Source organism: Ascaphus truei, chromosome 2, assembly GCF_040206685.1.
Source record: "Ascaphus truei isolate aAscTru1 chromosome 2, aAscTru1.hap1, whole genome shotgun sequence".
NCBI lineage: Eukaryota > Metazoa > Chordata > Amphibia > Anura > Ascaphidae > Ascaphus > Ascaphus truei.
This window is the reverse complement of record NC_134484.1, coordinates 79,995,262-80,057,831: the sequence shown is the minus strand read 5'-3', so window position 1 is coordinate 80,057,831 and position 62,570 is coordinate 79,995,262. Positions and strand designations below refer to the sequence as shown.

General features: G+C 45.1%; 1 protein-coding gene across 1 annotated transcript; it reads left to right on the top strand.

The window, feature by feature from the left end:
* The first annotated feature begins 15,172 nt into the window (after positions 1 to 15,172).
* On the top strand, positions 15,173 to 32,003 carry ATP6V0D2 (ATPase H+ transporting V0 subunit d2). The gene is made up of 7 exons (XM_075588482.1): positions 15,173 to 15,366; positions 20,555 to 20,733; positions 21,298 to 21,377; positions 22,966 to 23,043; positions 27,815 to 27,991; positions 28,627 to 28,704; positions 30,309 to 32,003. Exons 1-7 carry the CDS (start codon positions 15,173 to 15,175, stop codon positions 30,468 to 30,470), a joined length of 948 nt encoding a protein of 315 aa, XP_075444597.1. The 3' UTR covers positions 30,471 to 32,003.
* Positions 32,004 to 62,570: the final 30,567 nt, after the last annotated feature.

Below are 62,570 nucleotides of genomic sequence, written 5' to 3'. Positions count from 1 at the left end.
TTCACCACCACACACTCTTCGATAAGAACCAGAATTGAGTTGCTGCGATTCATATGAAAGTGTCAGTGCTGATTTGAAGGACACAGCAAGGTTACAGTAAACAAATGTATTTTGTAAACTAAGTCAGACTACAAACCTACCAAGCAATTCAGACAGATATTTATCAAACAGAGTAGAGACCATGACCCCATTTTTCTCCCCCCTCTTCCCCCCAAAACAGACACGGGCACAAAAACAGACACGGGCACAAAAACAGACACGGGCACAAAAACAGACACGGGCACAAAAACAGACACGGGCACAAAAACAGACACGACACATAAACAGACACGGACACATAAACAGACACGGACACATAAACAGACACGGACACATAAACAGACACGGACACATAAACAGACACGGACACATAAACAGACACGGACACATAAACAGACACGGACACATAAATAGACACGGACACATAAACAGGCACGGACACATAAACAGGCACGGACACATAAACAGACACGGACACATAAACAGACACGGACAAATAAACAGACACGGACACATAAACAGACACAGACACATAAACAGACACGGACACATAAACAGACACGGACACATAAACAGACACGGGTGCAACCCTGAGGAAGGTCCTACAAGGACCGAAACGTTGGTCTTGTTTGTGCTGTACCATCTCAATACAGGTATTTTAGTTGCCATTTATCCCTGAGTGCTGTCCTTTGTCTTCTCTTGTTAGCCTAAGGCCCCGCTCCCTCAGTCAGCGCGCCCGCACTGCAGACAGGCGGGGCACTGACAGGCACAGACCGTGATATGCGGTATGTAGGGAGCCGGGAGCCGGAGCGGGAGGGGGATGGGAGTGGGAGGAGGGGGGCGGGAGGGGGAGGGGGGGAGTTGGAGCGGGGGATAGGAGGTGTCAGCCACTGGGCGGGGAGCCTACCCACCTCGCCTACTCCTGATAGACGGCAGGACAGTCTCCCAGCCATGCCTAGCGTAGGAACTGGAACTAGTAGCCAGCCCCTTAGTGGAGGTCTTTCCTTGAATATGACAGCCTCCCAACTAGTAGAAGCTATAACCATCTCGTCTCAAGCACAGAACTACCGGAAACTAAAAGCCTTTTCGGGAATTCTACCGACGCCTTCAGGAGAAGAAGGGATCGAGACATGGCGGGAACATACTCTCCAAGTAATAGCGGAGTAGTTGTGCTCCGAAGCCAGCAAAAGACAGAGGTTGGTTGAGTGTCTCAGAGCCCCAGCCTCCCAAGTGGTACGGACGCATCGTGAAGTGGAAGGAGAAGTTACGGCACAGGAACTGGTGGAAATGCTCACTCAGTCCTATACCCGAGAAGACGACGAGGATGAGCTGATGGCCCAGTTCAAAGCTCTTCGCCAAAAAGAAGGAAAGGATTTGTCTGCCTTGTCCGCAAACTACAACTGTCGCTGGGGAACCTCCTGTCCAAAAACATAATTTCAGTCGCCGAAGTGGACCGGTACTGACTCAAACAGCTACTAAAGGGGTCGTTGCCTAGCCACCCCATAGCTATAGTGATGCGGGCCACCCCGATCACTGCTGTACCACCCAGCTACATGGAATTGTTGCGTCATATCAGAGGACATGAGGTGCAGCTACATTTTCATGAATCCAAAAAGACCAAGGAACCCATCAAGGGTGACACCCCTGTCCCCTCCGCCCCAAAGGGTAAGAAATCTTCCAACCAGGAGGAGGAGGTGACTCACAAGCTGCCTGCCGGGAAGGGCCGTACCGCTGAGAGCGCATCTTCCACGTACAAGGGTCGTCCTGAACGCTGCAAAGTCGTTTGCTATAACTGCGGGAAGAAGGGTCACTTCTCCAGCGACTGTCCGGAGAGGGAGGATCCGCCAGAGGAAAAACCTCCCGATAGAGGAAATTCAGCCCGGTCAGTGGTCTGCCATATACAAATTGCAGAGTCTGATCCAGAAAACCCTACTGGACCCGAAGATGCTCCTCCTGACTCCGGCCCCAGTGATGACGCTTTGCCAGCGGATGCTTACAGTCAAGTAGGCCCCTCAGCCATCGTGCCTGTTGTACTGGAAGGGATCTATGCATCTGCCCTACTGGACACCGGATCCTAAGTGACCATTATATACCGCAAGTTCTATGACCAGCACCTTAAACACTGCCCCCTGCGGTCGGCCGAGCATATGAAGGTGAGGGGTTTAAGTAACAAAGACTACCCCATCAATGGGATTGTAAGAGTTCAACTGGAAATACTCCAACTGAACACCGGCAAGAAACACCCCATGCATGTAGCGGCAATGGTATGCCCGGAGCCCCAAGACCAGTGCAAGTATCCGATCATCTTGGGAACAAATACTGATATAGTACAAGCTGTAATCAGAGCATACCTGAAAGAGACCAACGAGTTGCCGCTGGTCAATTCGCTCCTAGATCCCGTCCTACGAGAGGAGTGCAACCGGGTATATGCCTTAGAGCGTCACGGGGATCTGTACCATCGTCAATGCGGACTGACGACCATTTTACCAGGGGGAGTGCAACGAATGGCCGTCTGGTGCTGTTATCCTGAGCCAGATGAGAATGATCAGCTTTTCTCTCTGGCGAGTACCCCTGAGGAAGAGGTTCAGAGAGGGTATAGGGTACTACCCGAAGTGAGAGAGTGGACGACTAAAATCCCTCTACGAACCTACGTATATGTGCAGAACATCTCCCCATTCCCGATGGAACTTGATGCAGGACAGAGTCTGGGTTGCATATTCCCGGTTAGCCCTGTGGAAACAACGCCCCAGGTGAATGCTGCGGCAGCGGGGTGAGCGGTTAGTCGACCTGGACTTCAACTTCGGCGAGTCGACATTGCCAACGGAGTGGAAAGAGCGGCTGACAACACAGTTGAATAAACGACGGACTGTGTTCTCCACGAGTGAGATGGATGTAGGGTGCAGTTGTAGCGCTCAACATGCCATTAGACTGAGTGATGCCACTCCGTTCCGTGAACGCTCTCGTCGCATCGCCCCTAGGGATGTGGACGATGTGAGGAACGTCTTGCAAGAAATGGAGACCGCTGGGATTTTGACGGAGTCTCTGAGCCCTTACGCCTCTCCCATAGTGGTGGTGAGGAAAAAGAATGGATCCATACGACTGTGTGTCGACTATCGAACCCTGAACAAGCGTACGATACCGGACCAGTACAACCTTCCTCGCATTGAAGAGATTTTGAATGCTCTGAATGGAAGCCAATGGTTCAGTGTGCTCGATTTACGATCTGGGCACTATCAGGTACCCATGAATGCGGAGGATCAGGAGAAAACAGCCTTCGTCTGCCCCCTGGGGTTCTACCAATTTGCACGTATGCCCCAAGGTATATGTGGGGCTCCTGCTACCTTCCAACGACTGATGGAGAAGACTATCAGGGACATGAACCCTCGGGAGTGTCTCGTCTACCTGGACGACATCATTGTCTTCGGAAGGACCCTGGAAGAGCACGAAGAGAGACTGCTTAAAGTGATAGACTGTCTTGGGAAAGAAGGATTGAAATTGTCCCTCGACAAGTGTCGGTTTTGTCACACCTCGGTGACTTACGTGGGACACATCGTGTCTGCTCAAGGAATCACCACCGATCCAGCCAAAGAAGAAGCGGTTGTGAACTGGCCTCGTCCCGAGAATGTCACGGAACTGCGCTCCTTCCTGGGTTTCTGCGGGTATTACCGTCGCTTTGTGGAAGGGTACTATAGTCGAGCTAAACCCCTGAACAATCTTTTGAAGATATACCCTGAAGTTACAGGAAGGAAGGCCACATCGGCCCGTCAACCGTTTGGCGATAAATAGATGCCTGAGTGTGAACAGGCCTTCCTGAAGTTGAAGAAATGCCTGACCGAAGCGCCGATGCTTGCTTATGCTGATCCAGACCAACCATACGTTCTGCATGTGGATGCCAGTCTCAATGGACTGGGCGCTGTCCTACACCAGAAGCACCCCGAGGGCCTTCGGCCTGTAGCCTACATAAGCCGCAGTCTGACCCCCAGTGAACAGAAATACCCTGTCCACAAGCTGGAGTTCCTGGCTCTCAAATGGGTGATCCCGGAAAAGCTTCACGATTACCTCTACGGTGTTACGTTTGAGGTAAGGACAGATAACAATCCCCTCACGTACATCAATACCTCGGCCAAATTGGATGCAGCAGGGCACCGATGGCTGGCAGCTCTAAACAATTACCAATTCTCCCTGAATTATAAGCCAGGACCATTGAATGTCGGGGCTGACGCCCTCTCCTGACGACCAGGGCTAAGTGCAACTCCAGATGATGAGGAATGGGAAGAACTCCCAGGACCAGGGGTGCGAGCTATGTGTAGCACTGCCGCCATCATCAACGATCAAGTGGCCTTCTCAGAATTAAGGGTTGCGGATTCCTTGGGATGCCAGTCGCAGGCTGTCCCAGCCGCCTACTGCGACCCAAAGGGGATGAACATAACTCATGACAAAGTGCTACGGTGGAAAGATCTGGTAGACTACCAAATACGAGATCCTGACATTATTATCATTAGGCAAGCCGTTGAAAAGAAGAATCCAGCCCTTCTGAAGCGTGCTCCCAACGACTTGGTGGCCTTGCTCATGTGGGAAGTGGACAAATTCGAAATCGATAACTGTTTACTCTATCGGGTGGTGCAATATCACAACCACCCGAACAGACGACAACTAGTCCTCCCTAGGAACTTACAGTACATGGTGTTAAAGTCCCTACATGATGAGCATGGACATCTTGGGATAGAAAAGACCTTTGGATTGGTCAGAGATCGCTTTTTCTGGCCCAAGATGCGAGAGGCTGTTGAACGTCACTGTCGCCGATGTACCAGGTGTATATAGCGCAAGACCCTGCCTACCCGAGCAGCCCCCATGGGCCATCTAAAAAGTTCTGGCCCCATGGACCTTGTGTGTATGGACTTTCTGTGCATTGAGCCTGATAGCCGAGGAATATGCAACGTGCTGGTCATCACGGACCATTACACCCGGTATGCCCAGGCCTTCCCCACTAAAGACCAGAAAGCTATCACGGAGGCGAAGATATTATGGGAGAAGTACTTCGTTCACTACGGTTTTCCAAACCGCCTTCACTCAGACCAAGGTCGGGATTTTGAGAGCACTCTGATCCGAGAATTGCTCAAAATGCTGAACATTGCCAAATCACAAACGACCCCGTACCATCCCGAAGGAGACGCTTTGCCAGAACGATTTAATCGGACCTTACTGGACATGCTTGGAACTCTAAAGGGAGCTCAGAAGATTGAATGGAGTCGACACGTGGAGGCCCTGGTACACGCGTACAATTGTACCCGACACAAGTCAACTGGATTCTCGCCATACTTCCTCATGTTCGGACGAGAGGCGAGACTGCCAGTAGATGTACGTCTTAGAGTCTCGACGGATGGGATACACAATGCTACCCATTTCAAATACGTGCAAAGACTTAAAGACAGCTTGCAGCAGGCCTTTCAACAGGCTGAGAAGTCTACAGCTAAGCTGAATGCTGACAATAAAAGGCGATACGATCATAAGGTCAAATATAGGGAGCTTCGTCCTGGAGACGCTGTGTTGCTTCGAAATCTGGGAATCCCAGGAAAACACAAATTGGCCGACCGATGGAGAGACAGTGTATATGAAATAGAATCTCAGATGCCTGGCCTCCCGGTCTATCGCATCAAAGACAATGAAGGCCGGGTAAAGGTATGGCACCGTAACCATCTTCTCCCCATTCCACAAGTGGGAGATGAGGAAGCTGAAATATTGGCCACACCACTGAATGGTGAGCCCGATCCCTCAAAAGTTGATCAAGAGACTGTACATGATCATACCCACCCTGAAACACCGGAAGATCCTATGGAAGCACCTTCTCAAAGGGATCCTCCAATTGGAGGGGCATCTCCCGGAGAAGCTACGGGTAAAGGGCCCCGTAGGACAACGCCTACTAAGGTGGCTCCAGCGGGCCAGCCTTTGGACCCACAAAGCCCATTCAGAGACATTTCTCCCCTCAAGGGAAGAGGCTGAGCCTCAGGACTGTGTTTATTACTTCCCCGAGGGAGTTGCAGAAGAACAACTCCGAAGGAGCCAAAGAGTCAGGTACCCTCCGAATCGGGTAACCTATGATCAAATTGGGGCACCCCATTATGAGGCTCAGCAGTGGTCTAGGAGCAAAATCCAATCTGTGATTGTGATGCTCACAGAATTGTGCAACATCGTTTAAAGTCAATGCGAATGTGCTAAGTTATATAATTGAACTGCATTTTTATTATATAATTTCTGTACGTGTTTGAGTTGTGTCCCGAGCGAGGTCGTTGGGGTTTTACCAGGGGGAGGATGTAGCCAGGTTCCCTCTGTCCCGCGACCCCCCCCTTCGTTACCTCCGCTGCCGGGGATCACTCGACAGACCAGCCGGCACTACTGGAGGGTGGGGGCCGTGCAGGGAGCACTCCGGTGCTCCGGAGGTCTCCGGCGGCTCCCGAGCAGTGCGTCGCCATCTTGCGCCTGTTCGCGCATGCGCAGTGAGTCCCCGCATGCGGCGGCCAGCCAGAGACATTGCACATACGCAGTGATAGCGCGCGAACCCTAGCCTACCAGGGACAGGCTCTTGGAAGGGTCTACAAGTCCATGAGCCTCAGCACCACCCCCGTGACGCCAGGTAGCCAATAGGGCAAGAGTATCTCCCTGCACAGAGGGATTGATACATTTTGCGGGGTTTTGGCAGCAGAGTCAGTCGCCATCAGGAGCAGCTAGGTGAAGAAGGTAGGGTGTAGGAGTCAGTGACTCCCTGCACTAGACCAGCAGCCCCCTAGGCCCCAGATAGCCCTGAGCCACCAGCTTTGGGTTGTTTCAGGGATAGGCCCCAGGTTAGGGACCCTGCCCCTTACTATCCAGAGTCAGTTAGGGATACAGCGGACGCTGCGCGTCCATCCAAAGGTTTGGGCTCAGACCTCCGCTGCCGCTGCAGCAGCCATCCGGGTGGGATCGCCCCGGACGGTAGTTCCTGTATTCAGCAGTCTTCGGATCCTTTGTAAAGCTCCTTGGCAGGCCCGGGCACTGGAGTGCTCGGCAGGTAACCATCACCAAGTGTACCAACTATCCTAAATTATATTCACACGGGACCAGTGGCTGCGCAGTCACACATATCATCTCACTTGAAGGGTGGGGGACATATTGTGTGGGGTTACTGGACACGGGGTGGGATCACCCGGTGGAGGTGGGAGCGTCATGCGAGACGCATTAGTTAGTGTCTCCTCTAGTGAGGGACACCAGTTGATTATTTGCACAAGTACGTTTGCACTAGTAAAGTCATTGGTTGTTTACATGCTGTGTGTGGAATATATATATATTGTCCTGCGACAAACCAATACCCCTCCGGTGGGAGCCATCGCAGGTGGAGGCGCTGCACCGAGTACGAGGTTACTCCTATTATTTATACGTGCCCCAGGCTCCCCGTGGCGAAGGTTTAGGCCTCCTGTGAGCCTAACAGGTAAAGCACCACACCTGGTAATATTAGGTTCCCCACACACACACACTATATGCGATTGGGTGGGGGAATATGTGTTACATATATATATATATCTATATCAGTTACAAATATTACTTGTGAGCACATTCACATGTCTTAGACAGGTATGCAACCCTGCTTTTCACCATTATCACCCAGCATTCAGTGCTTCCACTGCAACAAGGGATTCTGGGAAATGACATGCAAATGATCACACAGTGCCACCGTTTGCCTTGAATCCATTATTACATGGAACCCTTAAGCCAATGCGCGCTGCTTTAAACAGAGCTTTTAAACACAGCCTGAGATCAGATGCAAAGCCAGTTAACCCACTCACAGACAGCTCTTTCAACCTTTAGGGTCATATATATATATATTGTGTATATATATATCCCATAAACTGAACCATGCCAGACTGCCCATGGCTGTATATATACCAACCGGGCATCACGCCATCTGCCCAAAACAACTTAGGACATTAGTGCACCATCTGTCCTAGGATCCAGACTGGCACCCTGTATATATATATATATATATATATGATGTATTTTTTTGTATTTGCAATCTATACAAGAGAATGCCATCGCTGCGGGGGTTTCATAGGGTGCCAGTCAACCCATCAACACATACTGACAAGATCCATAAATCTGTAAGAAGCGCAACAACGAGACACAGATTATTGGTGATAACCAACAACATGGAAGGTGGGAAAAACGTCTGCAGTTGTGCCGAGAGAGGACGTACAGCCCCCACTGCATCATGTAATATAGCCCAGGGGCTGCTCTGCCCCCCTGACACAAGCCCCTCCATACCACAGCCAATAGCACAGCCAGAAGGGGGGTAGGGGGAGGCAACACTGTCATGACCGACCCTTCACCTAAGGCTCATGGCTAATTTGACTGCATCTGTGTATGTGTGTACAGAGGTGCCACTAAAATAGTAGTACTGAGGTAGGAGAGCATAATTCTATTGAATTTGGGGAAATAGCACATTTGTAGGCATCATTTGTAAAAGGTTTGTGGTATATTTGCACTTTAAAACCAGCAAGGGAGAGGAGATTTTTAAATGAAATCATTTATTCTTTTAAACAGAAAGCAGACGTATATGTCTTTTAATATATGTGGCAGTTTGATAAGAAAATAAAAAAAAGCTAGGTAGTACAGTAGATAAAATGTATCTTTCTGCATTTTTCCTTAATGTTTTCACGTGAAAAAGAATTGGAAATTTAAATCTGTAAATAAAAAAGTTGTGGTGCCAACTGACTTACTAACTAACTATTGTACTTATATGCCAAGTTCTGAAATATAAAACTACAGAGTTGCCTCACTATATTGAAGACCTATTGCTTGATAATTTGGCAAACCAGACGTCCCGGTTTAGATGGGATAGTCCCGTTATTTAAGGAACTGTCCCGGTGGCCAGACAATTTTTTTTAATGTCCCGTTTTTGTGGAGGTCGGAGGATGCTAGTAGAGCCGGGCCGGTCAGAAGTCAAAACTTTGGGCCAGTAGCAGAGAGGAGGAGAGGAGCAGGATTTGCGTGTAGCTCACCGACTCCTCCAGCCATTAGGTGGCACTGCTCCTCCTCTACCTGACTGCAATGTGCTTTTAATGATAAGATAACGTGTGTTTGTTTTCTATTTATTTATTTATCCTCTCTCCCTCTCCCTCCATTGTCTCCATGCTTTCATTCTGTCTCCCCTTCTCTCCCATCCTGTCTTCCCCCCCTCCATTTTCTCTTCCCCTTTCCCCCATTCTCTCTCCTCACCCCCTATTCTCTCACCCACCTCCCCATTCTCTGTCCCCCTCCCTCCCCTTCCCCCATTCCTCTGCACCTGCCCTCCCCCTCTCTCCATTCTCTCTTCCCTATCCCCCCATTCCATCCCACTGCTCCCCATTTCCTTGCCCACTCCCTTTCTCACCCCTCCCTCTCTCCCCCTTGTCCATTTGCTCTCCCCATCCCTATTCTCTATCCTCCTCCTCCCCCACCACTCTTCTCTCACTCACCGCCCTCCACTCTTCTCTCCCTCCACCGCCCTCCATTCTCTCTGCCCCTCCCTCCATTCTCTCAGCCCCATCCCTCCCCATTCCCTCACCCCTCCATTCTCTCTCCCCTATTCTCTCCTCCTCTATTCTCCCCCCCTATTCTTGCTCTACCCTCCTCCCTCCATTTTCTCGCCCCTCTATTCTCTCCCCCTCCTCCTTTAATTCTCTTTTACCCTCCTCCTTCCATTCTCTCTCTCTCCCCTTCTCCCCAATCTCTCTCCCCTCCCCTTCTCTCTCCACCCCCCCATTCTCCCCCTCCCCCATTCTCTCACCCCTCATCCTCTCCCCCATTCCACATCGCCTCCCTCTGTCACCCCTATCATCCCCCTCTCACCCCCTCCCTCATTCTCCCCCATCTCTACCCCTCCCATTCTCTCTCTTGGCTCCGTCCTCCATTCTCTCTCCCCACTCCATTCTATCTCCCTCCCCTCCTCCCACCATTCTCTCTCCCCCCTCCTCCCTCCATTCTGTCTCCCTCTGTTCTCTCTCCCTCCTTCTCCTTGTAAAGTCTGTGGAATAGGAGAGAGGGAGAGAACAGGGGGGGAGACAGAATGGAGGTAGGAGGGGGGAGAGAAAGAAGGGAGCAGTTGGTGATATCATTTTTTATATATAATTTTTTTAATGTGTCGCTGTTTTTACATTTGCAAACCCTATTGATACCTTATTAATTCCCATCTTGATTACTAAACATATGCATGTAGACATCTTCTGTATTTCATATTAATGGGAAGAGAATTAAAAAGGGCAAAAAAACATACATTAAGAACTCAAACATATGTTAAACTTGATGCTTTTCATTCCGATATTCATCATCGGGAATATTTAAATGAGCATTTGGTCACACTTTTCTCAAACTTATTTATATAAAAGGAAATATTGTCACTTTGAAAAACTGATTAAAAGCAGAAAAATTTCTGAGTATTTCCTGGATATTTTCTTTTTCCATCATGTATGTTTGTACAAAGACATGTGGAGTACAACAGACATGCTGCACTGAGCATTCATGAAACACTAGCGCCTGTGTGGCCCTTCTCTGCTAAAAGTTAAAGACTATGGTATAATGCTACAGATTTGCAGATATATCTAGTGTGCTGCAGCATAAAACAATTGTATTAAACAATAGTATAAAATAGTTACCTGAGAAAATACAAAGACTTGGTAAAATGGTCACCTCGACAAAAAATGTGCATTTAAAATAAGCGTATTGACTGCACCTTTGAAGATCTTCCCCTTTCATCCTATACTAAATCAGAACAGAATTTTACATTTTCTTTTAAAGTCTACCTCTCCATTCCTCAATTAATGTTGCTGGTTAATGATATGTAACCTTGTGCATGATCAGTGTCACTATTCCCAGGCATCTGAAAGAATATGACCTTTACTGTGTTTTGACAACAGAGTCTTGAGCAGAGCCGTGTGCAGGACTTGATTAGGGGACAAACATCTCTCGCAGTGGAAGCAGTTTACACTGGTAGCATTCAGTATGGTTCAGTAATATCCAATAATGTTTATGTTACACTGCTGGTTTTTATAGACCTCGTTGTGACTGATAGGAGCAGCTTGAATAACCATGCATTTTTTTCTACTTTTTGTTTTATGAAGAACCTTTTTGATTCCTTGAGTCGACTGCACGGTGATATACAGTAGTTTACAAGACATACTGGTTTACATACTGTACTGCAAACTCGAACCAGACGCCATGGCAAAACATTTCTTGAAGCTTAGCTGAGCTGTTCTGCAACAGTTTGTACAGAATAAAGTTTAGAAGATATTTTAACAATCAGGGACTAAATATGTACAAACTTGAGAAGATTTGTTTTTCACTCAATCTTTTCCTAAAACGTCTCCTCAAACTTTTTGGGCAAAAAAATTGCAGCAACTTGTCAAGGTTCTTGTCAAATTAGCTCAAACTTGTCTAAGTTTTAGCAAAATTGGTGTACCAATATCACCAGCAAATCTATACTCAAACAACAAACAGACCCTACAATATGACTTTACCTCAAGGGTGACCAGACCAGTCCTAGTTTTTCTGGTATTGTCCCTGTTTTTGGCATTGTGTCCCGACGACATTTTAAAAAGTGCGAAGACGTAGCGTTTTTTTGTTTGCCGTTGCCGCGTGCATGAATGGCCCACGCCGATCACAAATGCGCTTCCGGCAAGAGCCAATCACGCACGCGTGGCTGGCGAGCTGATCCTGCACATGCATGACTGGCTCTTGCTGTTGGCGCATGCGCGAATGGCCCACGCACTGCCAGGCAAGAGCCGGTTGCACATACGCGGCTGGCAAGAGGCGATCTGGCTCTTGCCTGCCACACATGCACAATCGGCGCAGGCCTTTTGCACATGCATGGTCAGCGCGAGCCTTTCGCACATGTGTGGTTGGCGCGGGCCTTTCGCGCATGTGTGGTCGGCGCGGGCCTTTTGCACATGCATGGTCGGCGCGGGCCTTTCGCGCATGCGCAACAGTTCCGGGTTTTCACTGGCAAAATATGGTCACCCTATTTATCTCCCACGATTTTTGAGGCAGTGGAATTGAGTTTGTCTCTTACTGGGAAAGTGAGTGCGAACTTTTAAAACTGCAAATCTTTCCTCTGTGAAAAAAGGGCAAATTTTGCATGGATCGCAAAATTAGGCAAAAAGTTTGCACTACTCTACCTGGGACATTTTTTGTTACGTTTGAAATATACACTCTGTATAGCCTATAGACTCGAACCTAAAACTGTTACATTTTTAGGGAATGGCAACTTACAGTAGGTCCCCATTTTCAACAATTTCTGCTATTTTAAACTAAACGGACAGAGAGACACTCTTTTAAAGGAGAAGCTCTCCTCCCCACCACTTTTTTTTTTATTTATTTTTTTTGCTTTTTCCATAATATGAACTGGAGATTCCCTTCTGGCCTAATCACAATATTTTAATTTTAAGGCGCTCCATGGTTCCTGAGGCATCAACCTTTTTGCTAGTAAAACACAGAAAAAGAATCCAGTTGGCTGCTGATGTCACTTAACATAAAAATGTGACATTTTCCATTAAAATCAAAAACATTTTTTTTGCTTGCAGGAACGTACGCTGGTATATATTCATATCATGCAATGGAAAACAAATGACAGTTTCTAATTTTCATATCCGGGAAGTCGGGGCATTCCTGGAGCAAACAAATAGCATTGTTCCTGGTACAGAATATGGGGGGGATAAAGGCTATTGATATATTTGTGCTGTTTTGTTTTCCAAACTACTAATCCCTACAAAGAGATCAAAAATAAAATAAACACTGGAAACGAAACCCCAATCAAAAAGAAAAAATATCATTAGCTGGCATGACAGCCATGACATGTAGTGATCCCCACTGGCCAGTGACGGCTCCACTACCCATGAACCATCAATGCATCCACTAGTCTAGAATCACTATGAGCATGAAATGGAAGCGTGAGAGGCTGGCTCCTTTAGCAATATGAGTGCTATCGTTTGCTATCATTATGTTCCAGAAAAATAACGGAGCTTGAAGTACTAAATGTGTTTATCGTTCAAAGTATGTTATTTTTAAGGGCACTGAATGCATATACAGAGGAGACTTTGTTTAATGCAAACAAAAGAATTGTATGTCACCGTTATATTATTATAGCCCCTCTGTTTGTGGGTTATTATAGCCACGCGTTTGGTTATACAGATAAAAGCTGAAATTGGTCAGTTTCTTTATTCTTTTCTATGTTCCAGGAGTACGGCAGATTTAGTTTGCAGTTCTTGCTGTCGCCTAATACAATTGTTCTGGGTGATTATGGGAAATATTAGATATGTGTTTCCAGTGATAAACTGTGATGTGCAACAGTATTTATATCCAAGGGAACATTGGGTCAGTCATAGAACAAAGCCATATGAACAAAAAGAGGAAGAACATTCATTGGGAAAACAGAGCAGTGTTTTGAGTTTCAGAAATGACTCAACAGCCTTATAACCATAATCATAGTCATGTGCCCACTAAGTTTAGCAATAATTAAAGTGTCTTTCATGACACATCATCAGTAAACTGAAAACTTGCTGCATTGTTCTATCTTTTCTGTATGTAAGTATGCGTGTCTTTATTTATATAGCGCCATTAATGTACATAGCGCTTCACAGTAGTAATACACGTGACAATCATATAAATAACAAATAATACAAAAGACAGTGGGAGGTTATTCTGGTAAGTGCGTCTGCAAAGGGCCAAGCTTTATGTATCGTGTCTAGTATTATTCGGCTGATATAACTTTAAACCATATTTCCGATGTGCTTATACTGTACCATCAAATCTAAAACTTGCAATGTTTCATAATACATCTAAAGTACAGTATCTCCATCATGTATACTGGTTTTGTTCGACAGCCAGTGGCATGTTTTTGAATTTTACAAGAACTGATGACTGATTTACCAGCGAGAGGATATTCCTAATGCTGTTCTGACCTTCTTCACTGAAAGCCTTTTTCATTTTGATACTCGTTTCTATTTAAAAAGGGAACTGAAACAGGAATGACTGGCAGTTCCAACAAAGATATAGGTTAAAACTTAAACTTCTACAGTTCATATTTTCACAATTAGAGGATTCTGAACAGAAATAAGTAGATTATGTAAAGTACTGTATATAAAGCATGCTAACATTGTTTGTGCTATGGATTGCTAGTACCAGCAATCATTAATTAATATGGTCTATATTTATTTATAAAAAATGTATTTTATAAAAAATGTTTTACCAGGAAGTAATACATTGAGAGTTACCATTTCGTTTTCAAGTATATGTCTACATTTTAATAAATAATCGATTAAAAAACTAGAAAAATAGAGACTTATGTGGATATATAGGGTAATCTTAGGCCATTGTTCACTAATTGGTCAACCTAGGTTAGGCACTGACTTTCTTGCCTAAGACTCCCAGCAAATTGCTATTTCTCTTTATAAATAATTCTGAATAAATCCATGATATATTTAGATATGGATTTGACGTTTGGGCACTTTCACTCGTGTTTTGGTTATCAACATTTTTCGTGTTTTGGTTTTGAAAATCAAAAGGTAGACAAACTTTTTCGAATGTTCAACTTTTTGCAACAGTTTGCACTTTTTTCATTCGCAAACTTAAAAGTTCACACAGTTAAACATTTATAATAGAATTCTACTTTTGCCCTTTATATCTTGTTTGCTGCTCAGAGAAACTATTTAGGGAGCAAAGGGGGCAGTTACCACAACCTTCCACCTGTTTTGGATATCAAATTAAATTATAGTATATGATTATCTACATTGTCCATCCTGATCAGATACTTATATATGAAATCTTCCATTAGTTTTCAGTTTGAGAAATATTGATTTCAGTTTTAATAGGACCCCAACTAATTTGATCACTTTCATACATTAGTGTTTTACTAAAATTATGATAAAATAACATAAATATGATTCAATTATATTCTTTTTTTTAAATTATGTTTTAATCACCTTGAAGCTTGGAGCTTAAGAGCTATTTAAAGTCACCTTTCCCCCCACTTTACATACACCTTAAATGGTGCACATGTTGGTATTATGTGATGTTATGTACAAATGAATACATGTATTCCTACATGTATCAGAGAGGTTTTGCCTGTTAATGTATGTCCTTTGTTTATTTTTTAGACTTGAAGTTACATCTCCAGTCCACAGACTATGGCACCTTCCTAGCAAATGAAACAGGCTCACTCACAGTATCTAATATTGACGAAAAACTGAAAGAAAAACTCTTGACTGAATTTCATTACTTTAGAAATCACGCTTTTGAGCCACTTGCCACCTTTCTTAACTTCATCACGTAAGTGAAATATTTGTCGGCAAATCAAAACAAAAAATTCAAATTCCAATGCAAATTACGTGATTGTCTGAATAAATGTTGTCCTATATTTTATTCTCTCTTTTATATGGACAGTTTGAGTAAGGTTTCTTCTGTCTCTCTATGCAATCTTCTTCCTTTCTCCAGGCAAACCATTCTAAACCTACAGCTCTGTTACATTATGTTATATTGGCATCTCTTAACCACCAACCGTACCCCCCAAAAGAGGATTGGAAACTGTATTACTCCTTCCTTCGGTCTTCTGAAAACCACTGAAGAAAATGTCACGCAATTTCTTTACAACAACCATCCATGGGTTCTTTTTGCTTCAACACTGTATTCAAATCAAAGAAAGCTGCCTTGCTGGTTGTACTTTTTGTATACTGTATAAGAACCCTTGAAAATACTTTGCCCTTCCTTAAATACCTCTGTTGTCTTGCCACTAGATAAGCTATTGACTATGGCATCTCTTGCAAAGCTTACCACTTTCTCACCCTTCTCTATACATGACTCTTGACCTCCTAAGGGCTCTGAGAAAGAAAATCATCTCATAAAACATACCCATGATCCCCTTGAAATAACAAACCACTGTAGTTTGGGGGGAAAAAAGAACACAGCTTTTATTAACATCACTGATAACGTAACCTATAAATTGGGTGTCGCGTACGGCACACCTGTGAGCATGTGACCTGCATACAGGTTAATCTGGGTTAATACACAGATCTCTAGCTGACCCACTTCCGCAAACGTCCCTCAAATGAGTAATATCTCTCCTCATTCCTTCCCACTATACTATCTGTCACAGACAGTACACTTGTGAGCATGTGACTTTTAAATGCAACCAGGGTTAATACACATGGCCAAATTAACCAACTCACCTTTCTCCTTCACAAAGGTACTTCAAATTAGTTCATATTAACTCCTTACTCAATTGAAATCTAATTGTATTGTATTGTATGTCTTTATTTATATAGCGCCATTAATGTACATAGCGCTTCACAGCAGTAATACATGTGGTAATCCAATAAATAACAGATAATATAAATAACAGATCATGGGAATAAGTGCTTTAGACATTAAGGAAGAGGAGTCCCTGCTCCGAGGAGCTTACAGTCTAATTGGTAGGTAGGGAGAACGTACAGAGACAGTAGGAGGGAGTTCTGGTAAGTGCATCTGCAGGGGGCCAAGCTTTATGTGCCATGTGTTCAGAATAGCCACAGTCCTATTCATATGCTTCTTTAAGCAAGTGTGTCTTAAGGTGGGTCTTAAAGGTGGATAGAGAGGGTGCTAGTCGGGTACTGAGGGGAAGGGCATTCCAGAGGTGAGGGGCAGTCAATGAAAAAGGTTTAAGGCGGGAGAGGGCTTTAGATACAAAGGGGGTAGAAAGAAGACATCCTTGAGAAGAACGCAAGAGTCTGGATGGTGCATAACGAGAAATTAGGGCTGAGATGTAAGGAGGGGCAGAAGAGTGTAAAGCTTTAAAAGTGAGGAGAAGAATGGAATGTGAGATGCGGGATTTGATCGGAAGCCAGGAGAGGGATTTCATGAGGGGAGATGCTGAGACAGATCTAGGAAAGAGTAGAGTGATTCTGGCAGCAGCGTTAAGGATAGATTGTAGGGGAGACAGGTGAGAGGCAGGAAGGCCGGACAGCAGGAGGTTACAGTAATCAAGACGGGAGAGAATGAGGGCCTGAGTCAGAGTTTTAGCAGTCGAGCAACAGAGGAAAGGGCGTATCTTTGTTATATTGCGGAGTAAAAAGCGACAGGTTTTAGAAATGTTTTGAATGTGAGGGGCAAATGTGAGAGAGGAGTCGAGTGTGACCCCAAGGCAGCGTGCTTGGGCTACTGGGTGAATGATCGTAGTTCCAACAGTAATGTGGAAGGAGGTAGTAGGGCCAGGTTTGGGAGGAAGTATGAGGAGCTCTGTTTTAGCCATGTTGAGTTTAAGGCGGCGGAGGGCCATCCAGGATGATATAGCAGAGAGACATTCAGAAACTTTGGTTTGTACAGTAGGTGTAAGGTCGGGTGTTGAGAAATATATTTGTGTGTCGTCAGCATAGAGGTGATAATTAAACCCAAAAGATGTTATTAGGTCACCTAGAGAGAGTGTATACAGAGAAAAGAGAAGAGGTCCCAGGACAGAGCCCTGGGGTACCCCCACAGAGAGATCAATAGAGGAGGAGGAGGTATTAGCAGAAGAGACACTGAAAGTACGATGGGAGAGGTAGGATGAGATCCAGGATAGAGCTTTGTTCCGAATGCCAAGAGTATGGAGAATGTGAAGGAGAAGAGGGTGGTCCACGGTGTCAAATGCTGCAGAGAGGTCGAGTAATATGAGCAGAGTGTAATGACCTCTGTCTTTGGCAGCATGGAGGTCGTCAGTTATTTTAGTGAGGGCTGTTTCCGTGGAGTGAGCAGTACGGAAGCCAGATTGTAGAGGGTCTAGGAGAGAATAGGTGTTGAGAAAATGGAGCAAGCGAGCGAATACAAGACGTTCAAGTAGTTTAGAGGCAAAAGGCAGGAGGGAGACAGGCCGATAGTTAGAAAGACAGGTAGGGTCAAGCTTGCTGTTTTTGAGTAATGGTATGACTGTTGCATGTTTGAAGGAGGATGGAAAGGTTCCAGAGCAGAGGGAGGAGTTAAAAATGTGCGTGAGCGTAGGGATTATAGTAGGAGCTAGAGGTTTTAGGAGATGGGAGGGAATGGGGTCAAGAGGGCAAGTGGTAGAGGGAGAAGAGGCGATCAACAGCGACACATCCTCCTCTGAGACAGTGGAAAAAGAGTCAAGGAAGGCAGGAGGAGAGTTAGGAAGAGGTGTAGGATGGGAGGAAGAAACAGAGGGGATGTTCTCCACTGCCACCACCCAATAAATATGCAGACAAAATATGTAATTATATACATATGCAGGTTTTCTTTTCATGCAGCTGGTTGCGACAGGTTCAATGCCAGGACCATCCTTGTTCTAATTATAGAGGTAAACTAGCTGATATACCCGGCGTTGCCCGGGCGTGGAAGGGCAGGGGGCATGGAGTGGAAGGGCGGGGGGGGCCAAGGGGCGTGGAAGGGCGGGGAGGGCAAAGGGCAGGGGGTAAAGGGCATGGAGGGGCAGGGGGGCAAAGGGCAGAGGGGCGGGGGTGCCAAAGGGCAGGGAGGGGTGGGGGTGCCAAAGGGCAGGGAGGGGTGGGGGTGCCAAAGGGCAGGGAGGGGCGGGGGTGCCAAAGGGCAGGGAGGAGCGGGGGGGCAAAGGGAAGGGAGGGGCGGGGGGGCCAAAGGGCAGGGAGGGGCAGAGGGGCCAAAGGGAAGGGAGGGGTGGGGGGGCCAAAGGGAAGGGAGGGGCGGGGGGGCCAAAGGGCAGGGAGGGGCGGGGGGGCCAAAGGGCAGGTAGGGGTGGGGGGGCCAAAGGGCAGGGAGGGGTGGGGGGCCAAAGGGCAGGGGGGGGCCAAAGGGCAGGGAGGGGCGGGGGGCCCAAAGGGCAGGGAGGGGCGGGGGGGCCAAAGGGCAGGGAGGGGCGGGGGGCCAAAGGGCAGGGAGGGGCGGGGGAGTCTAAGGGCGGGGCGGGGGGCTAAGAGCAGGGAGGGCAGGGGGGCAAGAGGGCATGGAGGGAGGGAGGGGGGCAGGGAGGGAGGATGGGGGGCAAAGGGCAGGGGGGGCAAGAGGGCAGGGAGGGAGGGGGCAAGAGGGCAGGGAGGGAGGGAGGGGGGCAAAGGGTAGGGGGGCAAGAGGACAGGGAGGGGGGCAAGAGGGCAGGGAGGGAGGGGGGCAAGAGGCCAAAGGGCAGGGGGCAAAGGTCAGGGGGAGGGAGGGCAGGGGGAAATGGCATTGGGAGGGAGGGCAGGGGGGCATATATATATTTAGGCACTGTACCGTGTATTAGTGTCTTTGGATGTAGCACTGAGCTCTGTCTGTGTTTCATGTTCTGTCTCTGGTTTTAAATAACATGAATGCAATAACATTTGCACATACATGGCAATACAATGGTAACATTGCAATAACATGGCAGGGCTACCTCAATAGTAGTAGGCCGGGTCAGGCTTCCTCAGCATATTGCCCTGACTATCAGGCACTCTTATGGAATAGAATCTTTTGTTCCCAGACGCAGAGATATATTCTACGCTATTCTGGCGGATACTATGCCCCACATTCCATACTTTTATCAACCTCTGTATTTCAGCTTGTTTTGCAGCCTTGCGCTGACCCTCCTCCCCTCGGGGTGATACCCCTACCATAGGTGTGACAGGAAGAGAAGGCATAACAACACCATTAATCATGGGGACATCAGGCATTTCTGGTGACAAGGCCCAAGGGGTCATAGTGTTAACATTAGGGTGAACAGCATCAGGGTGTACTGGGACAGGGCATGGTGGAATGAGCACATTAGAGACCAGAAACTGGGAGACCATTAAGATCTCCTTGAGCGGAGTCATGCAAGTGTCCACAGTCCCGGCAAGTATCCTTATGCCACGGCTCATGGCAATACTTGATCCCGCTGAAGCAACAGCGGGAGCACCAGGGGAGCTCCGTTCTCCCTTTCTCCCCCGGCACTGCAGGAAAAAGGAGTCAGAGGACTTGGCACTCACCGAGGCAGCAGCAGTATCAGGTAAGCCCTTGCGGCCTTCTCTTCTCCAGGTGGTGGAGCTAAACTCAGAGTAAGGAACCAATAGAACGATAGCCAACTTGGGAGCGCGGGATTTCCCGACCGGTACCTCGGAGGTTGTGGCACCCTCGCTGTCAGCGTGGATCTTGGCAAGAGGGTCGAGCGGCTCTACCGTCACTCCAAGCGGAACAGCAGAGAACCTCGGCAGGACATCGGGCACGTGGCTGAGGGTCTCAATCCATACCGCAGAGCCGGAAAGGGAGCTTCCCTTCCGCTCTTCTCGGCATGGAGATTTGACCTCAGATTGGAATCTTTAAAAAACAGTATTACTGACCTAAGGAAGAGAGGAGAACTCTCAAGCTTGTCTTATGATACCTTTTTTATTTGGACTAACAATAGATATCACCTAATACTGAGGTACTCATTTACTCTGCACTATCGCAACTAGATTACCACAGCTATTTCTACTTTCATGAGTTGTATAATAAAGCTAACTGGTAATTTCTCACGTTTGCTAAGGTATTATTTGGAATATACAGTATGGCCTTTGTTTTAACCTCTGTCTTCTTACCGTAGGTACAGCTACATGATTGACAATGTGATTCTGCTGATAACGGGGACTTTACACCAACGTCCTATTTCTGAACTGGTTCCTAAGTGCCATCCACTGGGCAGCTTTGAGCAGATGGAAGCAGTTAACATTGCTCAGACTCAAGCAGAATTGTTTAATGCTATTTTAGTTGATACACCTCTTGGTAAGAAAATTAAAAATGATTTATCTTTTGTCCTCAATTGTCATTTTTCTTTAGTGTCACTATCAAAGACACAATAAAAAGCATAACAGAACACGTACCAGTCTTGAAAAAAGTGCATCTATACATAGTAGTTACAGTAGCTGGTCCAGTAAAGAACAATTCAATGGATCTAATAAAAAGAATAAGGTATACATAGATGTTATACACTAATTACTGTTTTTATATTGTTTTAAAATATATATTTAAAAGCCCTTTTCTCAACTGATCTATTTAAATAGACTCATAAATAAATGATTGATTTTATCAAGATTAAATTTACTCATACAAAATCCTACTCTTTTATTGCTCTCGTTCCGGCGGACCTTTCAAACTAAGATAACTGATTGGTCCCAGCACACTGCAAACCATTGCTAGGTATTAATACATAGCACCACTCTTATTCCTTTATTTGATACATAGTAGCTAATTCTATATGTATCGAAGCTTCAGTACATATGGAATCAGCCATATAATAACAATGTTGTGCTTTCAGATGTGATTAATGGATATTTGTTTCTCTCCTAGCTGCCTTCTTCCAAGACTGTCTGTCTGAAAATGACATGGATGAAATGAACATTGAAATAATGCGTAACAAGCTCTACAAGGTAAGAGACGGGTCTGGATGAACCATTGCCAGATATGCTTATACATTGCAGATTAGAACACTTAAAGAGTTGCTTTCATTAAAGACATTTTGTAAACTATGCATTAACATTTTCACTATTTTAAAGGTGGTTCGCTTCCAAATGTGGTGGAAAATACATTTGCAAACCAATTTACTAAAAACGGAGTTTTAGAAGTGTTGCTGTATAATCATTGCATTTATTGTCACCTCCTACTCATTCCTTTTATTACATTGCCACAAGAGAGGCCCTGCAAAGTATTGAAACCCTCCGTAGCAATGTGTGTGGTTAGGTAAATGTACACTTTAGGTAGGTAACATTTAAGATACCTACCTAGTTCACAACACTATGTAGCCAAAAAAGAAAACACAGAGCATATCATATGTAACGATGTAGGAACATCTTGGTTGGAGAGTTATATTGTAGAACTCCCATTTGGAGGGACTCGGAATCTATTCTTCAGGGTTCTATTTTCCAGCATATAGACAGGAGTTTCTGTGCGCTAGTCAGAAAACAGAAGCAGAGCACAGCCAAGCTATGTAGTTATATATAAAAATAAAAAGGTCTTTATCCAACTATGATAACATAAGAATGAATCTTGGTTTTGCTCTGCTACTGTTTTTCTTTATTTTCTGATGTATTTTGAAAACAAATATACGTACGGTATAATTATGCCAAAACGTTAAAGCCCGCACTGCTCCTCATTCACTAAACCATGTGTGCGAGTCATTTTACTAGATTATATTTATAAATATCAAGAAGTAAAACAAAAAACATTTTGTCATTTATATTTTATAAGTAAAAAAAAAACTATAATTTACGCTGCAATCAGATATTTCCCTGGATAAAATGTGCCACAACCTGTTTAAAGCTAATCAGCATATCCGATTCTAATATATCTTCTCATTTTTTTAAACGTACCCACAGTATCCACCATCACTGCCTCACTTGGCCTAAGCATTTTTTTTTTGTATCATGAATGCTCCAGTGTCTCCACTCTCAGACTCTGACCTTCAGTATCCTGATTACATATTGAAATGACCACTTCTGTAGCAGTGGAAAAGTGTCAGCACAATTGACTAGCATGCTTTATATATGTAACTAAAAACTGGATTACAAAAACGCAAAAATTACTATGAGCATAATTATAATTAACACTGAAGCATTGCCTTATTAATTTATCTGCCTGTCAGCAATAAAACCAGATGTACAGTATAAACAGATGAACAATTCCACAAACATTCCAGTCAATTTTGACTACATTAAAACGAATAAGTAGAATGTTAGGTAGGAAAAACCTTGAAATCAGCGACATCAAGGCTTTAAATAAGAAAGATTCCTTTTCACTATGTTTATATACTGTAGTGGGGACAATGCATGCACAGTCAGTGCTTTCTCATTAAATTCACTTCAAGTGGGTGATGTATATTTTCTTATGGTGCATGAATAAATATTCAAAGGATCTAGAAATCCCAGCGTTGTGTTGCTTTGTGTTGTGTTGTGTTGCTTCTCCCTTCGTGTATTACTTAGTGCAAGTTATAATCTGGTTTCCTATTGCTTTTTCTTGCAGTCATACCTGGAAGCCTTCTATAACTTCTGTAAATCACTAGGAGGAACCACAGAAGACATTATGTGTCCTATGCTTGAGGTAAAAGCAATTATATTTCCTCTACAGAAATCAGAAATCATATCAGATCTCAAATTACCTCATATGCCAATCTTAATTTTTTACCTAGCTTTGTTATATATATTATTATGTATCAGATTCAGCCATCTGCAATAAAGACAATCTTGTACTATAGGGGCCAATTCTCTTAGCTCCAAAGTGTACTGTATCAATCTGCTTCTATAGAGCCCTTTCCGATCGGATTGGCATGCTTTGCTATTCCATAAGCTCTTATCACGTCTAATTCATGCGGAAAAGGTTTTCTAAGAAACAGTTTCACTCCGGCTGTACCAATCTAATCAGTTTGTCAAAAATGTTATAATCATAACTGCAGTTCCCGTATATCCTTTATGCAAACCGCTTCTAAAAACGTTAATTTTTTTCACACAACTTCAAGGGTGGCAAGATTCAGGGCCGCCAACAGGGGGGGAGAGCCGGGACAAGTGTCACGGGCCCAAAGGCTGCAGGGGGCCCGGCCGGTATTGGAAGTTGGGCTTTACCAGAGGTCAGGCAGAACTTATGCGTCCGACTGCGGAGGCTAGTGTTGTATGTATTGTGGAGGAATTGTGTGGGTACTAGGGGTTTATTGTGTGTGTGGGGGGAGGGGGAATTATTTGTGAGTGGCCAGGGTATGAGGAGGGGAGGAGGGGGGGGGGGATTGCGGGAACAGGATTGAGTGAGAGGGGGTAATTGAGTGATAGCGGAGAGGGGAGAGTGTAAGAGTGGAAAGGGGGTGTAAAACAGGAATTGAAGAAGAGAGAGAGGGGTGAGGGTGGAGTGAGTGAGTGAGGAAGAGAATAGGGGGAAAAAGAGAGACAGAGGGGGGAGAGAAATACATGTGGAGGGGGGAGAGCAAGGAAGTGTGAAAGGGGGGGGGGCTCACAGGACCACCAGCACGGGGCGAGGGGGCGGCAGTCAAACTCTAGACCTATGCACCAGGGAATCTGTCGGCGGCCCTGGTGAGATTGGTATTGCGACTTACATCCAGAAAAGGGGAAGGGAAACACAAAATGGATGTGCACCCTAAAAGAATTCACTTATATGCACAGCAAACTATTGTAAAAATTAACTTTTAATAAATACCTTAAAACATATATTACCAAAGTAATGTGTAATGTGGATTAAAAATATATTAAATCAGAAATATCTGGCATCCATGTCTTTGATTATTGAGTCGTGCTGTCCCAGATGTCCACTTAGTATTGGTGGGATACAAAAGACAGGGGATGCTAGGAGTTAGGGTGTTACCCCCTCTGGAGCAACGATGAGACCCAGTAGTGAGAATATATAGTTGTACACAGATAGAGCTTCCTTGCTAGATAGACCAGCACTGCGCACTGCAATAAGGGCTTTGGTGTGTTAAAGTGCAGGTGCCTGGGTAGTAAAGCTAACACATACAGTGTAATGATGATACAGACACTGCAACATACATCCACCAGACACAGCAGTGCTGGGGTGAATAACACAGAAATAACTGTGAAAGCACCTCACATAGAGTGCAAGGAAAGCAGGCACACAAACTGTGGAAATAAATGAATAAACGACTCTCTGCTAGGGTCTGCAAAGTTAGGGCCAGGAGACTACAGACACTACATTAAAACAGCTCCAAGTAGGAGACTGACAACATTGCGCGTCCAACGCGCGTTTCCCTCCAGCAAAGGAGCTTCTTCAGGGACAAGTATTACTGGGGGAGAGAGGGCTGAACCCTTTTATACCCCTTCAATACCCTAATTACAAAATCAATTGCTGTCAGCTGTTGCACATGCGCACTGATCTCACTCACAGACTGACTCAGCAAAGTACTCAAACACCAATAAATGAATTATCAGAGAAAGTTCCATTGTTTGTACCTTTATTTAGGCATATTCCCAACATAAACCGGCTGTTCGTAGAGTTTTTACAGCCATAAACCGTGATCGCCATATTCAGTGTCTAATGCGCATGTGCAGGGACTTAGACAGTATTTTCATTCTAGTCCGTGCGCATCGCGCATGCGCGGGGACTTAGATGTATTTCCATGCTTTTTCGTCTCCATTGCGCATGCGCGAGGACATAGAGCGCATTTCTATATTTATGCCAGTACATTACGCGTTATATAGTGCCACCGCGCATGCGCAAAAACTTAGGTTATAGACAGTATACCCTCCGTCATAGTGCGCATGCGTTGGGACTTAGAAATAATTCCGGACGATTACATGCAGCGCTAGTGCGAACTGCGCATGCGTAAGAACTTAGAATTTCTTACAGCGATCTTTGTGTATTGCGCATGTGTGGGCACTTAAAATCTTACATCCAGAGCCTGAAATAGGGGTTTGGCTGAGAGCGCAAAACCCATATGTCAGACTGGGGAGGGAGTAAGCGCCACCTCAGGTCATTCCGCTTCAAAAGCAAGTATAATCTGGGCATGTTTGCTGTTAAACCGTGCGGTATGTCACTTTTTTAGATTTAGAAAATGTGATTTGCAATAGAAAGTGTTTTTTTCATATTTAATTCCGCTACTTCTGAATATGCCGGACTTCGTATTTTGGCAATGTCAACTTCGGCGCTGCGAGAATAGGCACCATAGCCAGTAAAGGAATAGTGCTAGCCTGCTAGGACAGGTGAAATATGGAGAATTTGTGTCACTCCTCCCTGCCCCCAAACCAACCATGGCATACACATATTATTTGGCGGGGATTGGTTTTAAGACACTTAAAAAATATTCCTTCAGTCCTTACTAGTTCATATACTATTTCAGACTTACTTGTATTGCATTATCTTTGTATAGCAGTAAAAATATTACTTTGGTCAAAATTCCGATCATATCATGAATGCGGTGTAGACAATTTTTTGATGTACTAGACTTTTTGATTTGGTTTAGAGACAAATTGAGTAGTGTGTTTAATGAGTGCTATTTCTTGTGCCCAGATAAATAGGGGGCTATTTTTAAGACTGTACAAATATTTGCTTTGAAGGGAGTTATTTAGAACATTCCTTTTTTAGCATCAAAGTACCGAGATTCTTTGTTCTGATTGTACTCCATTTTTGTCAGCGAGGAATTTAGAGAGTGGTTATATTAAACTACTATATTATACTATGATAAACTACGTTTATTTGACCAATATAATTGAATTAATTAATTTTTTCCCATGTCTTGCTATCAATATTTTCAATTTTTCTGCATCCAAAAATGTCTAGGTCTTAGCTGGTGTAAAAAGAAAAATGGAGGATAGGGCACACGGATTTGAGAAATAGAAAATATTTATTAAAGCAAACACAACGTTTTGACCTTATAGTCTTAGTCAAGTGAAAAAAAACTGCTTAAGAAACATTCATCAAATGTATGTAACTAAAACAAATCATTTGTTACATGTGTTACACGTTACAGGGGAGGCCAATATCTACTAAGTGGTACTATGCCATAAGACACATTACAGCCTATTAAAGTGAAAGAAATGTGTCCTATGGAATGGCATTTAGTCTTATATGCACCATATTATTATTACAGTGATACACCCCACAATGTTACAGAAACACACAGCTTTGTTAAGTCCCTTAATGGGATGTTAACCTAACTTAATATCATGTTAACACTTACAAAGCATCGTCAAAGGACAATAACAGAATGTTAAGGAATGTTTTCTCCTGTAAAGAGCACTGTATTAAGTATAGTGACCGTTGGTGATAATGACATGAAAATTATATGCAAAAGTGGCAAAATCAGTTAAGGTTAACGAGTGTACTTAACATGACGTTGATTAGGTCATACCACATCTAGACCATGAAATAGGGTTTTGTCTGTATTGGTGTAATGCCACAGTTAGATAGAATTTAAACGGCATGGCATTATTTCCCTGTCCTCTCCTCTTTTTCTCCTCTTTTTCTCCACTTCAGCAAAACACCTATTTTTTAGTGTCTGGAAAGGAATAATGACAAGACTGACCAAATGTCACATTATTGGAATATAACACGTTATGCCAATGCTTAGGAGATGTAGTATGGCCATTGTTTTTACATAAAATTAGCTTGGAGGTTACCATGTTAAGTCAGGAAACTTTAATGTTAATTTTAGGTAACGTCATGTATGTAAGCCCCGACCTACAGATGTGCTCGCCTGTGCTCTCCAGCTAGGCCAGGAAAATCTAGGAAAGTCTGGGGCTCTCCCACAGAAACGCTGCAACATTTCTGTGATATTTCTGCAGCCAGGCTAATGGCCCATCTAATTAAAACAGCAGGGGTCCCATGCATTTGAATGGGACTGCAGGAACCCCCGCTGTGTTAATCCAATGGGCCATTAGTCTGGCTGCAGAAATATCACAGAAATTTTACACTTTCTGTTTCTGTGACATACAGTAGCCACTGATTTTCCGAAGGCTAGCCGGAGTGCACAGGCGACCACATTGTAACAGAGCTTAGTGTATTTTGTGCTACCTCTTCTTCTATGTGTAAGTTTGGGTCAAGTGTGTGTGTGTGGGGGGGGGGGGGGGTGGGGGGGTGTGGGGGGTGTGGGGGGGGTGAGGGGAGGTGGGGGGGGTGGGGGGGGGGTGTGTGTGTATACTCCCCTTATAGAGGAAGAAGGGGGAAAAAAGCGTTCCTCTTCTCTTTTTTTTTTTTTAAGCACTGGTTAAAGCATCGTATATCAAGTGGATACTCTATGGTAATGAAATACCACCTAGAAGTTTTGGAAGTACAGTATGTGGTGCCATGTTCATGGTGGAAATGTAATTTGTCTTCCTTGAAAAATCTCTAACCATTTTATTACGTCTCTCTCAAGTTTGAAGCCGATAGACGTGCATTCATTATCACAATAAATTCCTTTGGCACTGAGCTCAACAAAGAAGAGAGAGAGAAGCTATACCCCACATGTGGAAAGCTGTATCCGGAAGGATTGAAATTGCTCGCCAATGCTGACGACTATGACCAAGTCAAAAACACAGCAGAATATTATTCGGTATGTAACTCTCAAAATGTTATCTTCAAAACATTTGTATCATTTATATTTTTTGCCTGGGGAATGACGACTTGAACACACATGATAGTACATATATCTACTGTATTTATTTATTTAAAAAAAAATGTCTAATACATTACTCACCAAGAAACACTAGTATACTTGGTACTCTGTACATATACATATCATATGTATATGTGTATGAGTTTGTGATTTATGTCTGCAAAATCTAAAGTTAAGATATTGTTTTTGCGAAGTAAAATGGGAAATCAATTCACATTCTGTCATTTCATTTTTGATTATGTTAATACATTTAGGCTACTTGGAAGGAAGAATAATGAAAAGAACCATTTATTGAATTACATTACATTACCAACATCCTGAAAACAACTAAATCTTCCCTACACTGCCACTTGAAGGAGAGGGATTTATGAGCGGTAATTAGCAGGGGGATATTAGGCCAGGTTGAACATTTTGATTAAATGGGGGGAAAATTATTATATTATATATTACTATTCTTCTGAAGTACAGTATTCCAGCTTTATTATACAAATAATATTAAATGATGATGATGTCAAAGAATGCTGATGTCTAAGTTACATAATAATGTAGGTTACATGAACCATTATTTTTAGGAGTACAAAGCATTATTTGAAGGGGTCGGAACCGGCACTGGGGAAAAGACACTGGAAGACAAGTTTTTTGAAAATGAGGTACTGTAAGAAACAATACGGTTCAAATGTTAAACAATCCAGTCATTTATATTTAATTTTGCATTTATGTGATTATTATGAATGTTAGAAATATTAAAGTGCAAACGTTGCTTTTTTCACTGCAATTTGTTTAATTTCAGTATAATTGTTTCCTAAATTATGGTGATCATCCAACTAGAAACGAAACAAAGCAGTGTATACCGTATTGTATGTTTTGTGGTGTGGTGTTTGGTTACATACTAAGCACTGCTGCAGGGTATCACATCCTGATCCCGCGTTGACTGTAATTCAAGTCAATGGACATTAACGTCGGATCAGGGTGCAATACCCCGCAGCTGCACTTAGTGAATCTGTTTAAAATAGTAACAAAAACACTTCAGGGCTCAGAGTTCAATAGAGTCAATCCACATGTATCCCACAGGTTATGTCAGCATTTCCCAGCCTCCGATACAATGATAAGAATAGATTATGATGCATTTTATCTATAGGAGCAAAACTATAAAATCCCATTGATCCTCAACTTTCTTATACTTAATACTGCTTATAAGCCTGCATTTCACATATAACTAACCCTTTCTAATACTGTATATTCATTCTATTCAGCATGATACATAAATCCTGCAGTACCACATCATTAAGCCTTTCATATTTCTTAAGGGAAAAGTGAGGATCATTAGTTAAAAAATGTTGTCAAAACATGTTAGATCTACCACCTCAACAATGCAATCCCCAAAAGGTAGGCATAAAGCTAACAAAAATATTTGCCTTGTCTTTTGTGCTGGGCTTGCCCTGATTCTCTAACTTGAAACCGATCATGCCACTTTCGATCGAAATTTCCCATTGAAATCCTGTAGCTCTGTTTTGTGTACATTGATTAGAAATCCACAAGATCTGACCTAGTACAAACCTCTCTGTTTACAGATCCAAATCAAATACTGTATAGCAGACTTCAGTCATTTGTTTTTCATATTTGACACATGAGAATGTTGCTGTAAACCAATTCTTAGTTTTCTGTATCATGCCACATTTCTCTTCATTTTCTTGTATTGGGATCTCCTGATATCTTCTCATCATATAACATATGTGTGTATATGTGTGTATATTTGTTTATGCACATATACACAAATATACATACACACATACAGATCTGCAGAGAGCATTGCAGAGGCTCAGTGCTCCACTGCATAGTTTTAAGTGGCAAGAGGGTTACCAACGGCGAAGCTGAGCTTGCGTTGAGCACCCAACGCTCCAGACCCAGCTGTTGGGTGCCTGAATGTTTTTGATTGTGTGTGTGTTTTTTTTTATACAGTAGATCAGCTTTAAGCATAAACCTGTTTTTACATATGGGATAATTTTTTATCCTAATGGGATATTTTATGTTAGCGTGTATGTCAAATGTAACAACAAATTACAGTCAGTTTAGTTATACAGTAGCTGTATTAATTAAATTACGCTGATTTTTAAAAGAAATAAAAAACATGTATTTTTTTTAATATACTGTAACTATTTATTAATGATTTGCTCAGTTGTACTTAACTATGTATTATATGGCTACGTTTAAGAGTTTTAAATCTAAGTCATTTCTGCTTTTCTTTTTTCCGTAGGTAAAAATGAACGTGCTGGCCTTTAACAACCAGTTCCACTTTGGTGTGTTCTATTCGTACATTAAGTTGAAGGAACAGGAATGCAGAAATATTGTATGGATTGCTGAATGCATTTCCCAAAGACACAGAGCCAAAATTAATAACTACATCCCTATTCTGTAAAAGGGCACCCGTTGGCTTATTCGACCTGAAGAGAACTAAAATGCTTGCAGGTTGTGGTAACTTTTACTGGGTCAACATGCTGATTCTTAACAGTTATTCATGACCTACTAACTAAAGTCACCTTTGCGGATTACCAGCCAGACTTCTCTGGTATGCAAATCTCAGGTAAAGAGTATTTGCACCCATTCTTCATGTTGTCCCAGTAAAAAGTTACACGGGCTGCTCGAATATTTATTTTATAATCATTTCTGTTTTTGATAATGAGGCATTAGAATTTAGAGAAAAAATATTTGGTGAAATGGCCTAACAAATCATTATAGCTGATTAACTGTTCAGTGATGTTGTTGTTTTTCATAAACGTTGAAATGTACGGTATAAAAACGTGTATTTAAAACGTATTGCTTTTATATAGAGTACACAAGTGATTGTTATACTATCTAAGAGTAAAGATCGTGCACAAGTAAAAGAAAAATAACCATGTTAACTACATCGCAATAACAGTTTAAATTGCACTAATACCATTCCCCTCAGTTGTGTTTTACAGCACTTCTCTGCCATGGCATTTTGGTAAATAAAACCCCAAATACATTCACACATACTTGGATTCATTTAAAGAGGACTTTATTAATTCCCTTTTTTTATGGGGGACATAGCAGTCCTGTGTACTACTAGTCCAGTTCTTGGTGTGAAGCTATTCAAAATAACTACAAACTTTCCACACCCTGTGATATATCCTCATAGTGGCTCAGTGACTGGTGAACCTGAGAGAGTAAACACACTGGCTCTGTTAAACAATAACACTGAGTTTGAAGCAGGGGAGCCTGGCTCAATTCCTGGTGTCAGCTGTTTGTGACCTTGCGCAGGTGACTTTATCTCCATGTGCCTCAGGCACTAAAATCATAGATTGTAAGCTCTATGGGGCAGGGGTCAGTCTGTAAAAATTCCTATGTACTACACACTGTACTGTAATTGTGAAGCACTTTGGTTCCCATTGTTCTATATGAAATAGTTCTTATTATTTTCCATACCTTACTATCAATCCAATTTGTCATCTTTAAAAAAAAATAAAACAGAAAACCAATACTCCATAGGTCTTTACAGCAAAATATAAAACTTTTTTTTGTGGACTGTTTTATATTTTGCTGTTTTCGTGACAGGATTTCCCCCTACATTAATTACCCAGACAGGGTATAGCGTGCACCCGAGGCAATACTTCTGCTTATTACTAGGTACAGTTGTAATCCAACATATGAGATCTGTTTTTCAATCGAGCCTTAAATTCATGGGGGCTACTTATCATAGAAACCCATATACCGTTGGAAACAATGATACTTCTGATAAATATCTTGATAAAGCATTTAATTTTCCAAAATTCTAAATCACTACCGATAAAGTTCTGTAGCATTAACAACTAATGATTTTGCGGGTTTCCCAATCAATATTGTGCTAATTTTAACATCTTATTTTGTCTTGTTTAAAAACTGTATTATGTAATTAGCACAGTAAATCAAGATTAAAACAGATTGCCTTATCTTTTATGTGTGTTTTTTAATTATTTTCGTAAAAGTGACATTTTATATTTTCATTTGGTAATGTTTCTGTATCTGCTGTGATGTAATTTAGGCAATGAGAGAAGTATAACAAAAATTGTTACCGCAATAACAAGGTCTATTGAAAGATCCATATTTGCAATGGACTGTTAATAATACTGTCAAAATGTATGTTTTATGTAATCAATAGGGGGGAAAAAATAGAATAATGTAGAAAATATGTGTAGCCTGGAGCTCCCGCAGCTCCTTGAGACCCCCCTCCCCTTGGGCAGTTCGATCGCGGGTGCCGAAAGACCCGACGGCTGCTTCCAAGGGTGGGGGCTGGAGCAGGGAGCAGCGCGGCTTCCCCTGCCTGCGGCCGGTTGCCGGGGACGCGATCGGGCCGTTGCTAAGGCCGCGATCGCGTCTCTAAGGTCCCGGCGGCCGCAGAGCAGGGCGCCGCCATTAAGGACCGTCTCGCGCATGCGCAGTGGACGCGTAGGCGCAGGGAAAGCCCCAGAGCTAGGGATAGCTCGCGCGAGCATAGGGACAGCTCAGGGAGAAGAGAGAAAGCCCGGGAAAGATTGCACACGCGCAGTGGAGGGTAAGGAAAGCCCGCGAACCCCTAGCCTACCAGGGAAGGCTCTGAGCTGGGACTACAAATCCCATGAGCCTCTGTATGCCCCATGTGACACCAGGGAGCCAATAGGGCTTAGGAAGGCCAGGCAGGCAAAGAGATACATTGTTTGCGCTGCAGCACGTTTTTCAGTTGGAGCTGGGGAGCTGTGAGGGAAGGAAGGGTGCAGAGAGCATATGCAGCTCCTGCATCGAGTAAGGTCCCCACATCCCAAGTAAGGCCCCAACTCCCCACCAGGTTAGTGGGTAAGTGCTGAGGGACGGCCCAGATAGGGACGCTGCCCTTAGTGCGTGTCTGTGTGCTGTCTTGTCAGGATCACGGCTGGCAGTGCTGTGAGGCCTGACAAGAAGGCATAGTGCTAGTGTGCAGCAAGTTGCTGTACGCGTTCCAGAAGTTTGCAGTGCGTAGCTGCTAGTGTTAGTGTTAGGGTTCCAGGTTGCTGTGTTGAGTGTTGCATGTGACGCTGCCTGTACTGAGTGCAGTGTGTGTGCAGCGCGTGTTACTGTCTGCCGGCTGACTGAGAGCTGTGTGTCGGCTGCAGGCGCGTTAGGATAAGTGAGTTAGGAGCTAGTTGTTCAGTGTGTGTATATCACCAGTGCCAGTTGCACGTGGTGAGCTGCCAGAGTCTGGGATCCGACAGAAGTTACAGGGAGAGTTATTCTGCATGCAGGGACTAGGGTAGAGGTATACCCCAGGGCCCAGTTAGTCCCCTATGACACCAGAGGAAGCTGTATGATATAGGGTTGGCCTTAGGACAGGGACTCCTTCACCATATTTAGAGCAGCAAGAGGGATGCTGTCTGACGGCCTCTGACTGTCTGACAGCGTGTTCAGAGACTGTGTTAAAGGAGCATTCCGGCTGGAGATTCCTTTCCTGCGGATGCAGCGTGTGCACCCATTCCTGCAGGGAGCAGCGCAGCACGCCGTGGGATCACTGTGCGGTGTTGCTGAGTTCCAAGGATTTTCCTGACCAGGACTGGTCAGGGAGGTAGTATATATTAAGTGCACCACCGGGCCCCAACACAGGGAAGCGCTATCCCTCACACTCACACTGGTCTTTATTGTTGGGGACACTCAAGAGACTGCGGGGAATGTGATGATGGACATGTGGGTGGGGGGATGGTATGCATTCAGAGTGATGCACTGTTATTGATATATTGTTTTGATGTTATGCAAAGAGGTGTTATTGGAGTTACAGGTTATGTTCAGTAAATACTGTTTATTCACACGGTGTGTATTTACTGTATGGTTGTTCTGGTGAGGGCACACTCCCACCCCGTTGGGATCCCTCATCAGTGGAGGCGCTGCACCGAGTGTAAGTACATACCCCAGGTTCCCCGTGGCGGAAGCTCAGCTCTCCTGGTTGCCAAACAGGTATAGCACCACACTGATAAGTAGTCAGACACACCTACCCACCTCAATCTCACTTAAGGGGGGGGAAAGAGGGCTACATTTGGAGGCGCTGCTGAGAGCCAGACCTGGGGTGCTCTGTTCCATTTTTTTTCCCCAAATTGTCCCAGTCCTATTTTTGTCGCCATGTTTGTGAAGTCCGGACACGAGGTCCTTGCCTGGGCTTTGAGGCAGTATATGGAGCCTGGCCGGGTAGTGGCAGTAGGAGGCCTTCCCGCAACTATGCCCGCGGTTGAGGTTCAGTACTCTATGCGTAAAATTCCAGGGTGGCCGCACGCATGTGTTTTAGATGAAGAACACGATCCCACGGCCCTATGGAAATCGATACTTTTTGTAGCAACCCCCACTGCGGATATATGCCTGGCAGAGGCACCGTCCACCCTGTGTATGCCCGGGGGCCCGTCTGAGGGATACCCCCTAGTTTACGCAGACCTAGTAAAATGGCGTCTCCCGCCAACGCAGGAGAACGCACGTGCTGCTGACTGCAAGCCGGCACTAGATTGTGTTGAGGAAAACTGTCCGGGATTGGCGGGAAAACCAGAAGGCTACCCCCCTATCTATACAGAGAGCCCTAGTGTAATTGCAGAGACTGTGATTAAAATGGAGTCTCTCTCTAGCAGTGAGTCACACCTAAGATGGCGGCTCCCGCCAAGTCGGGAGAGCACCAGGACTGTGCAAGAAATTGTTGCAGAGTATTGTCCGGGTTGGGCGCGAAACCCTGAACCCCGCCCCTGCACTGTGAGTGACTCAGCACAGAGCCAGAACCACTCCTTTGCAGAAAGGGCCACTCCTTCAGATTCCACCAGGGGGAGCAAGCCTTGTTATCTTCAACCATACAGTGATGCAGTAATAGACTCTTGGTTTTCTGAGGAGGATGATGAGATAGACTGTCAGGACATACACCCCAATGTGTATGTGGCCTGGCGAGCGCCAGGAGAGAGATTCAGGGAAAGTGCCCCTCCTTCAGATTCCACCAGGGGGAGCAAGCACTGTAACTTTCAACCATACGTGGATGAGACAGACTGTTCTAGGGAGGAGGAGCCTGACCTCTATATCACTCTGAGTTGTGCTGAAGTTAAGTCTGTCTTCAGGGAGAAATTACTTAGGGATTCCCGCTACCAACAACCGGTTGTGGAGGGCCCGTGTGCCCGAGTGAACATTTCAGATCCGGTTCCTGAGCGGGACGAGGTTGAAGTCCCATCGGTGGCGATGCGCCTACCGGCGAACCACCCCAGCGATTATACAGAGGAATCACAGGGTAAGGTGTATATACCCCCACCTTCTTCTAGTGAATCCAGCGACCAGTCACTTGTGGCGATGCGCCTGCCAGCGGACCACTTTAGTGACAGCAATGAACACCCTATCTTGGCGGATGCAGAGCCTGCTGTGGGCCCGTGTGCCCTAGAGGAGGTGTCTCCCGATGTTGCGGACCCTGCTGTGGGCCCGTGCGCCCTACAATGGTCAGTCCGACCTACTACCGAGGTACCATCGGTCCTAGAATGGGGACCAGTACCAAACGACGATGAGGGTGAGTCGACTGCCCCAGGGGTGTCGGGGGTGAGCCTCCAGGTGACCGCGGAGCACGATGGTTCCTTAAGTCTGGTCACCCGGGTGAAGGGCTCCCCTCTGCATCGCGTCCTGGCGGAGGTGTCCTCCTTGGGAGAATCCATCCCAAGCCAGTGGAGTGGTAAGGAACTCCCTAACTCCCGACAATCTCCGATGGAGCTGGCCGGGAAGAAGGCCAGAGTTGCGGCTTCTGAACGGAGTATGAGCCCGTGCGCTCCGACACAAGTGGTCCCAGGACTGGGATCCAACGCTCCCGAGTTTTCAGCGCGTAAGTGGACTGCCCCAGAAGTACCGGGGACAGGTCCCAAGACGGCCGAGGTGGGAACTGACAGCATCCCCGAGGACCTGTTGGCCACCGTGAATCACCGCAGTGGTCGGGTGTCTACTCTTTACCCCCGGTCAGGTGAAACAGAGACATTGTCCAGTGCTCGCTTTTCAGTGAAAGCCTCGCAAGTCCGTAGGGACAAGGACTGTGTAAAGGAAGATCCAGGGAGACTGGCCTCCTGTAAGCCCAAAAAGGAGTGTGCCATTCGCCAAGTCGTGGACCGCGGAAAAGGTCCTGGCCTCCTGGTCTGCCGCATCCCTGCCGCGGATGACCGGGTAAGGGTCTGCTTCAGAGACACTGTGCTACTCCTTCCACCAGGGGGAGGAAGTAGCGAAGAGCCAGTAACTGTCGCTTTAGAGTGTGCTCTCCAAGAAATTTTTCTAGGGGAGGCTCACGGACGCAAAAGTGAGGTACCCCCACATGTTCAATTAGGGGCTCCCCACAAATGGTCTCAGCTAGTCTCGGGTATAGTCTGGTGTGAAGTGCAATGTAACCTGAAGGGTAAATTCGACACGTGTTGTATGTTCTGTGCCATGCATTTTAATTGTATATACCTTATGTCAGGGTATGGCGTTCTCCAAGCGAGGACGTTGGATTTTCCACCAGGGGGAGAGTGTAGCCTGGAGCTCCCGCAGCTCCTTGAGACCCCCCTCCCCTTGGGCAGTTCGATCGCGGGTGCCGAAAGACCCGACGGCTGCTTCCAAGGGTGGGGGCTGGAGCAGGGAGCAGCGCGGCTTCCCCTGCCTGCGGCCGGTTGCCGGGGACGCGATCGGGCCGTTGCTAAGGCCGCGATCGCGTCTCTAAGGTCCCGGCGGCCGCAGAGCAGGGCGCCGCCATTAAGGACCGTCTCGCGCATGCGCAGTGGACGCGTAGGCGCAGGGAAAGCCCCAGAGCTAGGGATAGCTCGCGCGAGCATAGGGACAGCTCAGGGAGAAGAGAGAAAGCCCGGGAAAGATTGCACACGCGCAGTGGAGGGTAAGGAAAGCCCGCGAACCCCTAGCCTACCAGGGAAGGCTCTGAGCTGGGACTACAAATCCCATGAGCCTCTGTATGCCCCATGTGACACCAGGGAGCCAATAGGGCTTAGGAAGGCCAGGCAGGCAAAGAGATACATTGTTTGCGCTGCAGCACGTTTTTCAGTTGGAGCTGGGGAGCTGTGAGGGAAGGAAGGGTGCAGAGAGCATATGCAGCTCCTGCATCGAGTAAGGTCCCCACATCCCAAGTAAGGCCCCAACTCCCCACCAGGTTAGTGGGTAAGTGCTGAGGGACGGCCCAGATAGGGACGCTGCCCTTAGTGCGTGTCTGTGTGCTGTCTTGTCAGGATCACGGCTGGCAGTGCTGTGAGGCCTGACAAGAAGGCATAGTGCTAGTGTGCAGCAAGTTGCTGTACGCGTTCCAGAAGTTTGCAGTGCGTAGCTGCTAGTGTTAGTGTTAGGGTTCCAGGTTGCTGTGTTGAGTGTTGCATGTGACGCTGCCTGTACTGAGTGCAGTGTGTGTGCAGCGCGTGTTACTGTCTGCCGGCTGACTGAGAGCTGTGTGTCGGCTGCAGGCGCGTTAGGATAAGTGAGTTAGGAGCTAGTTGTTCAGTGTGTGTATATCACCAGTGCCAGTTGCACGTGGTGAGCTGCCAGAGTCTGGGATCCGACAGAAGTTACAGGGAGAGTTATTCTGCATGCAGGGACTAGGGTAGAGGTATACCCCAGGGCCCAGTTAGTCCCCTATGACACCAGAGGAAGCTGTATGATATAGGGTTGGCCTTAGGACAGGGACTCCTTCACCATATTTAGAGCAGCAAGAGGGATGCTGTCTGACGGCCTCTGACTGTCTGACAGCGTGTTCAGAGACTGTGTTAAAGGAGCATTCCGGCTGGAGATTCCTTTCCTGCGGATGCAGCGTGTGCACCCATTCCTGCAGGGAGCAGCGCAGCACGCCGTGGGATCACTGTGCGGTGTTGCTGAGTTCCAAGGATTTTCCTGACCAGGACTGGTCAGGGAGGTAGTATATATTAAGTGCACCACCGGGCCCCAACACAGGGAAGCGCTATCCCTCACACTCACACTGGTCTTTATTGTTGGGGACACTCAAGAGACTGCGGGGAATGTGATGATGGACATGTGGGTGGGGGGATGGTATGCATTCAGAGTGATGCACTGTTATTGATATATTGTTTTGATGTTATGCAAAGAGGTGTTATTGGAGTTACAGGTTATGTTCAGTAAATACTGTTTATTCACACGGTGTGTATTTACTGTATGGTTGTTCTGGTGAGGGCACACTCCCACCCCGTTGGGATCCCTCATCAGTGGAGGCGCTGCACCGAGTGTAAGTACATACCCCAGGTTCCCCGTGGCGGAAGCTCAGCTCTCCTGGTTGCCAAACAGGTATAGCACCACACTGATAAGTAGTCAGACACACCTACCCACCTCAATCTCACTTAAGGGGGGGGAAAGAGGGCTACATATGCATTTAGTTTTGCAAACCCTGTAATGCTACAGGTGTATGGAGAGATGTGTGGACTGATACTGTGAGTTAGAATAACATTCTTTTGCAATCAAGGGCAAGAATTACAAGTTAAAGATCAAGAATCAAGGTAACAAAGGTTGGTAATCCACAAATTGAAATGATCAAAGATGAGTTAGGAAAAACAAGCAAATTCTAATCTAAAACTAGGGACAGTTTATTAGAGATTTGTAGGAAATCGAGGCTAAGATTATCCTTAGGCCAGTTTGACATACTAATACTGAAATGTAGAATGATGATCAATTTCACTATGTGTAAAACTAGTGTGACGATAATCTCAGCCGTTTCTTCACATGCACTAATAGCTGCATGTTTCTATGCATCTGCTGACCAGACACCACATAGCTACAGTATGTTGTGGGTCGTATATGTCCATTGGCCGTAGGGCAAAGAACAGGGTTGCTACTTTCTATTGAAGGCCAACCCGGAGACAATATTTTAAAATTTCGCGCTTACCTTCAGCGGCGGTGTCTCCCTGGCATCTTCTAGCATCGTTCCAACATCCTCCCAGTGTCTCCCGCTGCAACCCGTCAATATGGCCACGCGGCATCACATGGCACCGCGTTGCCATGACAATGGGATGCTAAGTGATGTCACATGATGTCAAGTTGCCATGACAATGGGCCGCCTTATGGCGCCGAGGCATCACATGACGTCACGTTGTCATAGCAACGTGGTGCCGCGAACGTAGCGTCCCGTTGACATGGCAACGCAGTGCTATTTGACGCTGCGCAGCCATATTGACAGGACTTACTTGCAAGAGAAGATGCCGGGAGGACTCTGGGGATGCCTGGAGACGCCAATGCCTCTGAACACTACCACCCGGAGGTTTACTAGTGTAACACATGTTCCACCACCCTATGGGAGATTTCATTGCTACACGGTGTGCATACCTGCTGGCTCACAGTTGATCTGAGTCTGCTACGGTGTTGTGGAGGAGAACAGGACAGGCGTCTGGGGTAGTAACTGATTCATACTCACGGTGACAGCGCCTCCATCTCTTGCAGGCTCCAGGGATATGGAGACAATCCCTGCAGGAGAACTTACTTCCTCTCCCCCTGAGAGACTGCAGTCTCTGGCAGGAAGGATATCTTTAACAGGATCACACTTTATTTGTACACACTGCAAATGGTCAGCATACACAGCTCACACAGTGGTTATAGCAGTTCTTGGGGCTTCACCCTTGGGATGTTCCCATGACCTCCACTCCAGGCCAAGGGGCCCTGAAGCAGTCCTTGCTCTTCCCTTACTCCCTGGTGGAGTAAGGGGTATGGTCTCACTCCTAACTCCCCAAGGGGAGAAGGCAATAAGTGTACAACCAATCCGCACTTCTGTGTGAGAACATGTCTCTCTCAGGGGTAGAGACAACAAACTAAATTTGGGGTGTGTAGCTCTTTAAATACAAGGGAAGTAGGCACCATGTCTGAAGCCCCGATTGGCCACACACAGGTGACTCTCTGAAGCTGATGTGGGTGTCAGGATGAGCTCACCACAAACGAGGCGGGACCGCGGTGCTGAGGTGGGATAGGACATAACGCCACCCACAGCCACGAGGGCACGTCTTGAGAGTAGAATGGTCTGGGAGTCCGAGTCGGGGCAGGAGAGGTATGGATGGTGGAAGGTGCTGTTAGCCAAGTCCGGGGTAGAGAGAGAGAGACGTGATCATTTACCGTTTGCCGGGTTCGGGGTGCCAGAGGTGCGGAGAGTCAGAGTTCCGTAAGCCTAGTTCGGGATGCCAGAGGTGCGGGGAGTCGTATAGGAAGCTGGTTCGGGACACGAGGAAGACTGCAAAACAAGACAGGACAAGACAGGACTAGGGAGGCAGAGAGTGATGAGAACAACAGGTTCTATGCTCAGCCGACGAGCCAGTGACACTGCAGGGTATATATAGGTGAGAGGATCCAATGGCAGCGTAGCCAGGTGGGGGTGTGTGGATGGGCCAGGCTGTGACAGGGATAGGTCCAGAAGAGCTCCTGGAGGAGGAGCTATAGAACCCAGTAGTAAGACTGCATTTGATTGCAGCATTAGAAAAGGGTAATGTGCCTTTATGAGGCTGGTGCGCCTCCGTGTGGCCGCGCCTCTGTGTGGCTGCGCCTGCGGGCGCGTGACCGGGCATGCGCTCAGACCCAATAGCAGAAGAGGGGCGCTGACGTGCACGCGCGCGTGCAGAGGAGACGGGGATAGGCGTCCTGGAGGAGGAATCCGGGTGAGGCGCGGGAGGACCCGGCAGAGCTGCAGGTGCCGAGAGCGGCGTGACTCCCTGTTCGTTACAGTGGGTGAGGAAAACCCATGATTACTTGCCAGGGCTTACTGCCAGGAAGGGCAGAATGGTAGCCAAAGAAACCAGTCCTGGCTATACTAACCCGGAGCCCGGAGATACGTGGTCAAAACCTGTAGTTTCCGGGCCAAACCTGGAGTGGTGGCAACCCTGGCAAAGAAGAAGAGGGATTTTAAAGGGAAATAGTGTAATAGGATAGTATACTGTACTTGAATGAGATTTGGAAGGTTTTACATGCTTTATACTATAACTTTGTGAAGAACGTTCATTTTGGCCCCTAAGAGATATAACAAGCTGCAAAGAAGGTAGAACTGATGGGTGAACGTATTAAGAAGCGGTTGATATACTAAAGAGGAAGCTGTGTGTGCTTTATAAAATGGAAAGCCAATAGATGTAGTAAAGTTAATGCATTCAATAGTCATCAGTATGACTTTTCCACCAGAGTTATTACAAACTCCCATTGATTCAGTGTATAGAACAGTATCAGTCCTATGTGGTACTGCACTATATAAATCCAATAGAAAACAAAAGCAATTTATGCTGAGTTTAATAGCTGGGCTTTACATTTCTACAGTAGGTCTTGGAGAGCAAAACATTTTTAAACTACTGTATATACAAGGGAATTAGCGAAGTAAACGTCAAATACTGTAACTGGGAAAACTATAATCTGAGGTTCGGAATCAGATTCAGTAGATTTTTTTAATCTCTGCATTCTTGATCATTCATATGTACCACTCTCTCTAACATGATTTATTTTGTCACGTTCATTTAAAATAAATGATGTTGTTTGTTCAATAATTTTTTTTTCAATTCTAATACATTTAAATTTGGAGAAGAAGGAAAGTGAAACACAGAGTAGACGTTAAATACCTAGAGATGTGTATCAAAGAAAATACACCGAAGAATCCCTTTTGCAGGCGCACCGCAGACCTTTATAGTATATACGGTCAGGGGTGAATGTAGTAGGTGAAGTTAATTTTATTTCATACTGATATGTCAAACGTGTAATTAAAAAAGTATATAGTGTAAATCTATATACTCTAATAAAAAATAGACAGCTAACGTCTATTCAGTCTCTACCATGCGTCTCCTTTAGCTCCTATGTACTACTCTATAAGATATAGTTAATGATGTCTCTTTTACTTTTTTCCTCTTTTACTTCTGCTTCTAGTCCCTGTGTCCTTGTATGAAGCTCTCGTATCCTTGATATGTACAGATGGATAGATATAGATCCTATGTATATATTTATTCTATTTCCGATTTAGGTCCCTCGTTTGGGAGGGTTATATTATTTGTATATAAGACCAATGCTAGGTAGTGCTGTTTAGGAAGAGCTATGCTCTATCGGAGCTGCTAGAGGTAGCTGGCAGAGTTAGTTATAAGTCGGCAAAAGACCCGACATGCCGCATGTTTCGTCACTTCCTGTGACTTCATCCGGGGTGCAATATACTAGTGTGGGACATATTTCTGTTTAAAGTGTGCACAGAGATATTTCAAATTAGGCAACTATAATTCAATCTCAGGTGTTTGAGATCTTCATTATCAGAGCGCCTGTCTGTTTACTTACCTTACACTACACGCAGAGTACACAGAACAGTATCAGCATAACCCCGTTCTGACGCATGCGCGGTCTGAGCTCATACAAAAATCTTATGGCTACAAACGTGACACATGCGCGGTTCGTGTTACACAAAGGGTATACTATACATGAGGCATTTCTATGCCCTGACTACGCATAGTGACAATACTAAATACGCAACAACATAACAAAATCCAGTAAAATACTGGACCTAGCAATAACACTATCCCGTCAGTAACACAAATGCAGTATGACTATGAACTGAGTGACAGTAAGTGACACTGAGCGACACTGTGTTGAATTTAACATTATCAGCAAACTTACCGTATCCAGTGTACAGTGTACTTGCTATTTCAGCAACCACCACCCAGATCCGCAAACACCGTCATAACATACAGTCTTCTATGGACGTACATGTTAAACATAGACCAATAACCCCATAACCTGTTCAACTCAGGAGGTGTTTTACAACAACCCCCTGCAGAGCCACAAAATCTTTCACCAACAGCCAGTCACGGCACTTTTTTCCTATGTTAAATATACAGCTATATACACAAAACAGGGATACAGGGAACGGACTCCTACAGTGGAGCATTGGTCTTATATACAAATAATATAACCCTCCCAAACGAGGGACCAGGTGGAACTATCTAAATCGGAAATAGAATAAATATACACATAGGATCTATATCTATCCATCTGTACATATCAAGGATACGAGAGCTTCATACAAGGACACAGGGACTAGAAGCAGAAGTAAAAGAGGAAAAAAGTAAAAAAGTTAAAGAGACATCATTAACTATATCTTATAGAGTAGTACATAGGAGCTAAAGGAGACGCAAGGTAGAGACCGAATAGACGTTAGCTGTCTATTTTTTATTAGAGTATATAGATTTACACTATATACTGTTTTAATTACACGTTTGACATATCAGTATGAAATAAAATTAACTTCACCTACTACATTCACCCCTGACCGTATATACTATAAAGGTCTGCGGTGCGCCTGCAAAAGGGATTCTTCGGTGTATTTTCTTTGATACACATCTCTAGCTACTTCAACACATCCCTAGGCAGCACGCTCTTTCCAACAAGGGGTTTTAAGAGCGAGGTTTCCTCCACTATAGTAGACGTTAAATACAAAAGAAGTGCAACCCCTCTCGGACTTCCAATTAAAATTTCAGGTTTAGAGCTGCGCAAAATGTCCACTGTAGTTTCCAATTGTGCATTGCAATGTCGCCTAATGTGTCATAATTTTGCTTACAATTTCACTTATTAAAAATAGGACACACATCATGTGTCTGTGCAATTGGAAAGGACGTTAAGAGATCGACGTACAGGTGATAGTGATCTGATCACCCAGTGAGGCATTCAGAATAGTTGGGGAGTTGGGAAGGTGGCATGGCGTTGGTTGTGTTGGTCATCGTGGCTATTAACCGGTCACCGTAGAGAAAAAAGTAGTAGGAATTACTACTAAGAAAACGTCAGCACTTGTATTTCACCCCCTGCAGCCTTGTAGTCTGAAAAGACACAAAACTAAAAGCTAGGATTTATCAACATCATCATCATTCTCAGGTTAGGACACACAAGCCACCACTAGGGTGGAAAAGGTTGTCCAGAGACAACTACATGTTGCCGGTACTACTCGAAGTGGCTTAGAGAGACGGCCATACATGCCAAACTAAGAGAGAACTCTGAGGAGGAATATTTTTCTGAATCTGGCCAGATGATAGCACTAGAGTTCTTATTAGCAGAAAAGAAATACATAAGCACACTACTTTTTCAGCTTCTGAGAGACCACCAACTGTTGGGCAACAGCAGCGAATGGCATCTCATCTGTCACCATCATCATTGTCATCGTCATCAGAGCATGGCCCTAGTAGTGGCACAAAGGGGAGAGGTAAAGAAATATTAGCCTCAGAAACCACAGCAATATACTATTCAGGAGGAAGAGTATCATGATAAGAATGATAATGAATAGGTTGTTGGGGAAGGGGGGTGGGGGGGAAAGGGTAATGCAAGTCAAGCCCTGCAGCACCCTCTGGGTGTTTAAGCCAGTTAAGCAGGCCTCACTCTGTTTCTTAAAGTAATTAATGATCAAGAGTTCTGAGTTTATTTTAATAGATTTGGTGAGGAAAAAGGTGCTGCCACTTGTTATTTGTGCCATGCCATTGTGAGTTTGGTAAAAGTGGGGACATAAGGGTAAAGCTGCACTTATACGGCACTTAACTTGTCCTTATAGTTCTACATGAGAAAGAAGTCAGAAGGGCATTATCGTGGAACAATTATGTCTACTCTACTCCAATACACAACACACTGTCCCTAAAACTTTCAATTGGATGTGCAAGTACCATTGCACACACGATAGTACCCTTATGCTGAACAGCAAAATGTCCAAAATGCTTGTTGATATGCTGATACAAAAATTTGTCAAGCATTGCTGGAAAATACCCAGCAGGAATTTTCTTCTACTATCACTGTTCCACACATGTGCCAAGAGGTTTTTGAAGTAGTGGGCTCGACTCTTGGCAGTTCACACATTAGATGGGTGCATCACATGACAGACGTGAAACAATACACATAGTGGAGGGGTCTACCTAACTGTTATCGCCCAGTGGGTGTTATTTCCTCCCTCTTGCCAAGGGGGATGGGGTTTTGGAGGTGGTGGTGGTTGTAGTGGTACTGAGAGTCTGGAGTCATCTTAGCTTTTAGAAAAATATGTGCACATTTTAGCTGCTGCTACACCGCTCGTAATGCCCTCTGCTGCCTGCACCAGTGTAACAGCCTGCCATGCTGCACCAGTGTAACAGCCTGCACCAGTGTAACAGCCTGCCATGCTGTACCAGTGTAACAGCCTGCACCAGTGTAACAGCCTGCCATGCTACAGGTCAAGCTTGGAACTCAACCCACTACAGTACATGCAAGAGTGGCTCTATGAGCAACAAAAAGCAGCAAATCACTACTGTACATCAAGGAGAAGCTTCTATAAGGGGCAAACTTGTTGCCCCTCCTCGGGCATCTGATTTGGAAGCTGTATGCGTTACTGAGGTCATATGAAGAGCTCACAGCTCCGGTCAGCTAAAAGACAAGAGTCATCACTGGGTGAGTAGTAAGAATGGGGATATTTCTGGTAAAACTAGCAGACATAGTTATGCATCTAGATGAAGTAATACTTCATTATCAAGTCAAGACATGGAGAAAGGTGTGATGGTGGTGGTTGTAGTGTTACCAGTAATAGCCGACTTTGTTCTTTCTGGGACATTTTGCCAGATTATGGTATGGTGCATGTGTGTCCGCAAACAGGTGGAGGAGGAGGGAGTAAGGGCTACTAACATGGTGGAGGCATAGGGATTGTAATCATCATGCAGAACACAAGAGTTAATAAATGTGAGTTTATTTGGCAGGTGCCAATAGTGAGCAAAACACACAAAGGTACAACAATAACCCCACAAAACAGTGACTTACGGGGGAGTCCTAGCTTCCTACTGTAGGTACAGGGTGTTCCAAAGCTATATTACCCTGGATGCCACCCCAATAATCTTTTCAGGATATCCCAGTCACAGGGAAGACCGCCCCAGGTCCACACAGCCCATGGTACACTTGGTCTCTCTTGGTCTGAGACCAAACATAAACAACTGTGGGGCTCTGACCGGCATCGACTTGTATAGTTTCGCATCCTCCACATGGAATTGTGGAGGACCGGGTACTGACAAGTCAGCAGTGTCCCTTTAACCGCTGAACATATTTGGAGTGAGGGGGGCATGTTGAACAGACCAATCCGGAGAGGGGTTGGAACCAGTGCTGAAGGATGGCCCCCATGGGGCGGGGCTTGGGCGCATGTGAAATTGAAAGTTACCAATGGGAACAACTCAGACGGGTCTTGGACCCTAATGCAAGTCCCGAGGTCAGTTCCAGGCCTCCCGCAGCATTAGACACCTCGCAGCTGGGGAGAAAACAATGCTCTGGCCTGTGATTAGCAAGGCATCCTAAAATTCATGCTCAGTCCTGCTGCCTATTCTCGTCAGGGTTAGTTTGGGTAACCATGGGGTTAATGTTTGGCACCAGGGTTTTGCTGCGTATTTATATGTACATTGTGTTTTGCAATAAATGAAAGCTCGATATTTCTTGCCTGTTTTTATCAACTTTTATTGCCTGTATTCGAAGTGTGCCATGTGCAGAAGCTGTGGTGAAAAGAGTGCCTGCTGGGAGTCAACAGAAAACCAAAACCTGAACTGGATAGAGTCCTCATAGGCAATCATCCGACTGGCCCTTTCAAATCTCCCGCCGGTGCCGGCGGCCCTCTTTCCAACCGTCCGTGGTGGTAGCCATGCCCCCGCCTGTAAATTTATTTTCTTTATTTATAAAATATCTTACTTGTAAATAATATATTGTGAGCTACTTCTCGGTTTCAAGTATGTCCTGGGTACAAATTTATAATGATTATACATCGTTACACGTTATAATTACAGACATTATATGGGCAGTTAGCAACAATATATGTTCTAGGCGTATTTAGAAGACAATTAACAGTTACAGACGAGATTAAAATGTGAGGCAGCTGAAGTCTAGAAAGAACTTCAACAGGAATCTGTGATTGGCCAGTTCTGTCCACCCACCTCACTCCTGATTGGTTGAGCATTTAAAGAGAGGCCCATTATTGGTTTTAGCTCGCCTTCCTCTATGCTTTTGACCGGGAGATGGAAAACAACGTCAGGCAAGCCAAATGGGAGTTCCACAGATTCGAGGGTACGTCTGGGAGAATGGTGTCCAGACACTGAGGCATGAAGCCAAGACCACGAGTGGCGGAGACCTTGAGTATGGAACCTCGCCGGGGTACGCCATGGGCTCGGTGGCAGGAGCTGGTTATGAGTGCTGGATCGTGGGAGAGAGACCACCAGGGAACAATCTTAGCACTGTTGCAGAGGAGACTAACAACCCTTCACCATCCGGAGGAATGCTGCCTGGAGAGCCAAGCTTTGGCTGCCCCAAAAGGTAGGTTTGGGGCATTTAGCTGAGGCTAGGTAATGGCTTACCCGGCGCAGCTTCCACTCCAGTCTGGGATCGGGAACTCCAGGCAGAGCTGATGCAAGTAGCAGGCAGGCAAGTTTAAATCGCCCACTTTAGAAAAGACACACAGCCTACTCTTGGGGTATCTCTGGCACAACCTCAGAGTAGTCCATCTCCACACTAGCCTCAGAAAGGTCTCTGGGGCTCAGATAAGCTGCTCTTTTTCTAGTTTCCCCGCCTGTGACGGTAGGGGGTAGCCAGGCTATCTAATAAAGGTTTAAGTCCGTTTGGTTACCCCTGATCCGTGTGTTGGGTTTATAGAGTGTCAGCTCTTGGACCCAGTGTTGTATATTCATAACCTGTAATTGTGCGGTAATAAAGTATTTTATGTGTTTTACCTTTCCAGGAGTGCCAGCAAGCAGAGGTGGCTGTGGTATGAGTTTCAAGGGGGGGTTTGTGGGGAAAGTGTTTGCAGATTGTGCCTATCTAGACAGGGCCCAGAGTTGCTGGTTCCCCTAATAATGTACCCAGGAATCAGGTTGGATGCCTGGATGCATGTAGACACATGGTCCCTGTAATATCTTCCCTTGAAAACGCTTGTGCGACTCACCAGAGGGTTTCCCTGCTTCAGCCCAGACCAGAAAGGTAAAAGGGGCATAGGGATGTGAGGTGTCCCTGAAACAGTAAAGGGTTCCCAAGATTAATGGAGACATTCAGTAAAGGCCCCAGTTGCCTAGTACCAGTATAGGAGTTCTGAGGTACTCCAATCATCTAAGGTTGTGAGAGCTAGGGGGAAATGACGGGCAGTTTCTTTTCTATTACCCATAACCAGAGAGACTTAGGATTGTTAAAGCATATATTTTATTAACAAAGTGTGTTCAGTACATGTATGCTTTGTGCACAGTAAAATGAGGCACAGGGAAGATAAGTGTTCCTGCAGCTGCGGGGATCCCTAGGTAACATAGGGGCTCAGGGGATACTCCAGCTAAGTGACAAAGCTGAGAGGTTTTGGTAAAATAACAGCTCAGGTTTTTACAGAGTGTTAGGGATAAGGCTAGTGAGTATAAAGTAAAATGAGTAGGCTGAGGCAAGGAGGATGGGCATTACAAATCAGCCAATGAGAACAATGCCTACCTGCACATGTCCTCAATGGTGACCTGCTATCTCTTGATGTGATAGGTGTCTCTGTCTGTGGCTCCACTTATCGGACCAACATCTCCCAGACAGGAGGCTGGACTATCTCCATTCTCCTTTGTCCTCAACCTCCTTGTGGAACCAGCTAAACCCTGATCTCTGGGCATGGAGGCTAGGTAAGTGTATTACCAGCTTGGCATGACCAGGGAACCAAGAAACAAAGTGTGACAGAAACCAGGGGATGGTAATAAATTCCGTATATAGGGCTCCCAGGATACTAGACAGTTTCTATCCTGTTTGGCCTGGGAGTGCAGCCTTATAATACATACACTCCATCCCACAGTTTGGCAAGCGCTGGAACTGAGGGATGAGAGATCCAGACCAGAGTTTGTCTGCTGCCTGATTTCTGTCACCTGTCATGCTAATTAGGAATCAGGTATGAAAGACTGATTTCCTGTTTGCTCTGGTCTCCCCACAAGAGCCAGGAGGCTGGAAGGCTGCTGAACTACAGAGGGGAGAAGCCTCTTCCCCAAACAGGTTCAATCTTTCTGTTCATTTGTGTAAGACTGCAAAAGTACCGTGTTTTGATGTTGGAAGTGGAAAAGCCACGTCCAACCCTGAGTCAGGGATATCTAAGTTAAGTTATCGCTCAGGTGAGCAGCTTTTGTTTTGATCTGTTTTCTGTTGTATGCACTGTGGCAGTCTCAGTGCCTGGGACTGAATAAACCAGGCATAGCCTGTTTAAAGGAACAGTACGTGACGCCTCATCATTTAACCTACCCTAAAAGACCGTGTTCTAAACAGTCCCGGACAAACGACGGAGTCCCGGAGTAAGCCGTTTGTCACATATGGTGGAGAATGCGGGCAGAGCACTAGGGGGTCTGCAGGTTGAAGAACTTTGAAAGAAAAAAAAAAAAAATTTTTTTTCATCCTCTGCAAACAAGATGGAAGACGTGGTGGGTGCGCTGGTACGCAATGTCGCTGCCCAGAAAGACGCGAATGAAACCCAGCAACAGCTGTTAATAGCCCAGCAAGAAACTAATGCAAACCAGCAGCAGACGAATGCAGCCCAGCAACAGCTGCTAATAGCCCAGCAAGAGATTAATGCAAACCAGCAACAGGCGAATGCAAACCAGCAACAGGCGAATGCAAACCAGCAACAGACGAATGAAGCCCTGCAAAACGCGATTGCAAACCAGCAAGAGACAAACCGCTTGCTGAGAGAGGAGCAACAGCGGTTCGCTCAGGGCTTACAGCAGGAACTCGAGATCCTGAGGGGGACTATCAGTAACCTTCCACTGGCAGCGGCAGCCCCAGTTCCGAAAATGACCAGGGCAAGCCACTACCTTCAGAAGATGGGACCCTCGGATGATGTGGAAGCCTATCTTCTCACGTTTGAACGCACGGCACAGAGAGAGGGATGGCCAGAAGCTGAGTGGGCTGGTCTAATCGCACCCTTCCTAAGCGGCGAACCCCAGAAGGCTTACTTTGATCTAGAGCCAGCCGAAGCTAACGTCTATGCAAAATTGAAGTTCGAGATCCTCGCCCGCCTCGGCGTAACCACGGCTGTTCGCGCCCAAAGGTTTCACGCATGGTCCTTCACGATGGATAAAGCCACCCGAAGCCAGATGTATGACCTCATCCACCTCGCCCGGAAGTGGCTACAACCCGAGATCAACTCAGCCAGCCACATCGTGGAACGGTTGGTCATGGACCAGTTCTTGAGGAAACTTCCCTCTGCCTTACGCCGTTGGGTCAGTCGGAGTGACCCCCACAATGCGGATGAGCTTGTGGCCCTCGTAGAAAGGTACAATGCAGCAGAAGAGCACCCGCAACCCACAGTCGTGGAGCAACCCCACTACCCGAGGTTCCAGGACTCTTCCAGAGACGGTAAAAGGGTACCGGGGTTAAGGGGCGCTGAAGAGCGGCGACCACCTTCACGCAGCACCAGCAACAGTGGTTCGCACACTAAGGGCAATAGCCAACATGGGGAGCCGGGAAAAGGCTCTAAGTGGGACACAGACTATGTACCTAAATGTGTAAATTGTCATGAGAGGGGCCACACAGCAAAAATATGCCCACTAAATGATGAGCCCATGCAATGCAACAGCGTGGAACCTTATTCGCTGTTGTCCCAATGTATGGGCCCTAGCCCAGAGGACCCCTTGAATAACCATCTGTGGGCATTTGTAAAGGTTAATGGTAAGAGGGTTCGGGCACTTCTTGACTCTGGGAGCATGGTCACACTAGTGTCCGAATACCTCTTGCCCATTAAGAAGAAACAGGGAAACAGTTCACAAAGAGTGGCAATTTGTTGTATACATGGGGATAATCATGAATATTCCACTGTTGATGTTTTTTTTGAAACAGAGTTTGGTTCTTTAGATTTCAAGGTGGGTATTGTACCCAAACTGGCACATGATGTGTTAATAGGGACCGACTTTCCCCATTTTCTAAAAATGTGGTCCCCCGCTCAGAATAGCGCCCAGAGTTCAATAGCGGACCATAACGAAGTATTAGAAGAAACAAATCCTTTCCCTTTTTCAGAAATGGAGGTTGACGAGGGCCCAAATAAGAAGGGGGAAAAGGAGGAGTGCTGTAAAATTCCCTTCCCCATCACTACTTTGGTAGGGAATACCCCAAATCAAGATGTTGAGCAGACACTTACCACCCCAGAACCGGATAAGACCCTCGCTGACCTAGAGGTCAGTCCTGGGAGTTTTAAGAAGGCCCAGTGGGAAGACCCCACATTAGCGGTAGCAAGGGGAAATATACGGGACCAGAATAGTACTCCTGGCCAACCAGATAGGTCACTTGCTTACCCCTACTTCGAGGTAGAGAACGACCTAGTATATCGGGTTGATAAAAGGAAATCAGTTACAACTAAACAATTGTTGGTACCACGGACATTCCGTAACGTAGTATTACACCTCGCACATAGTCATCCATTGGGGGGACACCTAGGGGTGGAAAAGACAAAAGAAAAGGTTCTCCGAAGCTTCTATTGGCCTGGGGTTCTGGCAGAAATTACGAATTATTGTTCCTCATGCCCAGAATGTCAGATCACCGCCCCGTTCAAGGCGTACCGCAGCCCATTGGTACCCCTTCCCATAATAGAGGTACCATTTGACCGGATTGCTATGGATCTAGTAGGACCCCTAATAAAGTCTGCTAGGGGACATCAGCATATATTGGTAATATTAGATTATGCCACCCGATATCCGGAGGCAGTTCCCCTACGTAGCACCTCAGCTAAAAACATAGCAAAAGAGTTAGTAGTTCTGTTTTCCCGGGTCGGGATTCCTAAAGAGATTCTATCTGACCAGGGAACACCATTTATGTCCCAAGTAACAAAAGAGCTATGTAAACTCCTAAAAATCAAGCATCTCAGAACCTCAGTCTATCATCCACAAACAGATGGTTTAGTGGAAAGGTTCAATAAAACCTTAAAGAGCATGTTACGGCGGGCGGTTGATAAAGATGGGAAAAACTGGGATTGTTTGTTACCGTACCTGTTATTTGCCATTAGGGAAGTTCCCCAATCATCCACAGGCTTCTCCCCGTTTGAACTATTGTATGGCCGACACCCAAGGGGCTTACTGGATATAGCCAAAGAGACTTGGGAACACGAGGTTACCCCTTACAGAAGTGTAATAGAGCATGTTGCCCAGATGCAGGACCGCATTGCTGCAGTCCTACCCATAGTGAGGGAACACATGGAGAAAGCTCAAGAAGCACAGAGGAATACGTATAATAAGGGTGCTAGGGTCAGAATTTTTTTTTCCAGGTGATAGGGTACTAGTTCTGGTTCCCACCGTGGAGAGTAAATTCCTTGCTAAATGGCATGGGCCATATGAGGTCTTGGAAAGAGTGGGAGAAGTAAATTATAAGGTAAGACAGCCAGGTAGGAGGAAACCTGAGCAAATTTACCATATAAACCTACTCAAGCCCTGGAAAGATAGAGAAGTCTTGTTAACCCTAGTACCCCCAGGTCCGTCAGAGAATCAAGAAACTGACCCAGAGGTTAGCATAGCTGAAACCCTGTCTGTTCATCAGAAACGAGAGGTTCAGAATTTAGTGAGAAGAAACAAAGAAATCTTCTCTATACGGCCAGGTAGAACTAGCGTAATTGAACATGACCTAGTCTCTGAACCAGGGGTCCGAGTTAACCTTAAACCGTACCGAATCCCAGAGGCCAAAAGAAAGGCTATAAGTTTAGAGGTTAAAAAAATGCTAAAACTAGGTGTAATTGAGGAATCCCAAAGTGGGTGGAACAGCCCTATAGTCTTAGTCCCAAAGCCAGATGGTACAACAAGGTTTTGTAATGACTACCGGAAACTAAACGCGGTGTCAAAATTTGATACTTATCCTATGCCCAGGGTAGATGAACTTGTAGAGAGACTGGGCAAAGCCCGATATCTCACAACCCTAGACCTAACAAAAGGGTACTGGCAGGTTCCCCTCACAGAAAGGGCAAAAGAAAAGACAGCCTTCTCAACCCCAGACGGCCTCTTTCAGTATAAGGTGTTGCCTTTTGGCTTACATGGAGCTCCCGCCACATTCCAAAGAATGATGGATAAAATTTTAAAACCACATGCTCGGTATGCTGCCGCCTACCTGGATGATGTGGTAATCCATAGTGAAGATTGGCAATCCCACCTTCCAAAGGTCCAAGCTGTGCTTGACGCAGTCCGGTCTGCTGGACTAACTGCTAACCCCGCTAAATGCACTATTGGTCTGGAGGAGGCCAAGTATCTGGGATATTCTATTGGCAGAGGTTTACTCAAACCCCAAACACTCAAAGTGGAGGCGATACAAAATTGGCCAAGACCAGTTACAAAAAAACAAATAAGGACTTTTTTGGGGTTAATTGGGTACTATAGAAGGTTTATTCCCAATTTTGCAACTAAGGCAACCCCACTAACTGACCTCACAAAAGCAAGAGGACCGCTAATGGTAAAGTGGTCCCCCGAAACCGAACAGGCCTTTAGAAGCCTGAAAGAAGCTCTCTGTGCCCAACCAGTGTTGGTCACACCTGACTTCTCCAAAGAGTTCGTAGTCCAAACCAACGCATCTGAGGTTGGGCTGGGGGCGGTACTCTCCCAGGAGTCTCAAGGTGAGGAGCACCCCATCCTTTATTTAAGTAGGAAACTAAATCCCCAGGAGAAAAATTACTCCATAGTAGAGAAAGAGTGTCTCGCAATAAAGTGGGCTGTAGAGACGCTCAAATACTACCTGTTGGGGAGAAAATTCCGGTTGGTCACAGATCATGCACCCCTTACCTGGATGTGTAAAAACAGGGAAAAGAATGCTAGAGTGACCAGGTGGTTCCTAAGCCTACAACCCTTTAAATTTTCTGTGGAACACAGGTCAGGGCACAAACATGGCAATGCTGACGGGTTGTCAAGAATGCACTCCCTAATATCCATGGTCGCTCATCCCTCGAGGTCTGAGCTGGGGGGGAGGATATGTGACAGAAACCAGGGGATGGTAATAAATTCCGTATATAGGGCTCCCAGGATACTAGACAGTTTCTATCCTGTTTGGCCTGGGAGTGCAGCCTTATAATACATACACTCCATCCCACAGTTTGGCAAGCGCTGGAACTGAGGGATGAGAGATCCAGACCAGAGTTTGTCTGCTGCCTGATTTCTGTCACCTGTCATGCTAATTAGGAATCAGGTATGAAAGACTGATTTCCTGTTTGCTCTGGTCTCCCCACAAGAGCCAGGAGGCTGGAAGGCTGCTGAACTACAGAGGGGAGAAGCCTCTTCCCCAAACAGGTTCAATCTTTCTGTTCATTTGTGTAAGACTGCAAAAGTACCGTGTTTTGATGTTGGAAGTGGAAAAGCCACGTCCAACCCTGAGTCAGGGATATCTAAGTTAAGTTATCGCTCAGGTGAGCAGCTTTTGTTTTGATCTGTTTTCTGTTGTATGCACTGTGGCAGTCTCAGTGCCTGGGACTGAATAAACCAGGCATAGCCTGTTTAAAGGAACAGTACGTGACGCCTCATCATTTAACCTACCCTAAAAGACCGTGTTCTAAACAGTCCCGGACAAACGACGGAGTCCCGGAGTAAGCCGTTTGTCACAAAAGTTACAAAAGAACAAATATATTTCCCAGAAAATAGAGATTTACACATATGCATTCACATCATATATTTGGCCAAATGAGCCTCAATAGCATGTATACAGGTCAGCTCTGTATATTCATCCAGATGATAGGGCAATGGCTGGACGTCTCCTTTATTATAAGAGCCTCATTGCTACCCTATCGCCACAGTGAATTGTGTCTTAGGGAAGTTCTAGGGGCTATACAAGGTGCGACAAAATACCCATTTTGGCTGAAGGGTTCTTGTCTGGGATCCTTAAAACCCCCTGTCTTTTAGCGTAAAGCACAAACCCTGGACCATGCAGCTCTGGTTCAAGTGCTTTGTTTTCTTTGTCACTTCAGCAGACAAAATCAAGACAAACAAAAGAATCAAAAATAAATCCTTGCTCTATCTGAGCATTAACTAGACAAGGGGAGCGCAAACTTTTTGTGCTACGCTCCCTGTCACTCTGCCCCCTGGCTCTCACGCCCCCCGCCTACCTTCATCCACGTTAGATGACGCTGCGTGGGCGTGTGACGTCAGGTCACATGGTTCTGCGGCATCTATTGACGCCGCGTTGCCATGGTGACGCAACACAGACAGCTGAATCCCGGTAAGTAAACAGTTGCAGAGGCCTCACACGATCTCCCGGCATTTAATTTAAATGCCTACGGGAAGAGCGCGGGGCCTCTGCAACGGCCCGCGCCCACCCTGCACAATCTCCCGCCCCCAAGGGGTCGCATCCCCCACTTTGCGCACCGCTGAACTAGACAACAATTCTCTAGCTATCTTTGGGTGGCTCCCCCAAACAATAAAACACAGATATTATAAACAAAACTTGTTGCAAGCCAGTGCCTGTCTGTAGCATCCAGCTCTCTTAGCTATAACCAGGGAGAGGAGAGAACTGATCCAACCTGGCCTTTCTTAAACTCTGTTAATTAAGGTCAGGTGATCTGCACCTGGCTGTGCTTGCAGAACCTCCCCTGGATCTTTAACCCTTAGTAGGGATATAGTTTGCCAAAGCAGGAGGTATATACCGCCCCTCTACAATTTTACCACCTTTCCTATCACAAAGGGTTGAGCCCCCCTACAAGCTCTGGTGGCAGCGGATAGCAAAAGTTCTGGCACCGACCGGGGATGTCTGGTTGTAAGCTACCATGTGTATTTTTTGTTTTGTGCCAGTTTCAATGCATGAAAACACAATCATGCCAGCCATACTATAAACATGGCCACCAAAAGAAAGCCATCATCTCCCGTGATGTTGTGGCTTTTGCATTTTGCACCCACAGCCTTTTTGAATGTTCCGCTCTGGATGGTGAAAGGCTGGCTTCTCTGCTCCTCAACCAGGGAATCCTTGGACATTGTTGGACCATGGGTGAGCTCCAAGGGACCCCTTGGTTCAGATAAGTAAAAAAAAAAAAAAAAAAAAAAAAAGACAAAATGTAGGCAGGATTGCTGCCTCAAGCATATCAATGTTATTAGTTCACATTGCTGCTAGATGGCAGTGGTACAGCATATTTTAGAAGTTTATCACTTATCGTTTAGCTTCCCGTTCTAAGTGCGTAACTATTCATTTTTCTATTCTTTTTATTTTTTATACCCATACTGCTCTTTATGACTAGCAAAAGGCAATAAAATGTGAGCAAATCACACAGCTGTATGATTAAATAACTGTTTAGCAAAACAGAATTAAGCGAGCCCTGACCTATGCCAATAATGGAATGTATGAGTAGCACTATATAACTTTCAATACCTTTATGGAGAATGCAGCTAGGAAAAGAAGTTGGTCATACAAGTATGACAAACAAATACAAACACCCTACAAAATCCTCCCAAATTGACTTGCAATTTATTAGTGAAATTGTATATTTTGATCCTAAGTCTTATAATTAAGCAGTCATTTTTGTATATCTTTTGATAAAAAAAAATGATGCAAGTATGCTAACCTTGTCAAGGTAAACTCCTTTTTAAGAGGTACCTACACTAAATGCATAATATTTCTTATTGTCTTGTGAACTAAACATTGTGAAATATGTGAAAGTGCATTATGGGTTAAATAAAAAAATAAAACAGAAATAAAATCTCCTTAGCATTATGAAAGAAACATTGTGCTTTTCACTAAGGAACTTGTGCACTCACAAATTTTGCTTCATAATGTGAAGGGCATTTTATTTCTGTTTTTTTGCCCGTTTTAATTGCAATAAATAGCTGTACATACTTCTACAGCAGTATAAAGAATACAGTTTGGATGACACCGAAAGTGGCCTCCTGGGTGCACATCCTCTAGACATCATAATAAGACAGTGGGACCTAATTCCGCCTCCACAGCAACATTTGCTCCTCAAAATTATAGACGTGCAAAAGTTCTCTAACATTTCGGAAGCCGATGAAATTTGCAAAAGTGGTAAAATTCTGGCAAAAGTGGCAACATTTTCTGCAACCTAGCCATTCTAGAAAATGATCATTTGAAGACATCAGCACATTTCTAATCGGAACTGCAAGGGATTATCAATAATGAATTATAATTTGGACTTGTGTGGAAAGAGGGCAACACCCAAACAAAGTTCCCTCTCTTCCCTACAGTACCTCATGGAAGTTTTCCGCGCAGTTTATATCTTTTTGAGTGCATCTTACGTTTATGCAATCTGTGTATGAACATTTGGGACACTTTATCTTAGAAACAATGTGGTACCACACAAATGCTATCTAATCTAATTGCAATTCTTTTCTCTTTTTATTGTTTTTTGTGGTTGATTATGTGAGGGGAGTTCTCTAGAGAAAATGTGATTTTAGTATGTTATATATTTTTTTTTATGTAAACAAAATACAGCTGTCATAAATTACTACTGTATGTATTATACTTTGTTTTGACAGCGGTAATTAATACATTTGCCATCTCGATTGTTCCTTGTGTAGCTGCTATGTCAGTCAAGGGGTTAACTGTGTGGGTTCACGCAGCGTAACACCCCTCTCTAATCACACGGTACAGAGTAATTTAGCAGGAAAGAAGCCACTGGCACTGCATGCATGGTGACCAGCGACATCACCATCAGGGTATGTGAGACTTTGTAAGACCGAAGGTTTTAGAACTTGGGTCCCTGGGAGTGACAACCTCACAGTTGGTAAAGTATATAAGATCCTGTGTATAGTTAATGTGTAGGGATAATGGTCTGTCCCTGTTTGTTTCGCAGTTAGGGAAAGTTAGCTTTCCAGCCATTGGAGTACAGTAGCTTACAGAATTCTATAGAAGAAGCCTATGTCCTACTGGGTAATTCAAGCAGTAGCCTGGATTTAATCGGAGTGGCGCTGCTGATAGGCCCCTGTTATCTCTGAAACAGAATGCTTCAGAGAGGCACTAAGTACCTTGCACCGGGATAGTGATCCCACAGTTCTTGATAATAAGGGTAACCTAAGATGGGGCCTTATTGATATAAAGAGTTACTGACGCTACATAGAAGATGGCCACTTACGATGACAATAACTGCAACAAGCTTAAGCTTCCCCCTCCCCCTTCCTAGCATGAGTAAGGATTATCCTGGGAAGAATTAAAGAGTACAAACATGGTTGTTCACCAGTTAAAGTGTACATAGTAATGAATGTCTTGATGTGAAGAGCATTATTAATGTCTGTTAATAAAGCTCCTGTTTGTACTATAAAAGTTCCTGTCGCCCATCATTATGCCATTAGCATATCTACACCCAGCCTTTGTTGACCCAGCACTCTGACAAGGTATGAGATTCGAGAAAAGCCATGCACGTAGTCAACTGATATAAACTCCTTAAGAGTCGGGCAGGAAGGATTACACTTGTAATAGAATACTATATTGGGATAATGAAGTGCTTGTTTATGACACTGGTGAGTTTAATATTTTATAGCGTTTGGTACATAGAATTTTACCCTGCCCTAAAAAACTCATAATCGATATTGGTTTCCGAGACACAGGGAGATAAAGTGACACCCAAAGTCACAAGGATCTAACCATGGGATTTGAACCTAGCTCTTTTGCTTCAAAGACACTGTCGTTGTTTTTGATATCTTTACTCACTTTACTCCTTCAGTTTTGTCGCAGTCTTTTTTTAAATTTTTTATGAGCCATTGATCATGATGATTTTACCATTAAACAGATCATGCCATTAGTCCATGTCTGCTAACATTGGACTGCAACTTTCATCATTTTATAATTTATGAATCAACTATTTACAAATGGTATAGAAGGTGTTACTGCACATTCCGTAGTGTTTATACTTCATTCCCACCCTACCTTCAATTATTGTTTGTGCCGTACTGAACCAGCAGTGAACAGGTAGAAATCACTTAGCTCAGGTTAGTGGCTGGTTCAGGTTTTGTCTTTGTTTATGCAATTCCTTGATAAGGACAGTGGACTTTGTACACTGCTTTTTGCATTAAAGCCATGTCAACGTCATTACTTTAATATTATTTCAAATTTGCCAATAAAACATGATCCTGAAGGATTTAAGTTCCCAGAGCTTTGTTTTCTATCTTCCAAAATTGGGACAAAAGTGTTTCAGCTCACCTTATTTAAAGTGTAATAAAGAGAACAATTAATAATGTGAATAAGGGGTGGGTGTGTGATATAAAATACATAGTAAATACAACCGATTTTGAGGTGCTGCTCCAAAAAGACCATTCCAGGGTCAAAGAACACTGTTTTTGACAGAACAGGAGTGCAGCTCTCAATAAATATGTGAAGAAACAAATAACACAAAATAATGCAACGCAGTATATAAAAAAAATAAGCAAAATAAACAGTAGACCAGCGTTAAATGCACTCACACACTCCAAAGTCTTTTCAGCATAAAAGACCAGCAATTGATTTCCAGATGATTATGATGCTATAAGCAAGGATCAGGCAATAGCTCCAGGATATGTTCGGTATGAAAGAGATAAAATGCCAACATAGCGTAATTCTGTTAAAACATTTTGTATAAGCGGAAGAAATAAAATCGATGCATTCACACACTGCACATTGAATAAAGGCGTTTGAGCTCTCTGGCACCAGCAACATAAATCCAGAGCTCACTGGCACCAGCAACATAAATCCAGATAGTCCCCCTGCTTAACCTCCTCCACGTGGGAGAAGTAGGATGAGATGATTTATTTTCCAGTAGTCAGGGGATGAATACTTTAGGCTGGACAGGCTCTCCAAAGGCTTACAGTTCATGAGGAAGCCGGACTCCTGTGAAACGCATTGGGCGAGCTGCATTTCTATCTGTCAGGCCTTTGAAGACAACAAAAAACAAACAAAGATGCCCAAAGCTACTTCCAATGTGACAAAAATACACAGTGCAATACCTATATATTCTCTTGAAAAGGGGTAATTTAGTTCAACCCTTTGGCCAAAGCGTATTAAGACAGCTAGCCACTTCAAGGCATGACCGTTAGCAGGTCCTAACACTCCTTGAGTTAAAATTCTTATTTACCTCTATAATTAATAATTAGGGGAAGAATGATCAGCATTGGATCTGTTGTAACCCAGCAAAATGAAACTGACCTGCCAACTTGGAAAGTGGGGAGGGTGAGCTTAAACCTTGGGGGGAGGGGCCACTAACCTCCCAAAAACAGCTGAGACCAGCTGCACACAGTTAATAAACACACAGATACCCAACAAGCACTGAGAAACCCCAAACATTACAACATAATATATATATATATATGTATATAAGTGTCAAAATGAGTGCTAGTAGGCATGGCTAAATGTATACAACAAAAAACAAACAAAGATGCCCAAAGCTACTTCCAATGTGCCAAAAATACACAGGGAGTGTTAGGACCTGCTACAGTCATGCCTTGAAGTGGCTAGAAGGCCTAAGATGCTTTGGCCAAAGGCTTGAACTAAATGATCCTTTTTCAAGAGAATATATAGGTATTGCACTGTGTATTTTTGTCACATTGGAAGTAATTTTGGGCATCTTTGTTTGTTTTTTGTTGTCTCTAAAGGCTCGACAAGTAGAAACCCAGCTCGTCCAACGTGTTTCACTGGTGTCCGGCTTCCTCAGGAACTCTTTAAGCTGAAAAGATTTTGGCGTGTGTGAGGGCATTTGACGCTGACCTACTGGTTCTATTGCTTATACAGTATTTTGATATACTGTTTTGCATTATTTTGTGTTATTTTTTTCTTCACATATTTCATGAGAGCTGCGCTCCTGTTCTTTTTCAAAAACTATCTTCTTCTTCCCAAAATAAGGAGACGTTTGGAATTCATTCTTACTCCCAGAGATCTCAGAGCACGCACGAGCACATTTGAACAATCCAAGCCAGGAAACGGAGGTCCAAAGGCAATTAATGCCTTAAAATGTTTAAAAACTCCAGGGCCAGATGGTTTTGCAGCTGACTTCTATAAGAGCCTGGGTGAGAGTGTGGTTGACCCTTTAACGAGACTATTTAACCGTTTATTAAGTGGTGACGAATGCCCTAACAGCTTTACACAGGCAGATATCAAAGTAATTCATAAAGCGGGCAGGAGCCCAGATGAAGTGGCCTCATATAGACCAATCTCGTTACTAAACATTGATTATAAATTGTATGCGAAAGTCCTAGTCGAAAGATTAAAGGTCCATTTACCATCTGTAATATCTCTAGACCAAACTGGGTTTATACGGGGAAGAAATCCTACTTCAAATATTAGGAAGGTGTTGGCTGCGATCCAGCAAGTACAAAATAATATGACTAAAGTGTCCCCATGCCTTCTCAGTCTAGATGCTGAGAAGGCCTTCGATATGGTAGTATGGGATCATCTATATACTGCGCTGCAGAAATTTGGGATTGTGGGTGAATTTGAGAATGCTATCAAATGGATTTATACCAACCCAAGAGCTAGGGTTTTTGCGGGCACCTTTCCTTCACAAATATTAGATTTAATGAGAGGGACTAGAGAGGGCTGCCCACTCTCTCCTCTACTGTTTGCCATCGCCCTGGAACCCTTGGCTATCTGTCTGAGAAATTGCCAAGAATTTTAAAGGATTACGATAGGGAAGACGGAGATTAAGATTGCCATGTATGCGGATGACACTCTGTTGTTTATTAACAAACCCGAAATCGCCTTCCCTGTTATTCTAGAGACTTTAGATATTTTTGGTTCATTTTCAGGCTACAAAATAAATATCACTCAATACACACAAATAATCCTAGGATTATAAACAGCCCCCTATAGGGTATGGTAAATAAATGGATATTGAGGGAAGATAGCAGTGGGCTCAATGCAACTACTATATAATAGAAAATCTAACCAACAAATCCTCTGTATAGGGTGATCAATGAATACAGGTATAATACAGGTATAATCAATAAATGGGTATATATAGAGGCCCTAAAGTAGCTTGGTTAGAACCAATACACCCATGCATAGAGGGCATGGGCACCCTTTGGAGGTTTCGTGAAGCAACTGGGGGGGTCATAGCGGTAACCAATCCGGGGACCATGGCCCAGGGCCAGTGTTCCAGCTCCTTGCTCATCGAATGCCAGACAAAAGTGACGCTCTTCGCTCAGGTCTCTGGTCCCTCCCTTCGCGGGGAAAGACTCTCCTGATTGGCTCTCCTTGGGCCTCCTCCCTCTGGTGGAATCCAGAAGCGGGATCTGTTCCTTGTCAGCGTGACGTGGCCGGGCTTTTCGACCATTCACTACACAGGTGGGTGGGCTTTCGGCACGGGACCTACCAGGGATAAGTTATGTAAATCCCCCAAATACGCTAATGACTTGTGGGACTGGGAGTTGAGTGAAGAAGGGTCGGAGGTGGAGATAGCATATTCGAGTGTTATACCTGTACTTAACCCTGTGCCGTTTTCTCCTGCAGCTAGAAGGAGGGACCATGGGTCTCACACTCCAGTAGAGGTTGGGTCTACCAGCAAAGTGGTGCACAAAATGAACCCCACTAGGTATTATAATGCCAAGGGAAGGAGAGATTGCTCGCGATCTACTGATGCGGGTACGTCCGGTGTATCATCACAGGTAGAGTCTGATGTAGAACGCACTAGTCAGGCCGCAGAGTACGAACACCGCGACAAATG

Excerpts from the sequence above, each read along its gene's own strand:
- ATP6V0D2 (XM_075588482.1), top strand. The coding sequence starts at position 15,173 with ATGTCCTTTGTTTATTTTTTAGACTTGAAGTTACATCTCCAGTCCACA. Across the intron at positions 23,044-27,814 it reads TTATGTGTCCTATGCTTGAG|TTTGAAGCCGATAGACGTGC; the intron begins GTAAAAGCAATT and ends GTCTCTCTCAAG. Across the intron at positions 27,992-28,626 it reads ACACAGCAGAATATTATTCG|GAGTACAAAGCATTATTTGA; the intron begins GTATGTAACTCT and ends CATTATTTTTAG.